At 35.9% G+C, this 71414-nt stretch overlaps 1 protein-coding gene across 1 annotated transcript; it reads right to left on the minus strand.

Annotated features, from left to right (window-relative positions):
• Positions 1-38264: 38264 nt before the first annotated feature.
• On the minus strand, positions 38265-39434 carry Pou3f4 (POU class 3 homeobox 4). The gene has a single exon (XM_013024990.1). The coding sequence runs from the start codon at positions 39363-39365 to the stop codon at positions 38280-38282; it is 1086 nt and encodes a 361-aa protein (XP_012880444.1). The 5' UTR covers positions 39366-39434; the 3' UTR covers positions 38265-38279.
• Between the last annotated feature and the right edge of the window lie 31980 nt (positions 39435-71414).

Raw genomic sequence — 71414 nt, forward strand, 5'->3', positions numbered from 1 at the left:
CTCCCTTCCTTCCTTCCTTCTTTCCTTCCTTCCTTTCTTTCTTTCTTTCTCTCTCTCTCTCTCCCTTCCTTCCTTCCTTCCTTTCTCTTTCTTTCTTTCTTTCTTTCTTTCTTTCTTTCTTTCTTTCTTTCTTTCTCTCTCTCTCCCTTCCTTCCTTCCTTCCTTTCTTTCTTCCTTTCTTTCTTTCTCTCTCTCTCTCTCTCTCTCTGTCTCACCCCCTTTTGAAATGTGTGATCATAATGTAACAATCACAAAATAGGCAAAAAATGAAGCATGACTATACAGTGTTCTTCCCAAGCATGATGCCCTGTTTTACTTATGAAATCACCATTAACTTTTTCTACTTAAAAATTGATTTCTTAATGTAAAATTGCCATATATAATATAAAGTCAAACTTCCAGTACAGTATAGAAATCATTTAGTGTTACTAAGAACAAGCAAGGGATGAAATATGAAACTTAAAGGCCATGTTCAGATTTCCAATGTGGAGTAAAGGTAACTTGAAAGTGCCCCCCCTTTTTTTTTACATGAAGGATTTAGAGAGTTTTGTGGCTTTTCTGTATCATTTCAAAAAGAATTTCCAGGTTTTCTTCTTGGTACCTGTTTTTCCATTTCCTTTTGATCCCAGAGCCCTTGTCTTGATTTTGTTTCTGATGTGCTGGGAAAAAAAAAGAAGAGAGGGAAATAAGGCTGTCCCCTCTGTTATTTATTTCTCCTTTGGCTATCAGATGGGTTAGCTTTCAAAGGCATGTGCAATGCGTCCTTTTCCTTGATGAAGCTCTGAATACCATAGTTGCAGCTGCCAATCTCTTACCAGATCCTTTGCTTTGAGGAGAAAATGTTTTACTTAAATATTAAAAGGTGTCTTAAAGTCTTTCCATATGTATTATTGTCATCTATTCTTATATAGAAATATGACCTCTTGGTTTCAGGGAAGTGTCATTTTGTAAATGAATAGCAAGGACCTGTCATGGTAGATCTGGGAGTATCTACATTTGTCGAACTGAAAGAAAAAAGAATGGAAAAAGCTACATGCAGTTTGATCAACTTTATTCCAAAGAGATGTATATGTAACCATTCTATCCTTCTCCAAGTATCCTTTCCTAACTGTATAGCTCCACTGATCGCTGCTTTCCCTAGGTTCCTATGTTTCCAGATATTTATGCAAAACAATTTTACATAATTTGCCCCAGGTCATGTAATAGTTAAGTGTTACAGCTGGGATATCAAACCATGTAATCTGGCTTCAGTGCTTGCCTTAACTCTGAGTCATCATCCTATATTACTTCCTTATAACAGGCTCACCAATATGAGAGAAAACTTTGATTATGTAAATTTAAGAGAGGAGGGAACAAAGCATGTTAATTTGCTTTCATCACATGGTTTCATTTTAGTTAATGTATGTAATGCATCCAATTGCTTGAAAAAATGTTCATTTAAAGGAATACAAAAATACTAAGAATATGAAACACGTTTCAAATGGAATTTCAAAATTTTTTGGAATTTGCTAGAGATGGTGGGAATAGGCTGAGGGATATGGTAAGAACTGAAGAGATATTCCATGTCCACATTATGGTTTGGGGAACCAGCTCTGCCTACAGGAAAATGATAGCTGAAAAAAACTGAACTTTTATTTTTATTTTATTATGATTATTTATTGTAAAGGTGATGAACAGGGGGTTACAGTTACATAAGTAAGGGGATGTGTACATTTCTTTTGTTAACACTGTTAACCCTGAACTTTTAATAAAGGAAAAAATTGCGTATAAAAGTAAATTCTTGTATAAACTTGGTAGCTAAAAAGAAAGCCATAGTTGTTTTATCAGATTCAAGCTGATGACTTTGTTTTAGCTTTTAAAGTTCTCATCCATTTTGGTTCAGCTTTTCAGTGTCTTTTAGCAAATGTCCTCTTCTGTGAACACAATTCCTTATCACTGAGACAGTTCGAATAACTCATCATAAACTCCTCCGCCACATTCCAATGGGAATACTAGTAAACTCTAGCAGAGATTACCCATGGATATTTCTAACCTTTCAGTTTTGCTTTCTAATGTCATTCTATGTCCCTCTATAGATGTCACCTAGGAAAATGAAGTCATCTATGGGGCTTTTAATCAATCCCCAAGTGTTTTTTTATACAAAAGAACCTCAGAATTAATAGAATCCAGTTACTTTTATTTTTTATTTTTATTGTAAAGATGATGTAGTTATTGTCAAGGTGGTGCAGTTACATAAGTCAGGTAATGAGTACATTTCTTTTTGAAGAGTATCAACTCTTCCCTTGTTTACTCCCAGTTTTTTCCCTCCTGACCCTCCTCCTCCACAAATTGTATAGTGCATTTTCAACAGTGTACTTAATAAGTATCACTGCCAAATTAGTTCACCCTTTGTCTCACCATTTCTGTGCTTCCCTTTACCCTCCCCAAATCAGACAAACCTACATACAAGACAAAAGGTACAGAATTTAAAAAAAATTGACAAAAGGTGTAACGCAGGGTGGGGGGGGCAGAACCTCTTGTTTCCATTTCTTGGAGTTCATTTTGATAAGCATCATTTTAAATGATCATATACTCCTAGCTATTGAGCCTGGTATCTGGCTTGATTCCATATCTTGGCTATGGTAAACAATGCTGCAATGAATCAGATTGATCTGTTGGCTTTAGTGTGGCCTGGTTTGTAGTCAATGGGATAAATGCCCAGGAGTAACATTGCTGAGTCATAGGGAAGTCTATGTTTTGTCTTTTCAGGGAACTCCATAATGCTTTCCAGAGTGGTTGAACAAATTTACATTCACAACAACAATGTAGTATTGTTCCCTTTTAGCCACATCCCCTCTAGCATCTGTTATTTTTAGTTTTCTTGATAATGTCCATTCTAGGGTGAGATACAATCTCAATGATGTTTTGATTTTCATTTATTTTATGGTCAGAGATATTAAGCATCTTTTCATGTGTCTAGTGCCAATCTTCTTACTCTAAGAAGTCTCTCTTTAAATCTTTAGCCCAGAGTGTTTGCTCTGACTCGGAGGTCTTTGATCCATTTGGAGTTGATTCTGGTGCAGGGTGATATATAAGGATGTAGCTTTAGTTTTCTACAAGTGATTAACCAACTTTGCCAGCACCATTTACTGAAAAGGCTGTCTTTCTTCCATTCTATTTTTTTAGCTCCCTTATCGAAGATTAGATGGCTATAGGTCTGTAGGTTCATTTCTGGGTTTTCAATTCTATCCCATTGGTTCTGAGGTCTGTTCTTGTGCCAGTACCAAGCTGTTTTGATTACTATGGCTTTGTAGTAGAGTTTGAAATTTGGTATTGATATTCCTCCAGCACTGTTCTTTCTGTTAAGGATCGTTTATGCTATTCGGAGTCTTTTATTGTTCTATATGAATTTTTGGATTGCTTCTTCTATTTCCTTGAAGAATGAGGTTGGAATATTGATAGGTATCGGATTGAATTTGTAGATAGCCTTGGGAGGTATTGCCATTTTCATGATGTTGATCCTTCCAATCCAGGAGCATGGGAGGTTTTTCCACTTTCTAAGTTCTGTTTTGATTTCCTTATTTGCAATAACTAGTATATGCCTGAGACAAGCAGAAATGGTCAGATAAGTTGAGGTTAAGCGAAATGAACCCCAAGATAAGGACTCAAATGTTTTTTTTCTTTCTTGCTATTGTGTCTAACATATTTATAAGACATTTCTTTGTTGCTTTGTATGTCCTTCCCTACGGTATAACCCCTGTTTTCACTGTATTTGATGTTGGTATAATTTGTGAAGGGGAAAGGGGGAAAACAAGTTGTTTAAATAGGGATACAGACAGACCCATTGCAACAATGAGATGTACAAGTCGTTATGTCGAAAATGAACTTTACAACTTTGGCACCAGGGGTAGGTGGGGGGGGGGCGAGAGGAGGGGAGATGGGAAGGATGGCAAGGGGAAACAAAGGAGGAAGCAACAATGCTTGAAATGCACTCATTACCTTGCCCATGTAATTGTAACCCCTCTGTAAGGTATTGTCACAGAATAAATAAATAAATAAATAATCTTTAGCCCATTTATTAAATGAGTTGTTTCTTTGAGGGTTTTTTCTCTCCCCACCCCCGTCCCCTCTTCCTCCCCTCTTTTAGGTTTTTTGTTGGTGGGGGTTAATTTATTGAACTCTGAGTATATTTTAGATATGAGGCCCTTTCTAATACATAGCTAGTAACGATCTTCTCTCATTGTATGGGCTTTCTGTTTATCTTGCTAGCTGGACCTTTGCCATGCAGAAACTCTTCAGTTTGATGCAATCCTATTTTTCCAAACCTCCTTTAATTTGTTGTGATTCTGGATGTATTTTTCCTCCCCAGGGGCATTGAGAATGTCTTTATTAAGTATGAACAGAATAGTGTACCACAATTCTGTTCCATATTTACTGCCAATAAGCATGATAACACTGAATTTTCGAGTACAAATGTTGTTGGTCAGTATCTTCTTATTTGTTTTTAACATTGGTAGTTACTTTCTGTCTCAGAACATCTTTTCTGATTGTGGATCTTTACTTAGGAAGTTTCAACCCATGCTAAGGAGCCTTCATATTTTCCCTATCCATTCCTGTAATATTTTCAGGGTGTATGGTCTTACACTGAGGTCTTTGAGCCATTTGGAATTGATTGCACTATGATATATAAGGATCTAGCTTCAGTTTTCTGGAATGTGTATATCCAATTCTGATAGCACCATTTGTTGAAGAGGCTGTCTTTCTTCCATCCTGTGTTTTTAAGCTCCTTTATCAAATAATATGTAGCTATAGGTCTGTGGGTTCATTTTTGGGTCTTCAACTCTATTCTTGTGCCAGGACCAAACTGTTTTTATTTTATCTTTATGTATTTATTTTTTGATTATATACTATCAAGAAATCAAACCTAGGGTCTCATGCATGCTAGGCATGCACTCTACCACTAAGCCACATTCCTAGCCCACCAAGTTGTTTTTATTACTACAGCTTTGTAATAGAGTTTGAAGTTTGGTATTGATATTCCCCCAGAACTGTTCTTACTGCTACTGATTGTTTTTTGCCATTTGGGGTCTTCTATTATTCCATATGAATTTTTGGATTGCTTCATGTATATCATTAAAGAATGTAGTTGGGATTTTGCTGGGTATTGCATTGAATTTGTAGATAGCTTTGGGCAATATTGCCATTTTCATGATGTTAATCTTTCCAATCCAGGAATATGGAAGGATTTCCCAATTCCTTAAATCTGCTTTGTTTTTTTTAGATTTTTTATTTTCATCATGGAAGTCCTTCAACTCTTGGATTAAGTTAATTCCTAGGTATTTTATTTTATTTTTTTGAGGCTATTACAAATGGAGTTGCTTTCCTGATCTCCGTCTCACTCTTCTCTTTGTTGGCATACAGAAAAACACTAATTTTAGAAGATTAATTTTTTACCCTGCTACTTTTTTTTATTTTTTGTGAACACACTGTACAGAGGGGTTACAATTACATGGGCGGGTTAATGCGTACATTTCTTATCAAGCATTGCAGCCTCCTCCTTTGTTTACCCTTCACATCCCTTCCCAGCCACCCTCCCACCCCCCCAATCCTCCCCGCCTCCCCCCCCAACATTGTAAAGCTCGTTTTCGACATGACAACTTGTACTTCTCATTGTTGCAACAGGTCCACCTGTATCCTTAAATGACTTGTTTTTCCCCATCTCCTCTACAAGTTTTACTGACATCAAATATAGAGAAAGCAGGGGTTATACTGTGGGGGAGGGACATACAAAGCTACAAAGAGATAATCTTATAAATGCGTTAGAAACAAATGCTTGAAAGGAAAAAAAACATTAAAATAATATCTAAGGGTTCATTTTCCTAACATCACATTATCTGACCTTTTCTGCTTGACTCATACATATACTAGATCTTGCAAATAAGGGAAACCATGGGACCTATGTTTCTTTGGGCCTGGCTTACTTCACTTAATATAATTTTTTCCAAGTTTTTCCATTTCCTAACAAATGGGGCAATGTCATTCTTTCTGATGGAGGCATAGAATTCCATTGTGTATATATACCACATTTTCTTAATCCATTCATCTACTGAGGAGCATCTGGGCTGGTTTCATATCTTAGCTATGGTAAATAATGCTGCAATAAACATAGTTGTGCTGGTAGCTTTAGTGTGGTCTTGTTTGTAAACATTTGGGTAAATGCCCAAAAGTGGGATTGCTGGGTCATAAGGGAGCTCTATGTGAAGTCTTTTGAGGAACCTCCATACTGCTTTCCAAAGCAGTTGAACAAGTTTACATTTACTCTGCTACTTTTCCCTTCATTTTAAAGCTAAGGAAATCCAGACTCACAGAGTGGTTGAAAGATCTGAGTAAAGTCATATAAACAATAAATGGAAGAGTTGCAATTTGAGTATAGTGAAACTGGATTCACAGACCATGCACTCAACATCCATACTACATTGAAAATGATTGTTAGTAATAGTTTAGCCATAGGTTAGCCAAGCATCAGTTGCTCAGACATATAATCCTAGCTGATCAGGAAGCTGATATCTGAGGATTGTGATTCAAAGGCAGCTGGGGCAGGGAAGGCTATGAGACTCTTATTTCCAATTAATCACACACACATATATACACCCACCACCACCAAAACAGGAAGTGGAGCTGTAGCTTAAGTGGTAGAGAGGTAGATTTGAGACAAAGAAGCTCAGAAACAGCACTCAGGCCCTGAGTTCAAGCCCCTGCACTGGCAAGTGTGGGCAAACACACACACGCTCGCGTGCGTGCGCGCACACACACACATCAATAAAAATTTAAAAAATAATATTTTAAAAATAAGTGCTAGTTCAAAAGCATGCAAAATGAAACTTCAAAGAAAATATTTGTGATCCAAGGTTCATGTTCAATGCTAATGTATTACTTTTGTTTTCCTTAACTCCCATAAAGTTCAAACCAAGCAAACAATTTTTGAATTTTTTATTTTTATTACATTTTGAAAGTTTTTATTTGTCTTAAAATTTCTAATTTACCTTAATACAGTCTCTCAAGGGACTGAACAGTGGAAGCACAGACTCATCTATTTATTGGTAGATAGCTGCATCCTTTGTGGAGAAGAGGTTTAGCCTGATCCACTTATTTGTAACTGATCTCTTGTGTGAAAATAGGTCATAATGTATCACATGTTTAAAAATCACATGTTTAACCATTTTTTTAAAAAGCTATTGGATTTGCCTTTCCATAACAGCAAAATTTATATTTTCAACTATATTAAACCCTTTCAATCAATGAACATTCAAAACCCTTTTGCTCTCTAATACTTAAGCAAGGCTCAATCCTTGATAGCCGATTTTAATGACAGGTGAAATTGTTTAATTCACAGTGATTTCATACACACAATTCATACATGCTTTACCATTTTCTATTCATCCTTAAAGGGCATTCTGGTCTCTTTACTGCACCTCTTCCAAGTTGCCTTTAGGTTCACATTTGCTGGTAATTGTTTTACAAGGGAAGAGATCAGACTAAGGTCAAGTAGTGATAATTATGATCTCTGTGGCTGACTGAGTCTACACACACACAGCGAAGTGGATAATTGACACAACTATCAAGATAATTCAAGGCAAAAAAAGGATTCTTGCTTCAATTATCTGGCTATTTTAGATGAGTATGTTTTGAACTGAATTATCCACCTAATTGCTTCAATTTTCCACTTCACTTTGTCTGGGGTGCCCCCAGTTTGCTGAGGAGTTGAGCTGATGAACATACATCTCCAAATTTACTGTTTTCCCTCTCCCATGTACCAATTTTCACACTTGTGATTTTGTGAAAGTCCAGGCTTCAGAAAGAAATCTAAGTTGTTTTAGATGTGGAATGTTGAACATCAGTGTAACTGATGTCAAAATAGAACTTCTTGGGGTCCCCTGAAACAACTACTAATCTCACGGACATATTCTGTGAACGATTTTGTTTCATCAGATTAGACTTAGTGTCAGGATCTATGTATCCATGCAGTTATCATCCATGCTAGTGATGCTGGACATCGATTGGGTGTGGCTTTACTATGATCTCCAGAGTTGCAGTTTTAAGAACCAACTTCTCTTTGTTATAGAGCCTTTCTGGCTGCTGCTTGGCTCTCAAAATCTGACTAGAAAAGGTTCATCATTTTCAAGAGAAAAGTACAGCCTATGCGACTGAATATATACATATTTGAGTGTCTGCTATTGCTGCTCATGCAAAACATTTTCTCTCCTGAGCAGTAACTGTTAACAGGCAGCAGAGACTGGCTACAAGGAACATCGAGAGGAAAGTGAAAGGTGAAAGAGTCCAGTGGAGTTGCCTGGAGGTGCTGAATACTTATTAAATGAAACTGTCAAGCTGATTTTCAAAGGGCTCTGTTTCACAGACCAGTTAATGAGTTGAATTCATTTTCCATGCCAATTACTTGGAGCCCAAGTTTCTACAGTAGCCTGCTGTTAGGCTCTCATGTAAACACTCTCAACTGCTTATGGCACTCTTCTTATGGAGTCAAGCAGACTCAATAGCTGAACTCAGTTTCACATGTAAATAGAAGCCTGTATTGGTAGATTGTTCACCTTCACCCTGGAAAGGTCATCATCAAAACTGTTCTGTCTCCCTAGGCTTATCCAGATAATATGCTAACTTGTTAATGAACTGTAGTCATATTGATAGAAATTCCAAAACTGAGTTCACAACCATATATGTAAATGTCTCAATCCTGGACAAAACTATCCTGGAGACATTTGGACATGAGGGTGAAATTAATGGGACATCCTCCAATGACATTCAAAATTCGATATGTTGTCAGTAAAGTTGAAGATGTGATCACATTTTTCAAACTTCTCATTTTGTTTGTATTTTCTCTAGGGTAAATTGAACTTCAGATATAAACTGCTAGATTAGAAGACAAAAATGCAGCTTCTCTTATTTCCTGTCCTATGGACACAAGACCCAAAATTTAAAACATTTTTTGTATTACAGATTGATAAGGCCTACCTAATATATTTCTTTTCTAGTGGATACAATGATGATATGCAGAATTGAGATTAGTAGTGATACTGATGTACTTCATTATTCAGAGCTCAAACTATCACAAATATCATTAATGATATTTTAAAATTACTTTTCAAAGTCTTCTCCACCAACTTTAACTAATCAACAGAAGCTGGGCACCAGTGGCTCATACCTGTAATCCTAGCTACTCAGGAGGCTGAGATCTGAGGATCACGGTTTAAAGTCAGCCCGGGCAGGAAAGACCGTGAGATTCTTACCTCCAATAAACCAATAGAAAACTGGAAGTGGCACTGTGGCTCAAGTGGCAGAGCATTCACCTTGAGCTGAAGAGCTGAGTGACAGTGCCGAGGCCCAGAGCTGAAGCTCCACAACTAAAAAAAAAAAAAACAATAGAACTGCAGAATCATGATCAGAAAGTAACAATAATCACTTCCGTTTACATAAATGAAATATAAACTTGACTAATTTCCTTTTGAGAGTTTCCTCCTGATGCTCCTGCCTATAAGTACATTTTGAATTCAGTCCTGGTCTGCAAGGGCATGCTACTCTTGAACTTACAATGGCTCCACATGTACAGGTTCTGCGCTTGAGGTTTAACACTCTGTAATAACTATCTTGAAATTCTTAGGCAAAATGTTTTGAATTCTATTTTGTACCTAAAGTACAATGAAACTTGCACTTTCCCTTACCTATAGTCTCTTCACCTACTTTCTCTGTCTCTTTAGGATCAGTTCTGGATACAGCTACTCAACAATCACTGCTCTCTCCACCCCAACAAGAAGGTAAGAGGACCCTGTGAGTCTCTGTCAGGGCATAGATGCCCAGTTCTGGAATGACATGATGAGTTTGGCAGGTACCTCAGTGAGAATGAGCCTCTCTTCTATACCTCATCTCTAATCCAGGTGTTATGTCCTGGCATACATTTGCAGAATTCTGGGGAATCTGCCTTCTACTTGGGGTTAGGGCAATGAGTTTCAGTAAAGAGAAGTGCTTTGAGCTTGGCATCAGTGGTTCATATCTGTAATCCTAAATTTTCAGGAGACTGAAATCTGATGAGTACAGTTCAAACACAATTTGGCAGGAAATTCCTTTTGACACTTATCTCCAATAGAGTATTTTTTAAAGCCAAAATGGAACTGTAGCTCAAGTGGTAGTGTGCTACCCTTGAGCTATAAATTACAGGGACAGTGCCCTGGCTGTAGTACAAAGCCCAGGGCCAGCAAAGAAGCAGGGAGGGAGGGAGAGAGAGAGAGAGACAGACAGACAGACAGACAGACAGACAGACAGACAGAGACCAAAGACAGACAGAGACAGAGACAGAGACACAGAGACACAGAGAGAGACACAGACACAGAGAGACACAGAGAGAGACAAAGACAGAGAGAGACCGAGAGGCAGAGAGAGGGGGTGTTTTGCTTATCTTTCTTCTCTCTATCTAGAAAAACATGGCACACTGATCTTATGGCTAGCAGGAGTCAGAATGCAACAACCAATATGCATACCTCAAGTTATAGGACAAGGTCCTAGGCATATACTCATGACATAAGTGTACTTGTTGCTGAGGGAGTGAATGCAACACTAGATAAAAATTTAAAACATAATGACAGGGAGAGAGAGAGAGAGAGAGAGAGAGAGAATAAACCATAAAGGGAAGAAGAAGGCTATATGACACTTTTATTCATTTGAACAAGAAATCATGCTTTGTAATTTTGTACTGGATTTCACAAAGTATGCATCACAGTCTTGCTAGAGAAGCATTCAACCAACCAATTTAAGGTGGTAATATGAGTGGCTTCCTGGTAAACTAAGTCCATGGTGATAGAATTTTCTAAGATGAGCATGCCATGATGGTTCACAATTTTAAAAGGGGTCTGAAAATCCAGATTTGAGAAAACTTCCATCATCAGCTTGAGACTCTAAAGTGATCTCCTTACACTCTGAACTTTAATTTTCTCATTAGTAAACTAAAAGTTACTGTCCAGACCCAGTAGCTCATGCCTGTAATCCTAGTTACTCAGAAGGCTGAGATCTGAAGGTTGAGAGCTAGATTGAGCAAGAAAGTCTGTGAGATTGTTATCTCCAATTAAACACCAAAAAACTGGAGGTAGAGACATGGGTCAAGTGGTAGAGAGCTGGCCTAGAGCCTCTGTCCACTACTCTCCCCCCAAAAAAAAGGTTTCAGGGAAGGGCCCAGGCCCTCAATTTAAGCCTCAGGACTGGCAAAAATGAAACAATAAACAGGAGTGATTTTCTGTAAAGGGCTTTCTTCAAATGCTTTAACAACCATAGTACCTGGGAGTAATTGTTTCCCTTTATTTCACTGATTCTCAATAGGGAAAATGATCCCCAAAGGATAGTAACAATATCTAGAAACATTTTTAGTTACTAAAAGTGATTGAAGAAGGGTAGGACCAGTCCTGAGTAAAAAAGCCAAGCAAGAGTTTGAGGTCTTGGGTTCAAGACCAGTTCTGGCTCAAAAAAAATTTTTTTTAATGTAAAGCCAAGCACTGTTGGCTCACACCTGTGATCCCAGCTACTCAAGAGTCTGAGATCTTGGGATGGCAGTTCAAAGCTAGCCTAGGCCCAAAAGTCCATGAAACTCTTCTTATCTCTAACTACCAGAAAACCAGAAGTTCTGTGGCTCAAAGTAGTACATTGGTAGCCTTGAGCAAAGATGGCTTAGGGACAGCACCCAAGCTAGGAATTTGAGACCCAAGACTGAAAAAAATAGGTAGACATCACAATACTACTAAACATTGTACAATATATACAAAAGGCTTCCACAAAATAAAAGAATTACCCATTCCAAGATGTCATATGCCAATGATGAGAACTTCTGGTTTAAGAAATATTACAATCTTTCTAAATGTATATTGATTTCTCATATTTCCCAGTAAAATGGCATGAGGTTTGATGACTTTTAGAATTGACAGTTGGTAAGCAAATTCGAACATGAAAGTCCTTGACTAAAGTTTCCAGTGGGTTCTAACCTTGGGAAATGGGAACATTTGTGTCTTATAATCTTTTTCTTGCCAAGATAGAAAGAGAATGATGAAATGTTATTAAACTTTTTTATCTGTAATATATGTAGAAATATGAGGCCTTAGGGTTGTTTTCCTATGCTAGTAGTTGAACATTTTTCCACTTGTGAAAAATGTTGCATTGTTAGAGGTTAAAAGTGATGACTTTTTATGCAGCCATCAAATTTTTACAAAACAGAGTATTGTATCAAAGCTATTCATCACCATAACTAAAATTTTTAAACTACATAGCAAGATGTTATTGGTCAACTCCAAGAATTATTTATCCATTAATTTATTAACATATTTAATTAACCAATACTTTTATTAAAACCCTTCCATTTGCATTGCTTTCAAAGAATAGGGTGATTTATAATACTAAAATCAACATAGATTTTGTTTGAGTTGTAGTAGTTGTAAGAAACATAAAATATGACTAAATCGAATTCCTAAGTAATAATATGACTTTGATTAAGAAAGTATTAACTATGAATTGGAACTTGTAAAACAAAAGAGAGGATCACTTAGAAATTTATTGAACAGTGCTATTCATTGGGATGATCAGAAAGCCTTTGTACAATTAGTGATTATTGTTCTGATTTTTATTCCTGTAGTAGAATTTGCATCATGTCTTATCTGTTATGTTTTCAATGAACTTGAAATGCCCAGATGAGAAATGCAAAAATTAGCCTGCATTTTTTTTAAAAAAGATTGGTTCTGGAATTTAAATTCAGGGATATATTCTTCCTGCTTGTTCACTGCTTCAGCATTACCACTTGAGCCACACATTCAGTCTGGCTTTTTTTGCTGATGGAGTTTAACAGATTTAGCTACCTGGAATGGTTTCTAATTACAGTTTTCTGGATCTCATGAATAGCTAGAGTTACAGACATAAGCCATTTTAGCAAATGCATTCTTGAAATCAAATGTTGTAATGCAATTTGAACTGAGATGTCTATTTTGATTGCAGATATTAGAAGCCCAACTCTAATTTAATCTGAAACAGAATGTGATCTTAAAGGATCCTGAGGAATCTCATGGATACCAAGGACAAAAGAAGTGTGGAGGTTCCTCAAAAAACTACTAGTACTATCCATATGACCCAGAAATCTCACTTCATTATAATGAAGCATATTAATGCAAACTCCAACTCTTGGGAAAAAAGAGACTCTCATTAGACCTTCTATACAGTTCGTTCTTCTTCTCTATTGTTTTTTCCTCATGGTTTCCCTCATTTGAAATAATTAATATACATCTAGGATAATTTTATCAGATGAGCAGAAAAACTATGCCCATATAAGATGATGCTAAGCAAAATGAACCACAAATTATGGACACAAGTTTTCTTCTTTGTTGTTGTTGTTTTTAATGTATTATGAGATGGTTTTGCATCTTTTTTGTTCTGCCCCCTATGGTATATCTCTTGTTGTCACTGTACTTGATAGTGGTACCCTGCATCTTGTATATACATTTGTCCAATTCAGGGAGGGGAAGGGGAATAACAAAATGCTAAAAATAAGGACACAGGATCACCCATTGCAACAATGATACCCACAAGACAGTATACTGGAAATGAACTTTACAACTTTGGGGGAGTAGGGATGAGTAAAGGAGGTGGGGGAGGGAAGGGATAGTGGGAGAACAAAGAAGGGAGTAACAATTTTTGACAAGAAATGTACTCATTAACTTACTCGTGTACTGTATCCCCTCTGTACGGCAACTTTACAATAAAATTAAAAAATGAGATGTGAGAAAAAAAGCAAACTAAAAGAGATTTGATTGAATTTGAGAGATTGATTCCAATGAATTTTTTGTTACCTTTACACATTTATTATGGGTATTGAACTGGGACTTCTGTGTTTTAGTGAAGTTAAGCCCAAAGCTCTGTAAAATCCACTTTACTGACCCATGTGCGGCAAATCTTGTTTTCTAGTATTTGCTAATTTCTATAATGCAAATGTCCCACCAAGGATAATTTAAAGTTTATCAACCAGTTCCCAAATTTTGTAGTTATTTAGAAATTGTCTTAAAATTCTCTTTTTTTTAGATGAAATCTCACTGTGTTGCCCAGGGTGGTCTTGAACTTTTAGGCTCTAAGTGATCCTCCATGTCAGTCTTCCTAGTAGGTGTGAATACAATCCCCTGTAGTTTCAACACTAGGCTTTAACTTTTATCTCTGAATTTGTGTTTTGTACTATGGGACACAGGAGCGGAATCCAAGGGCTTTATCTTGATTCATGTGTGTCCCAGTCTCCTGCCACTTCCCCTTGTGAATATTCTTATGTCTGGCAGGTAGGCTGATATTGAATTGCAAAGAAAACTACCATGATAGGTTGTGAAACTATTAAAAAGTTTATATTTTAATATCTTAACAGTATTCCCTTAATTTTTGCCTTGGTTTTTGAACAAAAGTTAGTGCATTTGCTATTTGCATTGGTTTCTAAAAATTATGAAAACTCATCCCTGAACACTAGTTAGGGATGTTTAACTATGAACAAATGGTTCTTGTGATCCCAAATTGATCACTTATAAACCAACACACATACACATAATTATGACCATTGGCAGGGAAAGAATATTACAGAGTTAATAATACAGAAATACATTGCATCTGTGAATGAAGAGAGCAAAATGAATCTCGCTGAAGACTATTGATAAAAGGGGTAGTACAGATGAGGAAATGAGGTAAACAAGGGGGCAAAATACCATGTGAAATCTCTAAACAATTTGCATACACTAAAAATATTGACAGCTATGTAAAACTTACCCTGTCCATGATGTGGGTACTCGTGGGAAAGAGGAGGGTAAATGGTGAGGGCAAAGGAAGCTGAATATGGTCAAAATACTTGTATGTATACATGTGCAAATGGAGAAATGAAGCTTGTTGAGGTTAATTTGGGAAGGGGGAAGGAGATGAGGGAGAGTGATAATGGAAGTGATTTTTTTTTATCAAGGCACATCCCATGTATATGTGGATATACCAAAATTAAACTCCCACATACAACTAACTTATGCTAATAAAAATGTAAAATAGAACCAGAAGCATGGCTCAAGTGGTAGAGTATAAACCATAAGAAAACATGCAGAACCATGATCTCAAGCCATGGTTCTGGCACATGTAAACATACAAACACACACACAGAGTAAAAATCTTAAAACAGGTGATTTGTGTGCCATTTTTAATGATATGGTAGCATGTTAGCACTCAACACAGTAATTGAATATATATTCTAGAAGCTATATTTTTTTTGGTCGGTTGTGGGCCCTGAACTCTGGGCCTGGGCGCTGTCCCTCAGCTCTTCAGCTCAAGGCTAGCGCTCTACCACTTGAGCCACAGAGCCACTTCTGGCTTTTTTTCGTTTTGCTTATGTGGTGCTGAGGAATCGAACCCAGGGCCTCAGGCATGCAAGGCAAGCGCTCTACCACTGAGCCATCTTCTCAGCCCTAGAAGCTATTTTTTTATGTGTGTCCTTGAACAAACTAGTTACAATCTTTGTGTCTAAATTCTTTCTCTCTAAAAGAAGGGTGATGATGATAATTGTAACACCTGTTTAATGGAATGGTTATGAAGATGAAATACTTCAATATATCTGAGTGCTTTGAATATTGGCTGGTATTTAAGCACTCAATACATGTCTTAATCTAAATCTTTATGGACTCAACAAATAAGAACTTGTTGTAGCATAATTAATGAATGTGATCATAGAGCTTGTGTTGAAAAAATTCCTATTGACTTCACCCTTGAATTTAAAATATATTAAACCTATAAGCTTACTAAGAACATTAGGTTGCACAGAATATTTCCAATGCTTACTAAATCAAGTGATTCAAATTTAAGGTAGTATACCTTTGTTTCATAAAAACATGATAGTGGCATCTGTGTGGACCATGTTCAATTTTGGAAAGTATTTGGATTTCAAGAAAAATATCTGAATTGAGGTAAGCATTTATAGAAAGTTCACCACTTAGGTCTTTGGTAATTGTATGTATTTTAGTCTTATACTACAACAAATTATGGTCAAAAATGCATACAAAAGAGATAAATGCTTAAATTAAATTACATATGTAAACCAGACAACATATTTGCTGGCATAAATAGATGCTCAATAAAGAATAGCTATTATTCTAATATTGGAGTCTGTTGAAACTTCAACAGAATCCAATTCAGTTCTCTGACCACTGGGTTCACCTTTTTTGAGTGATTAAACTGAATCTCTTTTAAAGAATTTCAGACCATACATTATAATGCTGCATTTTATGGCTGAGTAAATCAGTACCTATTAACTTTTAAAGAAGAAAGTGAAAAAAGGAATGTTATGAGAAAGGTCACAGATGTGAATTTTGTGGACAGTTTTATGAAAAAGCCATTAGATGGCAACAGTAGTTCACAAAGTTGTTCTGTTATTGAGTACTTTACCTACATAAGTGCTGACTGACAGTGTAAAAGCACACAAGCATAGAATGACCTGCCTTCAAAAGCACACAACAAAGGGTCATGTATGTAGAAGACACTTGATAAATGCTAGTGCACTATCCAAATTTTTGTAATTGAGGAAATGAGAGAGAGAGAGTGGAGGGGGGAGAGAGGGAGAGAGAGAGAGAGAGACTTGCCAAGGTTATTCAGAAGTTATTTTTTTTGGTTGAATAGGAATGAGAATACCCGAAAATGTCTCAGAACACTCTCCATTTTGAAAAAGAACTTTTGAGACCTTAGAATATAAGACAATCTGAGTAATGACATCTTTCTTTTAATACCAGAGTAACAAAAGCAGCATATACAACGATGTAGAGAAATCCTGATCTCTAAAATAAATTCTCCTTGCTCTGCTCCTACAACTCAGCCCTTCTCAGTCTTCCTACAAATGTTTCTATAAGGAAATATCTCAAATGATTGTGATTCCCTAAAGATAAGAATTTTATCCAATGACTTCGCCCTAAACACATAGATCTCTACTGTCTCTATCAAGTTTTATCTTCTGTGGGCTAAAAAAAAGCTTTAGTAATTTCAACAATTATTTGTATAATATTATTTTCTGAATACAATTTAATTTGATACATCCATTTGTGATAGATTGCATTTTTAGTCCTGATATTTCTTTCGTGTGTTTGTGTGTGTGTGTGTTCTGGGGCTTGAACTCAGGGCCTGGGCATTGCCTCTGATCTTTTGTGCACAAGTCTAGCCCTCTATCATTTAAACTTCCTACTTTTAGGTGCTTAATTGGAGATAAGAGTCTCATGGACCTTCCTGTGTTGTGAGGTAACTTATCAGAAAAGCCACATTTTGAAGGATGGAATTTTGGAGTCTTTATTACACAGTTAGCAGGCCACAGACAGCCAGTTGTTTCAAAGTCCTACAGCCTGCAGACACACTTAACACAGCTAGGAAACACGCTAGAGAGGAAAGAAAGAGCAAAAACAATACCAACAAACCAATTCAGCTCCGACGGGGAGCTGAATTGGGACGCCATGATGACCAGAGACGGGCTAGGAGACAGGACACAGGACAGGATCATGGAGACATGTGGCATGGCGTCCGGGCCACTATGTTTTTCATTGTTTTTTTTTATTTTTTTTTATTTTGAGAAAACATGATATATTTTATTTTATTTTTTTATTGTGAGAATACCGTACAGAGGAGTTACAATTACATGGGCAAGATAACGAGTACATTTCTTATCAAGCACTAGCCACTATGTTGTTCAAAGCCTAAATAGGGTCTGGGCTGGGGAGCAGGGTCACAGGACACTCCCAGTCCCAGGCACTTGACTGACAGATTCAGCAACTTATCAGCCAAGTGCCCGCCCCTGTCTCCAGGGATCCAGATATGCCTATCACCTGAGGGTGGGGGGTTGAAGGAGATCACCCTTGAGCTAGGCATCTCCATTTCAAAGGATGGCTTGTCTCACCTCTAGGCCTTGGAGCTGGGCAGTCAGCTCCCCCATCTCTTGCTTAGGCACTAGAATAGCTGCAAGAAATTTATTTAGGCTCAGCCTCCTTACTTCACCTGCCTAGGCTGGCTTCAAACCACAGTCCTCAGATCTCACCCTCCTGCGTAGCTAAAGATTGCAGGTGTGAGCCTTCACCAAGATTTTCCCTTGCAAAAAAAATATATATACATATATTATATATATTATATTACATATTATATATAGTCTTATATAATATATATATAAATATATTATATATCATATAGTGTATATATTTATATATTATTTATATGTAATATATTATATATATATTTTTTTGCTTGTTCTGGGGTTTGAACTCAGGATCTGGGTGCAATCTCTGAGCTTTTTTTTTCCCCTTTGATCAAGGCTAACCCTCAACCACTTGAGCCACAGCTCCATCCACTTCTGGATTTTTGGTCGTTAACTGAAGATGAGTCATCAACTTTCCTTCCTAGATTGGATTCAAACTGCAATCCACAGATCTCAGTCTTCTGAGTAGGTAGTATTACAGGCGTGAGCCATTGGTACCCAGCTTTCCTCCTTTAAAAAAAAAAACATTTTGCCAAGTACATATGTAGTATCATCGCAGGGTGAGTGGAGCATACTGAGCTTTTTCAATTGCTTTGACCAATAAAAAGTAAAGAGGAATTCATACCAGTGCATATTTAAAATGCACATGCAGGGTTTGACTTGTCCTTGTGGACTCCTCTGATTCACCATGGGAAACATACCCCAGGAGTATTTACTGAAACCATTTTGCCAGGAGAAAAATAGATAATGATAATCATTCATAAATTAAATCCATGGTGTATCCAAGGCTAATCATCCTAAAGTCACAGACAAGAACTTACCATATGTTTTCAAGACCTACAGGGAAACAGATTCTTACGTTGTAATTCACCGGATTTGGGAGGGATAGCATATTACATAGCATCATTGTAACAACAGAAAACTAATATTAATAAAGACATCCAGTATTTGTCTACTGAGCATAGCCACAGAGTTGTCAGAATCCACTTCTGTAGGCTAATAGGTTTCTGCATTCTATTTATTGAAAGGTTATATTGCCTCTCTCTGTTTCTCTTTCTCTCTCTTCCCCTCTTTGGTTTTGTGTGGCAAGATCTCATAAATCTAGGCTATCCTCTGAGTCCTCAGCTTCCCTAGGGTTGAGATTGCAGGCATGTTATACCAACACACGGAACAAACTTTTAAGTCAGCTGCAAAGATGCTCCACTAGGCTCTTGAATTCATTTTGTACAACTTGTCTTAATGCTGTGCAGTATAATTCTCTCAAGTAAGAATTTTCTGTAGAAATGAATGGTAGTTATAAATTAGAGTCTATCCTTTGAATTATAAAAGAGAGTTTCTTTAGTAATTGTCCTCAAAATATTTTTAAGCTTTACATTTAGACCAAATTACCTTCTCCAAGTATCAATAACATTTCTGACAATGAATCTGGGCAAAAAATTTAAAGAAGTTTTGATAGATGTGGGTGCTAGACCAATAAGAGCCAAATTGTCAATTGATCACAATTAGTCTTCTTTTTTGCAGTTATTTTTCAGCTGCAACTAGTTATGGGTACCCAAAGTGCACCTGCACTTTGCTACTAAATATTCTTTAAAAAAAAAAAAAGCAAGTGGCCAATTACATTGGCAAGTGGCTAATTATGCACACCAGGAGCCAATTGCAGAACCAAAAATGAACACCCTAAAACAGGAAGACCTCTTTACCATATTGAACCTTACAGAAACTTATACATACTGTTTATTTATCATTTATTACAAAAAGTGGCAATCATGATGAGATATCAACAAACATTTCCTTTTATATATATACTTATTTATGTAGATATTTATTGATAAAAATTTTAAACTAATCCTTTTGTTATATGCTCTGCCAATATCAAGCTGACATAGAATCTGTTTCTACCCTCAAAAATCTTAAACTTTGCTGATAAGGCTTGCACATATGGAGAAATAATTACAGGTAGTGTGTTAGAGATTGTTTACAAGACACATTTAAAATGAAAGTATTTTTGTGTTGCTAGGGATTGAGCCAGGGCCTCATGTATGCTAGGCAAATGCTCTTTCCTTGAGTTTTATTTCTAGCCCAAGCTAGTCTTCTAAATGAGCAGTTTTCAATGTCCCTTACTAGTTTCAGAGTCCGGTATTGCCCAAACTCCTGCACTTGTCTCTTGAGTAAGCTAAAAGCAATATTTATCATGAGATTGAGAATTTCAAAAGGATTTTAAAGTACAGGAAAGAGAGGAAAATAACAGTGTTTCTCTGTTTAACATTTAATTTTATTGAAGCTTTTTCCTGTTTTTGTTTATTGCTTTATGGTTTGTGGCTTGATAAAACTATAGGGAGATTATAAAGGAGAAACTCCAATTCTTATTTTGCTTAGTTTTATATCCCTTTTGATACTGAATAAACCCTATTTGTCATATCATTTAAAAGGTTTGAAAATAATCAAAATGTCACATCTAGCACAGTGTAGAAAAAGCAGCCACTTGAGAAGCCATTGTCTTCTTTAAAAATTAACTTTTGGAAGTGGGAAGGCCCTAGAGTGCTTGCCTCACACGCATGAGGTCCTGGATTTGATTCCTCAGCAATGGGATGTGAAGGGTAAACAAAGGAGGAGGCTGCAATGCTTGATAAGAAATGTACTCATTATCTTGCCCATGTAATTGTAACCCCTGTTACAGTATGTTCACAAAAAATTAAAATTAAAATTAAAAAAAAGAAAAAAGCTGGAAGTGGCGCTGTGGCTCAAGTGGTAGAGCACTAGCCTTGAGCTGAAGAGCCTACATAAAGCACCCAGGCCGAGTTCAAGCCCCACAACTGTCAAAAAATATTAAAACTAAATAAAAATTAACTTTTAAAGGTCAAAAACAAATGTTGCTTTGTTACTAGTCCCTTCATTGAATTAATATAGCTTGATGGATATTACAACTAACCTGTAATTGCAAGCAGCTCTTCTCAAACTTCAGGGTTTTCAGAGATTGGGTTATCACACAATTCTGAATCATCTTTTGATTCTGCCCATAGCCCCCAGCATCCAAGGAGACTGTATTACAATGCTAATAGTACTCACAATGGAATTCTTTCATCTAGTCTCCCAACAAGTTTGCCCTTCTTTTAAAATGTAAATAGGGCAGGGGAGAGAACTGTTTTTCAAAAGCTTAAAGCCTAGGTATTTATTGAGCTGCTACTATTTACAAGTCATTGTGAAAAAAGAGGGAATTGTAAAGTTCATGCCAAAAGTAAGCTTATTCACATGTGTGTTCCTATGAATAATATGGTCAAACATTTTCATTGTCAAGTCAGTGATTTACAAAAGTTGAAGAATGAAGGGCAGAATGAAAGATGACTTGAAGCAGTTTTGAGGAAAGTAGGCCTAGAAAAGGGTTTGGAAGGAACTGGGAGAGAATGAGACTGGAAGAGACTGGAGAGAATGAGAGTCTGGACTGGGAAGCTGGAGAAAGAGAAAGTAAATACCAAAAGTAGTCTTAAGAATACTATTAACAAGTTTTCTGTGTTCTGTAGACAAGTATGTGAAAATAGCTGTTTTTTTTATTTTCCATTACATTGTAATATAATAACACAGATCATCTTTTTATCACCAGGGCCAGCTATGAATCTGGCATATTATATGCGCAAAAAGCCCTTTTTGAATAAATAATATTTCAAGAATTTGGTCAAATTATGGATTACTGCTGGTTGTTACTTCTGTTGGAGACCATAGTCCTAAACTGCCCTCAGTAGGCAAATCAAACCTATAAACATAATTTGTTCAGCTAGGCGGTATCAAGTTTTTTTCTTTTTTACATGAATGCCTTGAGAAAGAACATTCCCTGACCAGCTTCTCTCCGTCATTTCTAATGACTTCATGTCTAAAGTCTTGTCTTTGTCTTGCCCTTAAATTGCTTGCTCTTGATCAAGATGCATTGTGTTCGCAAACTGCTTTGTTAAATGGTAAGATAAAAAAATTAAAAAAGACTTGCTCTGGATTAAAAGCATTGGTGTTTGGTGAGCTTGTTGTTTTGCTCTCATTTTAGCTCTTAGCTCCATAATTGTTCTTGTTTCCTCCTTAACATCCTCCTGTCATTTTTTCCAAAAGTTTCCATTGACTAGTCAGAATATACCTGGACTTGTGGTCCTGGAGTAGTTCATAGAATAGTTAGAGAGACAAACAAGTAAATAACCTATCATGATTTGGCATAATTAGAATTATGAAAAACATGCTATAGGAATATATAATTATTCGTTCTCTTTATTTGTTTCCTTTTTCACTTCAGCCATGTCATTTATTCCCTTTCCATTTTTTATATCATTGGAATTAAAACATATTTTGAATTAAGAACTGAGATAAGAAACTGGGTCAAAATTCCTTCTCATCCAGAATAGTGGAAAATTGTCTAGGTAATTATCCATCTTTAAAAATGTGTCATGAAAAAGTCCATAGCATTAGAAATGCAACATAAGTCTGACTTAAGATTCTGTGAGTGAATAATTTCCACAAAGTATATAAACTCTCTGAACCTTGATATTTAAAGTGAGGATAATGGTATCTGTCTTATATCTAGATGGTTAAAGGAATATATATATATATATATATGCATATATATATATATGCATATATATAATATATAACTAAAGCATGTTGTACAGTGATTACATTAAATAGGTAATCATTATTAGTAGCTCCTGTTTCTCATCCCTTCAATGTTCTGAGTATTTATATGTTAAGCATAACCCTAGATCATGGGGAAATAAGACAAAGCCTCTGACTTCCCTGAATAGAATTCTAATAGTACCTATTTGATCTAAGAAGGATAACTGAAACTATTTTAAGCATTTGATAAGATGAAAATGATTCCATGAAATACAATACAAATAGATTAGATTCATTTATTATATAGGTATCAAATTTATTTATTAAAGTTTTAATGTTTGCAGGTTTAAATCAATACATTTACATAGAATCTTTAAGTTTATAAAATTAATAATATAAAACACATAGACCATGATAAACCCCAGACATTTAGGCTTAGATTACCATCATTTCATTTTTAGATTGTGGAATCTTAAGATACTCTGTTATGGGACACACACACACACACACACACACACACACACACACATCTACCACATGCACACATACTCACACAATATTCTTAGATGAGAAAAACATTAACACTTAAAGAAAAAATATCCAGGGACTTTTAAATACAAATCAGCCTAACTGGAATGCATATGTGTATTTGCTTTGTACAGTCAAATGTAGTATAGTAGCTAAGAAGATAAGGGTTTGAAGAGCAGTCCAGAATTTATTAGCTATAAGTCCTTAGAAAAGTTGCACAACCTTTCTAATCCAACTTCCATCAGATGAGAAATAAAAAGAGAAATAATATTTACATCTTTATTAACATGAAATGAGTTAATACACGTAAAATATTTAGAATAATTTTGTAAAATAAGTGCTATATAAATGCTAGCTATTATTAATGATAATATCAGAAATAGAAGATGTGACTTCCTTAAAGTCACAACCCTCTGATTAACATTAGATATTACAATGGAGACACCAGAAATTTTCTTGTAATTACTCTTAGAAGACAGGTTAAGGGCAGAGAGATACAGGCATTCCTCTTTTAAAGGGGGGGGGGACAAGTTAGGCGCTTGCGGCTTACACCTGTAACCCTAGCTACTAGAAGCCTTATACCTGCCTAAGGATTGCAATTCAAAGCCAGCCCAGACAGAAAAGCCAGTGAAACTTTATCTCTGATTAACTAGCTAAATAAAATAAAAAATAAAATGTAAAAAGGACAACAATAAGCAGATACAATGATAGAATAAGTCTTTGAATGGAAAGGTCAAGAGAGAAAATGACATAATGTCTTGTACATCTCATTGTTGCAATAGGTCCACCTGTATCCCTATTTAAACAATTTGTTTTTTCTTTTCCCCTCCACAGACAATCATCAAAGCCTGGGTACTATACTAGCTAACATAATATCCACCTTGGGCAGCCAAGTGTAACTGTGTAACCAGCCCAGAGGGAAATTCCTCAAATTAATTTTACCCTTAGAAGAATCTAGAGGATTTTAGTATAAAATTTTTGTTACTAAGTAATTCAGTATCCTTAGTCTTATTGCATTAGGTTGAAATTCTAGACTTGAAAAATTCTAGCAAAGTGCTGTGCATCAAAATAAGTCATTGTGATCATCATCAATTCATTTAAAAATTTTTCTTTTTAACTTTAGTCTCTCCTTTCCCAGACTGCTGGAAACATTAAAAGATGATTTATAAAATGCAATAACAAGTTAAAGTATTATCTTTTAAATGAAAGTATGTAATCATTTGATTTTAAATTGTGTTTGATGCTCTGTGTTTCAGTGTTTGTACAATTAAAATATAGCAAAATAATTCCGAAAATGATAACATTTTAAATGTTAATGTTGTTAAACTGATACCATGTTTTTATTGGTGATACATTCTAAAAATCATTATTCCACAAAACCTAAAATGTCCCTCATTTCATTTTAGTAAAAAAAGACATGGTTTTTGTTTTGCATATTCTAGCTGTATAAAGAGGTTTCATCACTATATTTCCATAGGTGTGTGTGTGTTTGTGTGTGTGTACACTGTACCAAAAATTTTACTCCCTCATTTTCCCCCACTTCTTAAAATCAGTCCAACAGGAAGAAATTCTATGTATAGCATAAGTATTTGATTGCTGTGTTTCCTAGAATTTATAGTAAGACTAGGAATCTTACTGAACTTACTTTTTTTGTTGTTGCTGGATCTGGACTCGAACTCAGTGCCTGGGTGCTGTTCCTGAGCTTTTTGTGCTCAAGGCTCTACCACTGGAGTCACAACTTCCCTTCCAGCTTTACGCTTCTTAATTGTAGATTAGAGTCTCATGGACTTTCCTGCCTGACCTGGCTTCGAACCAGTATTCTCAGATCTCAGACTCCTGAGTAGCTAGGATTACAGGCATAAACCACTGGTGCCTTGCTCTAAATTCAATTTTAAAACAGTAAAGATCTGTTAATATATTTTATTCAAGGCCAAGGTAACTAAAGCTGGCATCTACCCCTTTGTGTGATTTATACAAAAATGTTTCAGCTTTCCTCGAAGGAGAAAAATTTAATGTAAGTAATTTGAATAGGAAATAATATGCAAAAAAAATTATATGCAGAAGGTAATTTTCTTTAATTATAGTGAGGCCTAACCCTTGACCCAAGAATCAAAAAATAGAAAAATATTTTTTGTAACATATAACTACACTATGATCCTCTAGATGCTTTAAGACATTATCCAGGCAAATAAGAATGCATATAAGCTGTAAAACAGATGCATAAATAGTAGCACACATGAGCTACATTGAATGCCTAAAGAATGAAAATCTAATCAGCTATCACACTTTGGGTAGACAGGTAAGAGATAAAGCAACTGATTCATGTTTATGCATGCAATGTGAGGACATACAGGATTCCCTCCCCTTTCTCTAATGCATGAAATGTTGTCACTGTAAGGACTAGTCACTTTAAACTGACTCTCTTACAATCTCTTAATAGTTCCTATCTCTACCATAATGAGTGGTTTAGGTTTGTACTATTTTCCATTTTTCTTGCAGTTATTGTCATAGGAACAAATTAATACACATTATGCCATTATGTATTCTCATTACAAATTTCGCCTTGAGAATGGAATTGTTTTTGACTACTTTTTTCTTGTTTTAATGTTTATTACCAGAATGAGATACAATAGTTTTAATGCCCAGTACAGTCTGTGAAAGACTATAAACATTTAATAGACTCATAAACATAGACTTTAACCTTTTCAATATTCTGTATTTTGATTGGCTGCTGGTACTGCTTTATCTCTACAGGTTACTGAGACTGTAAACAAGAAGAACAGGGATGGATAGTGAATCACACTGCACAGCTCCGTAAAGGTCAAAGTTGTACAGTTGCTTATTCTCTCACCTAGATGATATAAGGTTTCATATTGTCAGGGAAACCATCTATAATTTTACTTATAAATGGGCATAGAAAAAAAGCAAATATGCCTTTTTTTTCCCATCAGTCATGTTGAACATCGAGGGCGGTATTTAACCTTCTTAGGAATTCCTGTAAGATTGGCGTTACTTTTGAATTAACTTCCTAAATGGGAATAGGACAAAATTGGTTAAGCAAAGAAAACAGTAGTGTTCCTTGCCAATGCTTTAGTTTTGAGAAATTCATGGAAATCCCTATGTATTAGCAATTTTCAGTCTTGGTAGACAAGGCACTATTGTGCTTCAACGTGTCTTGAGTGTGTCAAAACAAATGTGTTCCTATGGTCATTGAATTACTTAAGCATGTGACATATTTGCCTTGTTAAAATCAATAAATCAAGCCGGGCTTCAGTAGTCTATGCCTGTAATCCTAGCTACTGCGAAGTCTGAGATGTAAGGATCACAGTTTGATGCTGGCCCAAGCTGGAAAATTCATGAGACTTAATTCCAATAAACTTCTCAGAAAAAGCTGGAATTGGTGCTGTGGCTTAAGTGGTTGAGCTCTAGCCTTGAGTAAAAAGAGGCTTAGGGACAGCACCCAAGTCCTGAGTTCAAGCCCCAGGATGGGCAAAATAAGTAAGTAAATAAATAAATTTAAAAAATTAAGAAATCAGAACATATTCTAGGGTGTCTAGATAATATCACTTCCAAACTTCTGCATGAAAGTTAGTGTCCAAGAAACTGTAAAGAATGTTTGGGGAAAAAATTAACAAGTGTGTTACTCAAATGAATGTTAATTGTCATTTGGGGGGGGAGTTATGAAATATGGCACAACGGTTAAAAAAAGAAATTTTCTCTTTACTTTATGTAAATAAATTTCAACAATATTGCAATGTAACCTATAATATAAGATTTAGGAAAGTAGAATAAACAAGCAGAGCAAAATGAGCTTATGAGTGCATATTTACTATGTGTCAATTACCAAACTATGTGTTTTGCATGGATTATATTTTTAATTTTTATAGCAGCCCTATTACACAAGTATAATTACTATTCCTACTTTACAAGTAAGGAAAGAAACAGAAATTAAAGGACTTCCTCAATTTGTCATAGCTGTAGACCTGGAATTTCAATTCAGGTTAAAAATCTCAGAAAGAATGATACTGCCCATTTGTAAGGAAATGGAAGGACTTGGGAAAAAACAAAAAACAAAACATATTAAGTGAAGTAAGTCATACCCCAAAAAACATGGGTCCTATAGGCTCCCTTATTTGTAATAACTAGTATATGTCTAGGATAATCTTAGCAGATGAGCAGAATAGCTCAATAGCTATGTACACATGACGATATAAGATGATGCTAAGTGAAATGAACTCCAAGACATGGACACATGTTGTTGTTCTCAGTGTACTATGTGATTTCTTGTTTCTCTTGTATTTTTTTCTCCCTGCTATGGTTTATGCCCTGTTGTCACTGCATTTGATTTTGGTACCCTGGGTGTTCTATAGACGTTTATCTGAACTAGGAAAGGGAAGGGGACCAACCAAATACTGAGACAAAGGACAAAGGGGGAACCTAGGCAGCAGTGATATTCACAAGAGAATGTGTTGGAAATGTTCTGTACAACTTGGGGAGGGTTGGGGAGTAAAGAATGAGGAGAAAAATGAGGGAAGGGATAAGAAGTTAGACAAGAAATGTAATCACTACCTTACTTATGTAACTGTAACCCTTCTGTATATCACCTTGACAATAAAAGAAAAAAAGACTACAAAACAGTAAATGCTATCCCAATTTTAAAATTCTAGCATTTGATAGATGCCCAATAAATCATTTTTGAAGATTTAATCAATCAATAAACAGATAAAAACTCAAATAACAAACTATATTTCCCTTAGGAAACCCATACTTAGTGTTTTCAGGTTCCATTCCTCAGCTATCCATTAAATTGTGTTGTTGTTCCTTGAGTTGGACTTGAGACTGGTATTGGAAACCATCATCTTAGCAAGAAGTAGACTGTAAACCAGGCAGAGATCATTGTAGATGGATTACAGGGTTTCCAGTGTATGAGTTTGGGTCTGGGAAATCTATTGGTACCAGAAACATGACCTTATTAAAGATTCTGGAAAAACTCAGAAGAGGCTGGCTGCTTTCACACACTGCTTCTTTCTACAAAAAAAAAATGAAAGGTCAGTATTTAGATTCATGAAAAATTACAGAATGACAGGAAAATAATTCACACACCCTTTTTTTAATTGTTGAAGTTGTTCCTTAGCTGGACATGGTGGTCCATGCCTATTTATCCAGTGCTTGGATGATTAGGAGATTGAACCCAGACTGGGATATAAAACTACACGTTGTCACAAACAGAAAAAAAGTGATTTTTTTCATAATTAAAAAATATCTGGAGATAATCAAAGATATTCACAATATGGTAAAAAATTAGTACAAAAGTACTTGTGTACCTTTTAATCCGTTCCCCCAATAGAAGCATCTTATAAAATGGCACTATAATATTAAACTCAAGTACTGACATGAATATAACTAGGTTGAATTTGAAAACCCTAACCAATGTTCCTTGTCCAACTAGACCATTGGAACAATGTTCACTCTTCCACTGATGAGCACTATCTCAGTTCATTTTATTCCCTGAAGATAATGACTGATAACAATTGAAATTTGTGCTGGAAGGCTTAGCCAGGAAGACAGAGTAGTCATGAGATGGTCTACTATGCTTCTAGTGCTTTCCCCATAATATAAGCATGTTCTTGCATTTCATTACTCTGTGTTAACTTAAGAAAGTTCAAATTCCGGCCAATTGAGAATGATTTTCTTATTTCTGTGACTATTTCTTTTATCAGTGTTAAGGAACATATTACACACTGAGCATATTTTCCCCTAAAATAATTGGAAATTTTCAAATAGTGCTGCAAGCCTTGCTTTGTTGAATGCATTTCAAAAAGAGAAAAATAAGACAGAATGCATTCCACGCTTAATGAGTTTTTGTTAGAGATTCAGACTTCTTCAAGCTCTGAAAATCATTCTAACAAGTCAACTAAAGAGTCATACTTTAAACATCAATGACATTTCCCCACAGGTTGCTGAATTCACAGAAATGAATTCATACATTGCTAGTCAACAGAAAAGCACTACTGAAAATTTCAATGAGGCCAGCTTTTAAGCTGTGGAGAATTTGGTTACAAAAAGCTCTTAGCAGGTTCATGAGGATTTTCTTTCTTTCATTTCAAAAATTACAAAGCCTTTAAAATTTCCAAGAGGAATTTCTGGTCTGGAAATGTGTTTTTCATGCTTGTCTTTACCTAGTGTTTTACTATGTCATAAATCTTCTGTAATGAAATACACAGAGTGAGTAAAACCATCACACAGCATCTCCTTCTTTTGGAGTCTGATTCCCAACACCTGCTGGTGAGGCTTTCTCTTCTTCCTAACTGGAGCACAAGTTAGTAGTTGCAGAACTGTGAGAGTCTAATCCTCTAATCAGGAAGAATCTGAAAACAAGGGAAGGGTAAGATCTCACATTGTTCTTCATATTACTAGTCATGTATTCCTAGGTTTTCCAAGTAGGGAGGGGAAGAAAGAATAGAAAATGACTTTCAGAAGCTTCCAATAGGTTTAATCTCTTCACATTATACATCTTCTTAAAAATTTCCCCAAGGAAAGAATTCAAGCTTGTCAAAGCGAAAATTCAGTGATATGAATTTGCAAATAGAGTCTCCGTGTCTAGACAAACAAGAAAATTAACAAGTGCATGAACTTCAACCAGGATACACAATATTATTAAAATAGTACAAAGAAATGATGTGCTTAAAGATAGGTGTTTGTTACCAAAAAATATGGAGTAGTGGTGCTCGCATTAATAACACTACATATATCTAGTATGTTTAATTAATAGTTGTATACATTTCTATTTGATTTCTACTTTACCTTAGGGATTTTTAGCTCTTTGAAACAATGTCCTTTTCTTACTCCCCACCCTTCACACTCCACTTAAACAATGTTTTGCACATAGCATTCAATAAATTGAATTCTGCTGCTATTTTTAGTCTACAAGCTTATATATAAAGTCAGAACATATTTATTTAGCAAAAATTGCTGGATCTTGAAATTTATATGTTTGTATGGGGAAAGGTGGAGAATAGCTTTAAGCTATTATTTATGCTACACCATTCTTGTCATTTCTTAATTTGACGTTGAGGTTTGAGTAGGTGCTGCACAATTCTGACAGCCAGAAGCATGGAACAGGGTCAGGGCAGGCACTGAGAATGTAAAGCACCAAGTATTTTACTATAAACACTCAATTTTATTGCAGGTAAGTTGATTTTTGTTGTGCATTTCACAAGTTAAAAAATACTTGCATACTCTAAGGAGGTAATTATAATACAATCTGTACTCCTTTTATTAAGCAGAATTTCCATTTGTATCATAGAACTCATTATTGAAAGGGTTAAGAGTGAGAAAATAATGTCTCTATTAAACTATTAAGGATCTCTGTTCTAAGAGTCAGCTTTATCTTAACTTATTTAAAACATAGCATACAAATGTAAGTGATGGTTTGGGGGAGTAAGCAATTGGTGGTTATTAATTTAAGATAATTTGAGCCATTACTTTTAAGGTAATTGATATAGAGTGATTGTCTATATGTACATATAGAGTATATGTCTATATGTATAGCTCCATAGATCTATCTGTAGAGATACACACCCACACATGTGTGTATACAGCTGAAAGACTGATTTAAAAATTGACTATTTTTAAGAAAATACTTTCTGCATATGTTCATAATGACTTTAATTTAAAATATAACATATCTCAATTTCATAATTCATTTGAATATTGATGCTCTTTCAGTTACCAAAATACTTGTTTCTCTGAAAAACATTTAAACATAAATGTAACCAACAATTAGCAAATGTGTGTGGATCTGTTTTATTTGTCCATATTACATGAGTGGAAGTGTGGGATTTGATTGCTGTGAGCCGTGAACCCATGTACTTTCACATTCTCACACAGCAATGAATGAGACCCATAGTATATACTGCCCTTCAATTGCATGCAGGATTTCTATTGATATTAATGAGCTTTTTCTTTTTTTGCCCAGATTGAGTGTGGTCATTTTGTGTGGCCTGAAGTGGTCATTTTGTTGTGATTTGTCTATTGGCTATTGCAGAGTATATTTTGTGTATTTCAAAGTCCCTAGGAATCCCCTAAAAAAAGTAGAACACAAAATGAAAAAGATTATCTTTATGTTTAAATTCTTTTTTGTGAGCTTTTGCATAAACAGGAATACAAAGTAAAAATCAGATGCACAACTCCAGAAAAAATAGTTTTAAATCAACAATTTTAAAATAACCATTTGTTCAGATGTGTTTTCAATCCATCAGAAATAAAGGTAGTTACTTTCCTAATTCAACAGAAGACTATCTGTCTAGGACATGCAGAGGCAGAGAACTAAGGGGTAGAAGAGTTTATAGGATTTGAAACTCTAATGGATACTGTAGCTCTCAGAGTGAGGAACAGGCTCTTGGTCCTGCAATTCCTTCCATAACAACCTCCTTAGATCTTCCCTAAGAAGCCTAGTGAGAAGCATCTATGGAGCCAATACTGCTACTCATCCATGGGGAAACAATGGAGAGAAGACTTAGGGGAGTTGAAAGAGCTCTTATAAAAATTAGTTTCACTTTGGACGTAAAATCTGGAGGACTTCAGGTTTTCTCTTAGGAAATATTGAAGTTAAAGATAACTAAAGAAAAGTAAATTTATCCATAGTTCCACTATCCTCAACCCAATTACAGTTCCAGAATTTGGAATTTCAGGTTAAATACATTTAGTTCCAGTTCTTATGAAAAAAGAAACTCCTTTATAGAAAATTGCTCTACGTGGAAAACAGGTCAAGTCTTGGTCTTTAACAGAGCCTCTTATAAACTTCAAAACAGACAGTCCCAGTTCATCTCATAAATCTCATTTTTTTCTATTTACTTCTTTTAGGCTACTACAAGTTCAAAGACAAACGACTTCTTTTCTGATATTTTCTACATGTATAAATTCATATGCTCATATAGTAATACATTTTCTAGTTGAAAATAATCTAATTTAATTGAATTTGAATACAACCAACAATTTGATGGATAGAGTGAATAATACATTAAGAAAAAATTGTATTCCTCTATCAACAAGTCTACTCAAATGATTAATTTCTGCAACTTGGAATTGTACTTCCTTAAGCCCACAAAGCTACTGTACCTGGGTATAGCCCTTCTATTTTCTGTGCTTTAAATAGCAGTGAGTAGGTGTGTGTGGCTATCTGTGCTCAGATTGAATAAATATTAGAGGAAATATCTTTTAACAAAGATAATTTGGACAAACTTCATTATAATGTTTACCCATGAGAGTATACTAGCACTCATTTTACAAGCTTACTTTTATAAGAGTTTGTTCTGCCTGAAAAAGAGAGACAAGGTAAAGGCCTGTCTTTAGTCTGTAAAAATATAGGAAATAATTGAGTTTATTATGAAGTTTCCAAATTATGTAAAAATAACTGGGGAAGATCCTTCCAGGAGAGTTTGATATGCCTAACATGCTTACCAGATATCAATGCAATTAATCAGTTTAGCATGTGTGTTGGAGTTGGGAGGAGGATCATTCAATCTAGATTTTTGACATTTTATAGATAAAATGAGTGTTTGATAGAGTGATTTTTTTTGTCGTGGCTAAACCACAATAGAGTGGACACAGCTTGAGTATCTGGAGAGATGAAAAGACATACCTAATGAATTGATCAATGACTTATTTGATTTCATTCTTTTCCTCTTTGAATATAGTCTATTTTTATCCACTCCATGTGTGAAAGGGAGGGTTGGAAGTGGCAGGAGAGAGATCATGTTTATGGTTCTGGTTGTATGTTTATACACATATGCCAAATACTGTTGTTCTCCCCACCAAGTAAACTGTCTATATTACATATCTTAGAGGGTGAAGGTATTTCATAATAAAAATGTCTTATTAGTGAGTTAGATAATGTAAAAATGGGTTATGTTATAAACACATGTATTAAAAATAGTATACTAGTGTACTTTTACTGTAATGCACAGAGGTTTAATTTTGTGGATTTAATTTATATGGGATAGTATTCTAGGACCTTGTATGTGATTTTTTTTTCATTGCTTTAAGTTTGCAAAAGTTTACAGGATTTTATTGTTTGGTGTTGTATTCTTTTGTATGCTCTCTTAATTTTGTAAATGTTCCACCAGCAGTGTTTTTAAGAAAAGGTACTTTTCTTTCATCTCATAAAAACCCTTAATTGATTTTGAATATATTTCATATTCATATTTCTTGATGCTTTTGAAATGAAAATCTGTAAGTGAATAAGTTGGAGGATTGCTAGTTTAAAACTACTGTTGAAGGGCATGTATAAAGAATCTTCTACTCTTGTATCTTATTGTGTAGAAAGGATGAATGTGAGTGATATAAATTTAAATGGTATTGTTTTGCACTGATACTTTTTCCTGTCTCAGAACGTTTTTTGGTAAGTCTCACATGTTTGAATTTAAGTACCAAGTCATAGAAATAACTTTTGTAATTCTGAGGTTACAGATGTATCTTTATAAAGATGTGATAGGTGTAAAACTACATTTTTTCTCTTTGGAAAACTTTATTACCTCTAATAATTTCTCTTCCCTCCTCCACTTCCTTCTCCCTTCATAAGGAAATTTAAATAAAAAACAAAATTTATGCTTATAGGCAAATAAAGCAACAACAGTAGCCTAACTTGGGAGCAAAGGAACTATCAGAATGCTAAATACTTCCAAGGGAATATTGTTTGATTTTATTAAAGATGGAACACGGCTTATGGACTAATTTAGGCAATAGTTTCCCCCTACTATTTTCTTGTTAGATAAGAGGCTAATTGCCAGGCTTAATATTTCACTTCTTTTTGTTGTTGTTAGAAAGATAAATTCTTGGATTTAGTAATTGATTTCCTTTTTGTTACCCATTTCAGAGCCACAAGTATGTGGACAAACAAACTGTATATACACATACATAATTGATTTACATATGTGACTTTACACATCTGCAACATTTGTACGTTCTCTCTTCTCACAATTTATCCTGCTCTATAGGCTCTCCATTTATCTGATGTGGTGATGGGAATGAAACTTTTGTGAGGGTCTGAGAGAAATCAAAGACAAAACAGTTCCCCCTACAAATGGCTTGGATAGGAACAGGAGTAGGGGCGACCTCAATAAAAAGAAAGTCCCAGGAAGAAGTGCCAACCATCTGACTTTAATAAAAATATATGCTCATGATAGAGTGATAAGAGCACCATAAAAGCCTACTATACTTTGGATAGTTTTTAGGAGAAAGTAATGGAAGTCTGATTGATAAATATGTATAACATATGTTTCAGTAATATATATATATGTAAAATACTGGTAAATAGTAATATCTATACTTATATGTTCACACAAATATTTAAAGAAATCTAGCATATTCTGAAAGCTGTGGATATTTCTTTAGTAAGAAAAACTTTTTAATTAATTCAAACTTTTTATAGGATATTGATTAAATAGGAGATAGTTTGTGTTAACCAAAGGAGAACCAATAGGCTTATTACTATGAATTTTGTGCTTGTAAATACATATCTATAAAGTCAATATTATGTAGAGATATACTCAGGAAGATACACAGAACATGTGGCATGTTTTATACACAACATTCACATGTGTATGGCATACAGTACAGCTGTAAATGGTTATGCGATCTGAAAAATTTAAGGTATTACATGTGATAATCATTACCTATTAAAGCAATTAAGTAATTTTACCTTGTCTACTGAAAAGTACCTACATCAGAGTATGAATTGAGAGTTTTACAGCTGGAAAATTTATATTCTTGTTTATTGCTTTATATGCATCAACCAAAAAAGTTAGATAAGGTATGCAAAAGCTATAAAACCTTGAAGGTGCTTCATATTTCATGAATTACTCCTTCAACATCACTACAGTCTTTTATTTTTATGGACAGTGCTATGAAATCAAATAACATGGGCACATTTGTATGTAGGCCTGGAAAAAGTAGCACAATAACTAAAAAATTTCCCCCAAATGTATCCATTTTATCCACTTTCCTTCTCACAAACTTAGGGATAGAAAGCACTCAGCATTACTGAGCATACAGTTCACTAGGCTTTTTATGCCCAGGGAACAATTTAAGGAGATCCCTTACCCCTTACATCAAATCCTTTTCCAATCCCTCATCCTGGAAATGGCACCTACCAAAAGGGTGACTCTTAGGAGTGGGGAGGAAGTAAAGGAAGGAGTGCACCTAGGGAACACGAAAGCTTCAATAAGTCCAGTTTCAGGAGGAGCAGATTATAAGACCCTGTCTGAGACAGTCTTATGGAGAATTTGTTTTTTTAAGTATCCACAGAAATAAACCCAACCCAGGCTTTCTCCAGGCAGTTCCCGCCCTTGGGGTATTTTTCCTAAGACCATCAGTAAGGACATGCAAACAGGCCTCGTTGTGCTTTACAAGACTAAACCCAAAGGACAAAAGTCAAAGAAAGAGAATAATCAAAACAATAATGATTTCTAACCTGAAGCAAAGTGAATACCCACACTTCTCATCAAGAACTTTGCTTGGTTTAAATTCTCCACTTCTCAAAGCATACAATAAAACCAGGAGAAGCAAACATATATATTTTTTTGGAAAAATGTTTTATTTAAACCTTTTTAATCTTTTACAACAATAAAATATTGCGTCAATATAAACCCCTTGACTAAAACTGTTCACATCAAACATTACAGCGAATTGTTTTCTTTTTGACACCCAACTTATCTTTGAAAGATTTTCCTTTTAAACACAATGCAGAATTTTTGAAAATAAATAATTGCTGGCAACTGCAATAGGCAATTTGAATAAAATAGTTGAAAAAGCAACTCTTAATGAAAATAGTGTTTATTATACATCAGTTACTAAATGAATAAACTAAATGATCTTTTTTAAATTAATAACTTCAAAAACGTTTAATATACAAAACTGTACAATTATAAAGTCGGCAGAAATATTTGGGTTAACTCAGGTTTGAACCATAGCATGTAACTGAAAAAAAAAATCGAAACAAAAAAACCTCCCAACATTTGTGAAGCATGAACTCAATGTGAAAAATAAGATCCCACAAGTAAATCCTAACTACCAACAGAATTCAAAGGTTGGACAAAAAGAATAAAAGGGAACTGAATGAATACATGCTCGCTCGCTCATTGACCTGCAGCTGGGGAGACACGGTGTGGTAAACCAGAGGCCTGGCAGCACATTCTAGCACATCCTCCACAAGCCACACAAGGCTTTCTGGTCCTTAGGTAGTTTGATGCTTTGTCTACTGCAGCTGCAACTGGAGGCCGGAACCCGGTGAACAGTCCGGGAGTACGAATCCCCCAGTCACGTTTGGCGGGCCATGGCTGGGTGGTTGGGTGCTTGGCTTGGCCAGCACATGCGTGCTCATTGGGAATGAAGTGCACCTGTGAACCTGGCCTGTGGATAAGAGAACTAGCAATAAAGCCACAGTAACTGCATATTTTTGGGATCTCTACACAGCCTAAAGCGATTTTTTTGTAGTTTTTGTTTTTTTTGTATACAGTAATACGATACACACAGCTATCTACACACACGCACGCGCGCGCACACGCACACACACAAACACACACACACACACACGGTTGCACGCACACACCCGCACACACGCACAGAGACACAGATTTATTAAAAAAAAAAAAAAAAGCAGGAACCCAGCCGCCTAGGTGCTCGCTAGCTCGATCTTAGGCGATTTGGGCTTCTACCAGCTGTGCTTGTCAGAGGCTCCAAGACGGGGTACCCACGACCCAACTACTCACAGACAGCGGTATATACACGAGAGAGGAGATGGTAGCAGCGGCTAGACCAGAATCCCCTTGATCTTTACCAACAATTTCGTTGTCGTTTTGCACCAAGCAGAGAAAGTCGGTCCATCCAATCCCTTTACCGCCTCTCCCAGGAGGTTGCTCTCACGGAAACCACTGGGCAGTGAGCGAGAGGTGAACTGAATGAATCAGGAGGCGCTGGCCCAGTCAGTCGCCAGCGTCTCCGGGTCGTTGCCTCTAAGGAAAGCAACCGTTTATGAAGGCAAAGTCTTTTTCTTCTACAAGAGCCGAGGTCTGATCTTGCAGGCTGTCAACCTGCAAGGTGCTCTACACGCAGGACTCCAAGACCCCGGTGTGTGCAGAACCATTCCCGTGGCTCAGGTCACCTCTTCCTCCGGGCGCCACCACTTAATTCTTCTGGGGCATCGAATCTATCCCGTGGAAACCTATAGTAGCTCCTCAGTTCTAGGAAAGTGGGTAGAAAGCTGGAAAAATCGCCTCTCCTACTTGGCGCTAATTTACAAACCCAATTGGTTTGAATATACTGCCCATCCCACGCACTGCACCGCCAGGGGTGTGTGTGTTTGGGGGGGGGGAGGGAGAACAGAACCAACATCATCAACGACTCTCTCTATTGTATCCTTTCCTCTTCCTAAAGATTTCGGGTGTGTAGTGGTGTGTGGGGAGGTAACCATTTTTCTCGCTCCACTTCTCAGCCTCCCCTCCCCTTATAAGCAATTTAAAAACCATCAGCTCAATGAAGGAATAATAATAATAATAATAGTAATAATAATGTCGAGTGGTCGATTAGATACAAATTATCTCACAAATATTGTGTACAGCTTGTAGTAAAACACTGCAGACATTTAGAAACGCTATAGAAGTTTTAAAAAAATGCAAAACTAGTCTATTGTAAAACAGATTTCACCTGAAATACAGCTGCTATAACCAAGGCGCTGAAAGGTTATTCAGAGGCACACATCTGTCTTCCCCCTCCCATCCCCCCCGCCCGCAGGTTACCCCACTTCTTGCTCTTCCTAGAGAGGAGCAACCAAACAAATCTTACTCAGAGTAAACAATATGTATTGATCAGCAGAAATTGGAAGGAAATTGCTCAGGCAGCAGGGAATATGAGGTTCCCCCAACCTGGACTGCAAGTGTTTAGGAGTTGAGATGCCTGAACGTGAGTATGTTTCCTTTCTTAACATAAGTTAGTAACCCCTGTGAAAGAAAGATAGAAAAGGAGAACCAAAGGGAAAAAGAAGGCGAGCTAGAGAGAGAGCAATAATGAAATAATGAAAGGAAGAGAGTAGAAAAGGAACCCGCACTGCTCCCAGCGCGGCCGGCCGCCTGCTCGGTTCCTCCAGTCAGAGATCGTGGCACGACGTGTCTGTCTTCACCGTGTGCGAATAAACCTCATGCGGCTGCTGATCCCCTGGAGGAGTCATTCTTTTCTCTTTTTGTCTGCGATTACAGAACCAGACACGCACCACTTCTTTCTCCAACTGGAGGCTGTCTGCCAGCGAGGAGATCTCCTGCGCTGCAGGCTTGGGACACTTGAGGAAATGCGTTTCCAGTACGCCCTTGACACTCACCTCGATGGAGGTTCGCTTCTTGCGCTTGCGGCCCTGGGCAGCGATCTTGTCAATACTTGTTGGGCTTCCAGTGGACGAATCTGCCTCCTCTAGCCACTTGTTCAGCAGGGGTTTCAGCTTGCACATGTTCTTGAAGCTCAGTTGCAAGGCCTCGAACCTGCAGATGGTGGTCTGCGAGAATACGTTGCCATACAGTGTGCCCAGCGCCAGCCCCACGTCAGCCTGTGTGAAACCCAACTTGATTCTTCTTTGTTTGAATTGTTTGGCGAACTGTTCCAACTCATCAGAGGTGGGTGTCTCCTCGTCCGAGTGGTCCTGGCAGTGATGTGAACCCAGCTCACCGTGGTCTGGAGGCTCCCGGAGCACCGGGTGCAGGCTCTGTGTGGAGGCAGCGGCCGGCGGTGGGGTGAGTCCCCCGTGCTCCAGCATGCCACTTACGGTGAAGCCCGGCTGAGAGTACACGTTGAGGGGTTGGCCGCTTGACGTGATGGACGCGTTTGGAGCTGGGCTCGCTCCCCAGGCGTTCGGATGGTTAGTGTGCGGCGAGTGGTGAGCTACGTGTGGCGAGCGATGATGGATGATCGCACCCAGTTGCAGATCTTCACGCCCAGGCTTCACGTCCTGCTGATCCAGGGGGCTGGTGGCCAGCGTAGAGGACCACGGGCCCCCATCGCTCAGACTGGTCACCCAGTGGTGCCCGAGGGGATGCCCATTGCTGGGAACTCCCTGCAAGTAATCACTTTGGAGAAGTTTCTGAGGATTGCGGAAAGGACTCCCCTGCTGCATACCCGCAGAGTCCGCATGGACCAGGGAGCTGGAACTGAGAATGCTGTAGGGATTCGAGGCAGCTGTGGCCATGGTCGGTCAGGATCCCCTACTAGTTATAATGTGGCAAAGGGAGCAGCTTCAGCCTTTGACATCTATGGTGCGGGGGAGCCAAAGCCTAGAGTGCGAGTTACCGGCACCCGCCAAGGCCAATCGCAGTGCGACTCGGCCAGGCCAGGCGTGAGCACAGCCAATGACGGCGCAGGAGGCCGAGCTCTCTTTCCAAATTAGGCTGGGGAGGCTCGGGAGTTTCAGCGAGCCCCAAGCAGGAAGTGAATCAATCTTTCGGCTCCATTGGCTCCCTAGCGCAGACTAGCAGCGGCTGTTTTGGTTAACCCTTTCCCTTCCTTTCCCAGTGTATGCGGGTGTTTGCTGAGGGGAAGGGTAGACGAGAGGGTGGTATTCGTGAGGGTGAGAGAAGGGGTGGGGGAGAAGAGGCAGCAAACTGGGGTTTAAGAATTCCCTTAGGTTTATTCGGACCAACGTAAGGGGAGAAGGGAAAACGTAAAACAAGTTGAAATGTCATTTTGATCTTAGTGCGTAAAGACTTTTCAGACAGCATTCCCCGTTAGTGTGTGGTGGGGACTGCAAAACAACACGCAGCTACAAACTTTTCGTAAAGTAACGACTTCGAAAAAAACCTAAATCAATGAACTCACGACCGCAATAGACGGTCTTTCCATTTATTTCACTTTCATTTAATCATTTATTTTAAAAATCCGAAAGGCAATCTAAGAAAAAGATTCATAGTATTTTCTAAAAAAATAATTTAGAGTGTGAGGAACTGTATGATTTTAGGTGACAAATTTTTAATGTGAGAGTGGCAAAATTCAATTACTTCTACGTTTGTTTCCCTGTTTGGGCTGTCGTTTGGGAAGCTTGCTTTATTACCGCTCCAAAGTCGTCTCGTGTCAGACATCCTACAACTGGTCTTAGAAGCGCTCAAGTCAGCAGTCCTTATTCACACTCCATACCTTCACCGGACCCGTTCCCAGTAAGTGCACCACAAGCAAACACTTGTGATATTGAATGCTGTCTCCATTAAGTTAAAAAAAAACCTACTCCTCTCCCCACCAAACTGAAGAAAATGTAATCATCCACTATACCTAAGAAATTCAGAAAGAGAGGGCTGTTTGACATCAAGTGTATCCACCCCCTTCTCGATCCCCACCAAGCTTAAATTTGCTTTCAGCTAGGAAACACAGTACTGTTTTGACATTTTGTTTAGAAGAAAAGAGTAAAGACTTGTATCATTCAGGAAATATTTGCATCATTCTTAGCTTTTATAAGTTAGAGAAGGACAAGTCCCTGTGCTCCACAACCCAATGCAAAGGCGTTGCTTGGAAGCAGAGTTGGAGGGAAATGCAAAGATTTTAGATTTACTGTAGCTAGGAAAAGGCAATGTCTGATATCCAACAAGAAATCTGAAGTTTAGAAAATGACCTTTCGTTGAATGATTTTGGAGGTAACCTAGCTGCGTAATTATATTTGCAGTTACAGAAGACGGCATTAGAGTTCCCTTATTGGTTTGAAATTCCATTAAATATATTGCAAGAGCTCCTAGGTTAAGCTTGATTTAAATTTGCATACATTTTCATATATTTAGCAGAAATAAAAGAAGGCTTGCAGCTACCAGAAAGTCATTAAGGCATTAGTTTCTCTAAGAAGACAGATCTGAAGAAAATGCAAGAAAATGAGAAAAAAATAAAAAACAAGGTGAGCTTATTCTGCCATTCCTTTATATAGCTAAAGAGCATCTATTTCCTCTGAAATTAGAGATTTTGCATGAGAAGGAAGAGCAATAGGAGCTGATATTGATAAATGTAAACGTGTTTGTTAGGCAGGAAAACCAGGTATCTGGTTGAAATCTATTTCTTTGGCGCTGAAAAAAAAGATAAACACTAATTATTGGTAGAGAGGATCATTTGCTATCCTCCCCCTCCTCCTGCTCCCTCATTGAAATTGTAGCTTCATTTGCCGATGTCCTATTGTAATGGCTTATCTACTTTTAACATAGGAATTGATTTTTCTTCTCTGTCTCGGACTGTCTCTACCCCTACCCTTCCGTAGCCATGCACTCTTTCTTTGCCTCAGTGTCTGTCCCTTATCTTTTCTGCCGAGAGGTACAAAAGCCATTTCTTACTGCCAACTCTGTGCATGGTCCTTTGCAAGAACTGGAAGTTCATTTGTGCCTGAATTTGTGCTTCTTGAGGAAATAAGAACTTGTGGAAATCAAACAAAAATAAAAGTTTTTGGTGTTCTTTTAAGCTGTCTGTTCCAGGATCCGTTTGCTAGTCTGTGTTGGGTCAATTTAGAGGTCAGAGGGAAATGTGCTGATGAAACCATCCGCGTGAAAATGATCATGACCATTGCCCTGTTGGTGGTGGCGGGATCCCCACCCCCCACCTAGCAACTGCTTTTGAGAGTGAGTTGCTAATCTTAGTCCAGCCATTCAGGAAGTTGAGATAATTATCAACTGATAGGGCTTTTGCATAAAGAAGGGGTCCTTTTTCAATTCTGACTTGCCTAAATTCTTACAATCAACTTTCCTCTTGCTCTTGGCCTCTGCTTTGGGAACCAACCCTTGGGCTAGAAAAGCAAAAGTGGCTCAGACCATTTGCCATGAGCTAGGGGTGGGGAAATTAGCAAAGAGGGGGCTTTCACACCCTGGAACACGTTTTTTACACCCTTGTTTTTCAGTCTTTAAGAATAGTTAAGAATAGCTTTTATTTTTTTACTGGAGCAGAAATCTTTGCCATCCAATCTTTCTTTTTTCTTTTCACTGTATCTTAGTTTCTCCTTTCCTCTCTTCCTGTTCTCTCCTCTTCCCCTCATATTCTCCTTCTCTGACTTAAAAATTGGAAAAAAAATTAGTTCCCACGAATATAGATAGTGCCTCTTGCATTCAGGTGTCGCTGTGTGATAGGATCTTCTTTTGTATGCAAGGTGTTTTGCATTTAGAAGAAAATATCTGCATATAGTAAAATCTTCTTGCTGTTCTAACTAATCTGCTGGAGAGGTTTCCTTCGCCCTCTCCTGTCAGTCTAACTTCCCAAGTGTAACAGATGCCGCTCTCAAGCGCTCCTTTCTGTGGCTTCTCTTTATTCAGCCTTGCATATTTCTCCCCATGATCTGGGTTTCCATAGAGAGAGGAATAAAAGGGGAGACCATGGTCACAAATCCCCTGCCCCATGCAAAATAAAAGAGCCTCATTCAATAGACGACCCTGTCTGGACATGGGAGAAAAATAAGTCCATGTGAAGCTACTGTTGCAAAGAGCTGGTAACTTATTTTTTATAGACAGCATTTTGCCTTAAACTCAAAGTTACCACTAGCAAAACTGCTCTTTCTCCAGCATCTGTGCTAATATGTACTTTGGTGTGCTCCTCATCCAGATCTTCAAGTTTGTTCTGAGCCTTTGGATTGGATTCTCCCCACCCCCTCTAGAGCTATGGGTTGAATTATATCACAATAGCTATCCAACCTACCAGGCTGGGGCAGCTAAAAGTCGCTTTAGAGAAGGAGCCTGGCTTTGAAGTAGACAAAGTGTAATTGTAGCAAATCTACCACCTATCTCTAGCAAGGAAGCAAAGGTTTCAATTCCTAGGCCAGAGCACCACTGGACATCATCTTCATTCCTTGTTGAGTGGTCTTCATGGTTCAATTTACCACCCCACTTTCTCCCTGCTATTTGCTTATTTCTAAGAGGAGGGGAAATTGTTTATTTTTGAAAGGATGTCAGCTTGGCTTGATTAGCATATACTTTCATTTATTTGTAACTTGGACATTCACAATGCCTTTCTTTCCTCACAAGATTTAAAGGTACAAGCTTCTGAACATTTTTTTTTGCAGAGACCCACGCCTCTCTCTTTCCAAGCAAGGAAGGTCTCACAAAAGAAATTAAGCAGATTAATATGGTTCAGGTTGAGCTCCTGTGGAATCATGAGAGGCTGCAGCTGGGCAGACTATACTCATGCTCCTTCGGACAGTGCCCCAGCCATGGGGATTATGACTCTTGCAGTTTTAATATTTGAGTGTAGATTATGAAGCATTCTTATTATGTGTACAAATTGGGGAAAAGGGAGGAAGACAGTCTGGTCCTAGATCTGACAGGAGGTGGGAGTGGGGGTTGGGAAAGAAGTCCAAAAGGCCAGATTTGATTGTGTATAATACAGTATGAACTTCCCAACCATAGGACATGGTACACAGGCATGACCTTGAGATTGAAAACTTTACCTTCAATACAAGTTCACTTTGGAAACAGAACAAGTTAGATTGTACTTGGTAGGGACAACGACACATTTTCTTTTTGAAATCCTGGGACTCATAAGGAGGGAAAACAATCAAACAGCTTCTTGAAGCAGCAGAGAAAGACACCTTTTGCTTGTCATCTGTACATTCTGGTGCGAGACACAACTGCCTTTCAGCTGAAGCTCTTCTTAATATTTTCTGTTTTCTTTTCCTCTTCTCTCTCTTTTCTTTTTTTCTTTCTCCTCTCTCTTTTGTGCAGACCACATAGGATAATTGGCTTATAATTTTCTAGAGGAATTTAGAAAAAAATATTTTTAGACACCATTAGCAGACTGGTCAATTCAGTTAATGCAGACTTAAGCTCAATTAGTTCATTTTTAGAGTGTCTGTAGTTTTCCTTGAGTGTGAGGATAAAGGTCTTCAGAGAAAAGAAAGAGGAGGAAGGGAAGATGCTAAAGCAGTCATTAAAAAATTACTCAGATAAAATTTATTACAGATATACTCATCTGCAAGAACAGTAGTCATTTGCTGGCAAAGTATAATATTGGTAGGGAAGTGCTGAGACATTGTGCAGCTGGGGCTGCAGAGAGGATGGTTAGAGGATAGGCAGGGACAATAGACAATCTCACTGCAGAGAGAAAGGATGCTTGCTCCCACAGCTGCATTAGTTAGATCTGCTTGATCCAGTCTTAGTTTCTCTTTTGGGGTCACCTTTTTCTTCACTGTTGCCATTGTCAGTGTGTGAACCTTGATCTTATAGGAAGGGTCCCAGGGAAAGAACTCTAAGAAGACAAAGCTATTGTGCACTGCTGAGCATAGCCATCGTTTTTCCTGGCATCAGGATTTGAAATGTCTAGGAATTATTATGGGCATTGCCTGTCACTCGTTCTGCACTTGAGGTCGAGTTTTGCTTTTAGGATTTCAACAGTTTTATAAAATACAAATGCCATGTGGAATTACCCTTCTCTGTACTTTAAATGGAGTCACAGAATGTTTCCATATTAAGATGGCATTGATGGTTTTTATTTTTATTTAAATTTTTATCTTAAATCAGAAAAGGTGCAAGTGTTTGAAGATGAGAAAAATAGTTCTATGTGATCCATCAGAGGGTAAATACAGATAATCTATTACTTTAAATCCTAAGGATTGGTTTTTGAGGCACCAATAAGTCATTTAGTTGAACATTAGGTGCCTTCTACAAGTCACTTTAGTTGTTAATAGAGTAACCTCAAATTGAAATTCATTTCTTTCTTCACAGATATATTATGGTTTTAATGTGCAAAATTGTAAAAATGCTTGGGCTTCATTCATAACTGAGATGTGATCCTTGTACTCTGTCCCAGCCCCTGTCCTGTAAATAGTATTTATCTGACACAACAAACATGTCATGAGCTCGTGCAGTTACGGGGCTGCAGGAAACCTGATTAAACATTGAAATATATTCTCCTACTATAAAAGTTTTAACAAGTAATTTTTGGGGTGTTTGGGGTTCACATTGCTACTTTGGACTCTGTGAACAAGGATCTGAGAGTATCAAAATTCTAATTATATTGAAAATGAGCAAGTGATAAAATTTACTAGCTGTCATAATTTAGAAAAATTTCAGAATTATTTTTATTTTATTTTTTTTTCAGGATTAGAAAGGTTGGAGAAATGGGCTGAGGTTTATTAGAAAACATTACACATAAGCCCATCTTTCTCAAAACAGGAACACACGCAAATATGTATATAAGTGCATATATATACATATGCACAAATGTATAGAGAGAGAGAAAGAGAGGAGAGACAGAAAATATCTGAGGAAAAGTTCACATTTTGATTCATTTTAAACAATGGTATAGTGTCTCTTCTGTTGTGCTAATTGTGTTAATTCTTCTTGGGGAAGGAATGCTGTTATCCCAAGTATCTTCATCTCCCAGAACTTTTCTTGGGGGTGAAATGACCTCATCATTTTGGATTTGGTTAAGCAGTTTGCTTCCCTATTGGAGATTACTTTATTCTGGTGTTTTAGTTTTCATTTGCTTATTGATGCATACAGGCCATGGTGTGTGACACGAGTGTGCCTATAGGTGTGTATTTTATATATTCAATAAGCTTTCAGAGTTTCTTTTCAAGGTGTAAGGGGTGAAGCAGTTCAGCAGAGAACCTAATCCCTCACCAGATCTGTGCCCTTAGTGAGCCACTTTACAGCCAGCCTTTTCTTTATGCTGGTGTTGCTTATATCAACCTATGGAGGGCTACAGCCAGAGAATCTCAAGATCTGATCTAAAGCTCCAGATGAGGTTGAGGAATGGAGAATGAACTGGAAAGCAAAAGAATTTAGCACTTTCTGGGGGAGCTTAGCTGAGGTGCCCAAATGAGGAAAAGGGGCAGATATGACCTGACCTCAGCCTCCTAGACAAAAACTAAATAAAACTTGTTTAGTCATGATCATACATGGTTTAGGAGTGGGCCCAAGGAATGGTGAGTGAAATGGTTGAATTGAGAAATCTTGTCTTGAGAATCCTGTGGAAGTCAAGTCCCTGAGCCAAATGAATTTTACTGCAACAACAGGGCAGCTGCCAAAGGGGGCTTATTTTGGCAGCCTTTGGAACCCTAATGCCTCCTTACTTCCACAGCCTCTACTCTTCAATTTGGAGTCAGATCTAAAAGGATAGAGGAAAGACTGGTTTCTCCCTGTAGGAGGTAGAGGGAGAGGGCAGTGTAGTGCCCTCAAAGTGGCTGGGCTAACCTAGGAGCTTTTTTTTTTAAAACAACTCCTGGGCTTTCTCAGACTGGCTTAGCATCCTTGACCCTGGACACCTATGACACCTTTCAGAGCCTACGACCTCTTTTTTCCCAGGAATGGTCTTAAGCCAAATGTTTTTAGGCCAATACCAAGGGAAAGTGCTCAATGTACTCTGTGTGTGTGTTTTTAATCTTCATTGGGTTTTTTGTTTGTTTTTGTTTTTGTTTTGTTTTGTTTTGGTGCTGATCCTGGGGCTTGAACTCAGGGCCTCAGTGCTGTCCCTAGCTTTTTTGCTCAAGGCTCATGCATTACACTTAAGCTGCAACTCTACTTCAGGCTTTTGGGGTGGTTATTAAAGAGTCTTACAGACATTCCATCCCACGCTAGCTTTGAACTGTAATTCTCAGATCCTAGATCTCAGCCTCCTAAATAGCTAAGATTACAGGTGTATGCCACCAGTGCCAGTAAGGTAATGCTTTTTTAGGAGGTAGGGCTCATCCCTGTCAGCCCTAATCTCTAACAGTTGCTTTGTCACCATAGCCCTTTCTCAGTGACCCCTGTCCTCCCCTACTCCAATAGGAGTGTGCTCAGGAAAGCAACACACATATGTCTTTTTATGTGTGTGTTGGGGTGATAAACATGCTAAAATATAGTAGACACTAAGATAGGAATGTAGATCACAGTGAAGACAAGGAGGATTTAAATCTCTCTGACCCTTAAGAAGAACAATTTTCCTGTTTTTAACAATTGCCAAAGATTAAAAAAACAGTTATTAAAAAAAGATGTTTAGGATTATCTAAATATCAACACTCAAATTTCTTCCCTTCTTTCTACATGTTCATTTTATCTTACTCAAATCTTAGTGAGAATGAATATTTTTTTCTTTTCCACACACCCTCATCTCACTACTACTTCTAGTTTGGGAAAGAGATTAGGAAGCTTAGGAAATACTTTTGCAGTTAAACTACTTAATCACATCTGGTCTCATCTTTAACTTTAAATACAGGATTTCCCCAAGTTTTTGATATAAACATTAATTATGTCTCCATAGTTATAGTTCCATGGGTACATGGAGGCACTTAGAGCTGTGTGGGCTTGGTTTTCTTTCAACAGCTAGTTGACAGCGTTGCAGAAGACAGGTTTGTCCTATACCAACACTTTGGGGATGGAAAGGAGCTTCTGAGCCTCTCCCCTCCCCCATCATTATACCCCTGGGGTAGAGGAACTGCATTTTCAAACATGCACTGTAGGTTTTCAGTATGATTAAAGATTCTGTAAAATTTTCTAATAAGGATGAATATAAGTCACAACATACAAATAGAAACACTGTGGGAAAGAATACTTCATTCGAAATTTTATTACTATACATGGAAGGAAAGAATGCTTTCTAGAAATATTTGTGTGACATAATATTTGCATTGTAAATATATTTTCTCTTTTTGTGTCTTTAGAACATGTCTCATCACAGACCACTGGATATAAAACTATTTAATAACCCATTCTACCATATTTTAAAAGGAGTTTCATTTTCACATGGTATGAAAGAAAATCAGAATATGGTATTGGACCGTGTGGAGAATATTTAATATAATGAGGTTTGGAGTCCTAAGTTTTATAAATTTTTACCAGCTTTTAAGAATTCATAATAAACTACCAAATTCTTGCTTGGAAATAAAAATTCTCTCTTTCATGTACCGCATATCAGATAACATCATGTGTATGGATGGATGCTTATTCTGGAAGTGATTGTTGAGAGTAAATAACTTTCACGAAATAAGCTAATTCTAATGAATGAGGAGATTTGTTGAGAAAGATATGTTAAAGTGTTCCCAATTTACATTGTTATAGTTGGACACAGCTTTCAGATATGGTAGATTTTTTCTTATTTGGTGGATTGGCAAAGTGCTTTGAAATGACTAGTAGTGTTTAAGTAGATTGCAAGTAAACCTAGTGAATTAAGATGATTCTCTATCAGTTTAATTTATGTTTTATAGTTAGTTTAGCATTCTGATTTGATTGCCTTAGTAATGTGAATTGCCTACAGCTGCTGATGATACAGCTTTAATTCTGTTTTAAAGGTCATGTAAACATGTGCCTGTAGCATAAGGAATGCAAATTCAATTCCCTTTTAATGTTTCCTCACATTCACTTCAGAGCTTTCACCTAGAAAATTAGTGGGATTTAACATAAAACTATTTTAATGTTATGATTTCATTAAAATCCCTTTTCAATGCTTTACTTTTCCTTTTACAGGGTAAAGAAGTCTTCCTTTGCTTTGCAGTGCATAGCTCTTGAAACATACGTCATTCATACTGGAGGCCAAAAACAAAAGCATTCCTGTTAAAGTCTATTTACCTTTCTGCTGCTTTTACTAATAAAAGCTGAAAACTTCATTTCGGTTTCTCTGTAGCTGGAAGTAAAGAAGACACAAGAATACTAAATAATTTAGTCTCTCTATCTCTGTCTCTCTGTCTCTTTCTCTCTCTCTCACACACACACATATACAAAATGCTCTGCAATGGAAGCAGAATATTGGGCAGGTATGTAGGAACTTATGGTCACATGAATTTTTACAGAATGAAAGCATGATGAAAACTGTGGAAAACATATAGCGGCAGGAAAAAATATTTCACATAGAGCAGAATGGTTGAATGGTTGCAAACTATTATACAATGTAAGTTAATTTTAGCCTCAAAATTTCATGGCTTAAATATTGGTTGCTATACAGAATTTATGTTTATGTTACTTTTAAAATTACTAGTCCTTTGAGATTAATACAAAATTGTACTACTGGATATATATTTGAAAAATTGAAGAACTCCTTTCAAAATATGCAGTTCTACTAGAAAAGATAGTCATGTGGGAATGCAGGAAATGGAAGGTAAAACATAAAAGTTGAAATAATGTGGAAAGTTTAACATAATGCTTGTAGTGATACCTCTGTGCTATTTTACAATTTATAACTCAGCTTGTCATGTTTTTCTAAGTTGAAACTTGTTTGCACTGAAATTCAGCCACAGATAATGTTTTTTTTTTCTCATATATTTTCTCCCTTAAAATGGAATGGCCAAAATGATGTGTGTGTGAGAGTACATATACATGTATATGCATATATATATCCATATATATATAATTTTTTACTACACAAATACTACAACAAAACCAAACATTAGAAACACCTATAAGTGAAACCTGAAAATGTTTCCTTTCTATTGTAGTTTCATTTTGTGTTAACAAAAACTAATTCAACTTTGGACTTGAGTTTTGAAAGATAACTACTGTTCCATTTCAGGAAATGTGTTTTTTCTTTGAGTTGCAAAGTTTACTGTTACCCACAACACCTTAATGATCATTACTTTTGTATTGCTGCAAACCCTTTGAAGCACTTCTTGGTGCTTTTTTTCACTTCATTTTATTAATAACAGGGAAATCTAGATCCAAAGTTTAAGTGTAAAAAGCCAAAAGAATATATGTAACTTTTTCATTAACACTCTGTACTCTAGCAATATAGTCCTGCATTGATATCTGTTTGAGGACAAAATCGGAATGAAAGTTGCTTGCTTTCTGTGAATTGTTTCACTTTCTTCATGAGCATAATTTAGAGTTGAACACTCAGGGAGGTGGATTCTGTTTCTGATTTTCTATAATCAGTTAATGTACATACACTCTTAGAATGAAAATCACAACTGGTAAAGCTGTGCTTCACACAAATTTGAATAAGTCCATTATGTATTACTTGGGTAGATTTTTAGTTATATGTTATTTTCTAGCTTAAGGAAATTTAAATTATGTGATGAGCTGTGTGTTCTTTCAATTTTGCCTTTTGAACAATAGATTTAAAGAAGGAAATTCATACTTTTCATCCTGACTTAAAACTTGGAAGAACTCTACTAAGAACAGCATCATTTTAAATAAATGGATAGTAAAATTAGAACTTAAAAACTAGATGATTACATGGAAAGTCACTTGTAGTATCTGAGCTTTATGATCATTTCTCACTGATTTGTTTGTGTCTATTTGCTATTTTATCAAAGGATGCTGTATCCACAGGTGGCAGTTTCCATGTAGGTACTCATATTTCCTTGATGATGATATCTGTATCATTATACTGCAAAAAACTCAAAGATACAGTTGAAAATTGGCCATTTCATGACTGCATGTTATTTCCAGCAAATAAAAGAGAAGATGGCTCATATGTGCGCAGCATGTGTATAAGGGAAATGCTTTACTTGACAAAAGAAAACATTTAAATTATTTTAACAACCACCCCCCCTAAAGAAAAATCTTGGCATTTACATTGCAAAACAGTTAAAGGGCATGCTTCTTTAAATTTCATGCTTATACACACATATCCTGAAATAAATCAGGGTGCTTTTTAATGCAGTTAAACCTACCCTCATTTATTTTCAGATTTCTTTCAACTGCATCCAATTTCTACAATATCCTAATGTCTTATAACTTTCCCCACTGAGCAATGGCATGTATTATTTGTGTTCTAAGGATAAATTATTTGAACACAAGCAAGATATATAGAAGCAATTTGTGGCTGATTCTACTAATTTTATCCTTATCACTACTTGGCTTCAAATATAAAGAGGTTTGAATGACTTTATTAAATTAAAAATGGCATTAGAAAGCACCTGTAGTAGTCTCTTGTCAAATGGCTATATAGTTAATACAGATGGAAAATCATTGCTATGTCTATTCAGAAAGATTTTGCACATTTACTTAAAATCAACTTCACTAGAATAACTGAGGGAAACAATATACTTGAAACAATGAGCTCCAATTCAACATTTCCTAATAATGTATGTTCTTGTATGTTCTACTATGTGTTTTTCTTCGTTATCTTCTTATATCTGAAGTTCTATTCCCACCCCCCTTCCCTCTACCCATGTATTTGATCATTTCTCCAAGTCCCTTGGCTGAACCAATCTCTTTTCATGCAGAGGATAAAAAGAGAAGAACTTCAAAGTAGGTTCAGGTAATTAACAGCTGAGGGGAATATAATCTAAACCATAGGCCCTGCTTTGCACCCAGGCTGGCTCTCTGAGCCAGCCGGCAAGGGAGTGCCTATTCCCTATAGCATCTAAATCTGCTTCCTCTGAACAGCTCTGCCAGGCCTCCAGTTATCACATCTGCATTTCAAACACCATGGCTCTGGCATTAATTATTAATTAGCCTACAGTCACCCTAGAGGATTCAAGTTCCAGTCTGCACATACTTATTCATTGACCTCTATCTTAGTTTTTGTTGGGGGGGGGACTCAGTAGAATGCCTAATAATTTCCTTACTATTGGACCTTCTGTTCTAATTTCATGGAGAGGAAACAGTATATTTTCCAAGTGGGAATAATCACAGAATGGCCTCCAAATTTGTTTACAGTAAAATGTTCTGTAAAAAGCTGGGGACCATAGAAGGAGTGAAATGATTTATAGACAGTATTGAGTGTTGAAAGGTGCTTTTTAATGTTCAACAAATTGACTGACTGTAGTTTCCACAAATTGGTGATACAGTCATGGGACAAAGCCAAATATCCTTGCATTCACAGTGCAAACAACCAAGGAGCTTTTAAAGTGAACTAGATACCATCTTTGGGACGTACATGGGTATGATCAGTGACACTGGTGCTAGGTCCTGCTGAAAGCAGGAATGGCCAATAAAAGTCTAAACATAGAAATGATTTTTGTCACCAGATAGATTTTCTTATCTTTGATTTACTTAAAAAGAAAAATTTAAAAAGCTCCTTTTTAGCCATAAATAGTTTGATATGTATATTAAATTATGATGCTATTTGTGACAATCCTTTTAGACGTAAATGTGGAAGCTTTTCAGAATAACATAGAGGTTAATTGACTTAGCTGAGATGGGTTTGTGTCTCAGCCTTGCCACTTACTAATTGACCTTAAATCTTATATCGTCCTTGAAACCCAGATTTCCTTTTAGGTAAATGAGGGTGGCATTAGACCCTATGTGGGATTGTTATAAGAATTAGAAGATATTATACATAAACATATTCATCATAATGCCTGACAAATAGTAATGCCCAGTAAGAATTGTTACCATAACCATTCACTCTATTACTTATCCTAGTTTTATTTAAATTGCAACCCTCACTTCACGTCTTTCCCAATATAGGATTTTTTGAATAATTGTATTATGAGCCTAACCCCTGCTATAATACACTATTAACACTGTCCCTACTACCTCTTACCTCTCATTTGCCACCATGATCATTCAACTCTCCCCCTAAATGATGTTTTATTTTTGTGTTCTGGCACTTTTGTGATGCAGTCTTTAATGTTGAAAATCTCTTCCATTTAATACAAGAAGCCCTATAGGGCTTTCCCAAACATTTTGACTTCTACCCTTGTTCTGTGGAGTATTATGTGGAACCACAATCCTTGAAAGCCATTTTATAGCTCAAGAATGGATTCATGAAACCCTTTCATGAGACAAGAGTGGGCTTTAGGGGATAAATCTTAATATCTGTGCCAAGATTGGGGGTCTGATTGCAATACTTAATTAAAATGTAGCAATGCCACCAGTCAAATATATTAGTTTGGGGGTTTCCCTAAATTATCTCTACTCTCAAATATTTCTGACTGTAATTGCTAAATTTTATAGGTAAATTTGACCTTTTCAACACAGTTTTATATTATTTGTCCATTACAAACTCTGGAAATTATTTTTCAAAGTTATAATTTTTTCTCTTACAGATATAGCATAATTTATGCAAATATTTCTTATTAAAATATATTAGTAGATTTATTTAAACTTAGAGGATAGAAAACTTACCTAGATCTCTACCAAGTCATGAGGTTAAAACATTAATAATTATTTTTAAGCTTTAAAAATTATGAATATAGTATAATTTATATTAGAATCCAAATTCATCAGTACAATTTATTTACTGTCCAGGGATACAAAAACATATATAAAATCTGATTTTCTTTTATCATGGGCTAGTGATCCTAAGAATTGTATTGTGCGCAAACCAATGATCCTTCTATATGTTGGTTCACATAGACAAAAAATTTGAAGTGAATAATTTAAAATGCAGAGTTGAAATTTTACCTCATGAATTATTTACTCAAGTTTATAAATATCAAATTAAGAAAAAATCAAATTAAGAAATCTTTTTCCATCAAATAAAATTTTATTTTTGTCTTCCAAGTAAAACCCGTAAGAATTTGAAGCCAAAAGGGACTTTAGGTGATCAGAGTCTATGCTTATGACATGAAGTTTTGAATGATTTATTAAAAGAGCACCATCTCTATATCAGTTTCATGTAGTAATCCTAGTAGTAAATGAAATAGAGTTGATTTATCACAATTGTTTTCATTGAGCCCATGATTGCTCGAGATAAACACCTTAGGATTTATTTAGGTTTTTATGTACATTTTTAACAATCTGAGAAATTTCTTGGCAATAATGTTAAGCTCATCAATCAGTAGTTTCTAGGATCCATTTTTTCCTTCTAGTTGAGATTCAGTTATTTGTTTTCTAGCAATTGAATAGCTCTTACTTTAAATAAAAAGAAGTGGAAATCACAGAATTAGGCCTATGATTACAAAATTAATCTATAGACTGTTCCAGGGGCTATGTTTATAATCCTTGCCACTCAAGAGACTGAGAACTGGAAGACTTTAGCTTGTAGCCAGCTCAGGCAAAAAAGTTCAAGAGATTCCATATCCAAATTTACCAAGAAAAAGCTGGAATGGAGGAGCTCAAGTGAGAGAGTGATAGCCAATCAAGCAAGCAAACAAGCAAGCTGAGCAAGCATGAGGCCTGAGTTCAAACCTTGGCACTGCCCCAATCAGATGAATCAACAGGAATCCATGCTTCTACTACTAAAAATACTGTAGAAAGTTATAAGTAACATAAATAAAATAGGATATTTAGGACAGAATTAGACTAAATGACTTTTGAAATATTCAGTGCTGAGATGGTATAAAACTTTTGAAATTATTCCCAGATTAAAACATATTAACTAGGCAATTACAGATGATTGAAAATGAATTTTAAAGTTTTTTCTTTGGAGATAGTTTAAGTGATGAATGGAAATTTAATTAAGAAATACATAATTTTTATGTCCACTGGTGTTGAAAATCTAAAACTGAACGTGACAGAATTATATTGTTTAAAATCTAGAGTGAATTTTTGAAACATTAAAAGCTTTAGTTATTTTAAGAATATGGGTTTTGCCTATGTTTATATTTGACAGAGATGATTTTTACTTAAGAAAGGATTAGAGAAACTTTAAAATTTTACCCATTTGGACTCAAACATTTATATTGCCTTTTCTAGTTCTTTTTGTGGATTATAGTGAACATTGTTGACATGCTTCTTAATGGTCCTGATTGATCACAGGGACTTCTCTGCTCTGCTCTGCTTTGCTCTCGTGTGCTGATGCCCTTGGGCTACTGATATATTAAAAGCTGTGCTTGTCCAATCCATAAAATATATCCAAGTGCTGCTTTTCTAGATAGGTAACTGAATTTTCCTTTGTCTTAAAAAAATTTCATGGCTAGATATACCTGTCTATAGTAGCCTCTACCGCATATTTCCCTTTTTCATTTAACCTGCTATTGGCTCAGAAAAAAGAAAACACAAACAGAAAATAACAACTGCTTTGTACTGCCATTTATAGTTAACACTGTACACTCATAATCAAGATCTCTTTTCAAAATTTGGAGCAAATAGATGTTACTGTTCTCATTTTTCAGATGGTGAAGTGGAGGACCAGAAAATTCTGAGATGTGCTTGAGGTGTGACAGCCCATATTTGAGCCTAATCTTCTGACTAAAGACTTTATTACATGTATCTTGGTTGATCAGCAAATTTATCTTTACAGTTTTGTAGAGAATTGCAACATATATATATATATATATAACTTGAAAATAATTACAAAGCAAGTCACATGCAATTCCTCAGGCCATAAAATGAAACACTGTCAAAAGAAGACATATACATTGTAATAAGTATATGAAATAATGTTCAGCATCACTAGTCATCAGGAAAATGCAAATCAAAGCCTCATTGAAAAAACATCTCACTACCCTTAGGATGACTTGTAATTTAAAAGAAAAAGAAAATAATCAATGCTGATGAGGATGTGGAGAAAAGGGAACAGGGTTAGTAGGAATTTATATTAGTCAAAACAGTTATAAAAAAAACCAGCATGGAGGTTCCTTAAGAAACTAAAGCAGAAAAAAAAAGAAACTAAAACAGAGTCATCCACATGATCCCACAACCCCACTATCTACTATAGCTAATGAAAATTCAATCAACATTTCAAAGAATTTCCTATACTTCCATGTTTATTGTAGCGCTATGCACAATAGCCTAAGATACAATTAATCTGAGTGTTCATCAGTGGATGACTGGAAAAACAAAACTTGTTTAATGTACAGAATAGAATAATATCCATTTATGAAAAGGATGAATTCCTGTTATTTGCAAAAACACAGATAAAACTAGAGAACCTATGTCAATTGAACTAAGTCTGATATATACATGTAAGTGTCTTATGACTCCAACTTATATATAATATTTAACATCATGGTGTATTAGAAATTGAAAGAATAGTAGTTAAGAGAATTTGGGGAAAGTAGTGAGAAGAATGTTGGAAGTTTAGTTGACAAGTTATAGTTAACCAGGAGAATCAATCTGGTGGTTTATGTCACAGTGGAGTGATTATACATAATGGCAGAGTACATTATTAAAAAACCTAGGGTGGTATTTTGAATGTGTTCAACACAAATACATGATGTATATTTTAGGAGATAGATATGCTTACCCAGATTTGGCTATTAAACAATTTATACATAAGCCAAAACATTACATAGTTACCCATAAGTATATATCATTTGATGTATCAAGTTACAGAACACAATTGAAATGTTATCAGAACACTAAAGTTCTCAAGTACCCTTTCTTGGATGTCTATAACCCTCTCTCCAGAGAGTAACCACTCTTTTGACATCGGAATATTTTTTTAAATTACCTAAGTATACTTCATATATAACAAAGTTTATTTTTGTATATTAAAAAATTGTAAATGGAATCCTGTAGTATGTGGTATTTTTGCACCAGGGTGCTTTTAATCAATATAATATAGATTTCATCCACATTGTTATATTGGTTGTAGGATATTCAATAAGATTGCTATCCAGTATTCAATTTATGTGGATATTCTATATTTTACCTCTATTATTTCTGGATATTTCAATTGTTTCTAGGAATGAGTTAAGAGTATTTGTGAATATAAAATGTGTATATGTATACTCATATTTCTGTAATATATTTAGGTGTATATGTATATGATTAAAATTCCTGTAGGCTATATCTACATTTACTAGATTATCCAAAATTTGTTTCCAAAATTACCAATTCTATCATCCCATACCCATTCAGACTTTGACTTTTCAATATTCTATATTATTTTCTACATTTAATATTTTAGACTTTAAAAATCTTAATTTGATAGTTGTGTATAGGTGTCTAATGGTTTTAATTTACAAATACAAAATTGCTAATAAGGTTAAGAGGCATACAGCATATTTGTTGGTCAAGTGACAGATGTGTGTGTGTGTGTGTGTGTGTGTGTGTGTGTGTGTGTATGTATGTGCATGTGTGTGTATGCTGGTCCTGGGGTTTGAACTCAGGGCCTGGGCTCTGTCCCTGAGCTTCTTTTGCTTAATACTATTGATCTACACTTGGGTCATAACGCCACTTCTGGCTTTTTTGGTAGTTTTTTGGAGGTAAGAGTTTCATGTACTGTACTGAACAGGTTGGCTTTGAAGCTCAATCCTTAGCTCTTAGCCTCCTAAGTAGGTAGGATTACAGGTGTGAATCACTGGCTCCCAGCTCTAAGTGGCTTTCATACTTCGTGACATTCACAGGTATTTCATTTTTGGATTGATTTGCTTATAGCTTTGTGGTAATTGGTGTGTGGGTGAGGGTGGGGGGGTGGGTGTGGGTGTGCGTTTGATGTTGTGTGCCAATCCTGGGGCTTGACTCAGGGCCTGGCTACTGTTCCTGAGAATTTTGCTCAAGGCCTGTGTTCTACCGCTTGAGTCATGGCTCGACTTCTGGAGTTAATTGTAGGTAATGGTCTCATTGATTTTCCTGCTAACGCTGGTTTCAAACCATGATCCTCAGATCCCAGCCTCTTGAGTAGCTGGGATTGCAGGTGAGATCCACCAACTCCCGCTTTGTAGTAATGGTTTTTATGTTCTGTAAAGGATACCATGATTGGTTATATTTTTAAAATTATCTGCTTCTAGTCTGTTCCTTACATTTTTATTCTTATAGTATATTTTAATAAATTATTCAACCATATTCACCTTTCCTCTTATGATGAATACTTCTTACATATGAAAAAAATATTTTCTTGAAACTATAAACTTATTTTTGTCATCTGAGAGCTTTATTGCTTTGTTTCACACTTAGGCCTGTAATCTACCTGAGAAAATTTTTATACTCATAAGAGGTAAGGCTTCAAATTCATTTTTCCAATATGGCTATCTGATTCAGCACTAATTATAATGCTAGTACTGGCATGGTTGTATAAATCAAATGACCTCATATGAATTTACCTGGTTTAAGGGCTTCATATCTATCTCATTGGTTTACTTATATGCTTCTTTAAATTGTTATTTGTATAAATATTGCATTTGAACTTTTATGGTTTTTCTAAGAATTATACCTATTCTGTTTTCCATATAAATTTTAGAACAATGCTGTAATTTTCCACAAAAATTTTGTGGAGATATTCTTTGGAGTCTTCTTGAATTTATAAATGTTTTTACCATACAATACCATACAAGGTGTTCCAATACATAAACGTGGTATCTTTCTGGATACTTAGATCTTTAAGTTTTTTATTAACAAAATTATGTTTGTCTACAGAGATCTTGATCTTTATTTTTTGTACGTATCTGTACTTTTTGACAAATAGCATTATATAGACATTTGTTCAGGTTATATAAAAGTACGACTGAGTTTTACAGTATATTGTATTACTTGCATTAACATTCTTAATTTTTATTACTTATTGTGACCTCTGTGTAGATTAAAAAAATCTCTACAAACAGAAAAACATAAAGTTTAGAAAACTTAGAAATATTTGTTTTATTTATTTCCTTCAAATTTCTTTAATATGATTATTTTTCCCAACTATTATTATTTCTGTTCAATAGAACTTTATAGCCCCAAACAATTGTCATGCGATTTGATTGTAACTTGCCCTTCCACCCACTAATCCCCATGAGAGGGCTATACTTCTCACATCAATGTCTCAGCAATTGGACACAGACATGATTTGGCCAATAGCATATGAATTAATGTGATGCATGCCCCTTTTGAGCAAAAGTTTTCAATTCCATTTTCTAGATTACGTTTTCTTAAACTCTTACGTCCTCTCTCCAAAAAGACTATAGGCAAGATGGAGTTGATATTAAGTTGGAATGAAAATAAGAAGATATATGAAGCCAAGCAGAGCTGGACAAAGCTGCTACCGACCCTACAACCCCACAGCCCGGATGTAATGTGGGAAAGAAATACATGTTGCTGAAATATTTCAACTATAATTATAAAATACAAGAGAATATAATATTTCTATATTTTATGCTAGCCATTAAATTATCATCCTGATGCTTCAAATTTATCCTTCATTAGTCTGTATTGTAGCGCTCAGCTGAAGCCCTTCTTCATACATTTCTCCTTCTCAAGCTAGTTCTTTGTTAGCTTTCTCCAATAATGTGCCCTAGAAAGGAATTTTAAGTTTGAAGGAACAGACTCTGCTTTTTGTCCATGTTAGTATTGCTTGAGCCATGGTTCTTCACCAGAGGAGTGGCATATAGTTTCTGTATGAATTTGTTTAACTGTCCAGCGTTTTGCCCTATTCCAAAAATGAGTCTGTTAGTGCTTCATTGGAGGTATTAGCACAAAATCATGAATCATTAGTTGTGGCTTATCTTCAGTAATATGAGTCCTAGCCTCCATGGAGTCATTCTCTAATCTGATCATTATCACTTATCAAGGAGCGATTCCTCACAGAGTTGGTCCTTATTTCTGAAGTTGTTTTTCTTTCTTTTCCTTTTTTTTACAAGCTTCTAAATTTCCATAGACCTAACCTCTTCTGTTTGTTTACCTAGATTTAGGAATGTTGTCTTTTCCTAGAGCTACTTTCCTATTCATTTCCTTTGTACTCAAAATTTACCCTTTTAGTTTTCTAATACCAGTTTTTCCAATTCACATTGTTAAACTATCCCTGCTTAAATTAAGCATATTATTGACATATTGCATTGACCACTACATTTAGAATCCTGCTTTGTTGTTGTGTTTGCTATCTCAAATTGAATGCAGCTAGAATCATTTATTGTTAAGTTTGATTTTGTGGTAGATACTGGTACAATCTTTAAAAAAAAACACTGAGAAATTTACTTTTTATTCCTGATTTACTAAAAGGACTCATCATGAAAGAAAGTTGATATTTACCAAAATATTTCTGCATGTATTATAATAATCATATGATTTCCCTTTATAGTCTTAAATTGTATATATTTGAGTATCAAAATTCATATTTGTCACATTGTTTGGCTTAAATGATCTTGGCTATAAAATCTTATGCTCTTTATATATTGTAGATTTAGTTTGCAAGTATTTGTTAGGTTATTTTCATGTACATTTACAGGTGATATTGGTTGATGAATTTCTTTTTATCTTTGTTTTTTATTCTTTCATTGTAGTGTAAAACAAAAACAGCCATGAGACCTACCATTTTAATAATTGTTAAATATAAGCCCAATGTGATACATTAGATCTCCAATACATTTTAATCTTGCGTAATTGAACTATACCTTTTCTTTCCTTTTCTTCTGCCCACTAATCCTGTTTATTATCATTACACTCTCAATTGTAATGAGTATGACTACTTTAGATGTGTTGTATAAGTTGAATCATACCATGTTTGCTTTTCCATAACTGACTTATTAATTTTGTATAAAGTTCTCGAGGTTCATCCATGTTCTCAAATATAATATTTCCTGTTTTTTTCATTGGTCGTGGAGCTTGAACTCTGGGACTGAGCACTATCCCTGAACTCTTCAGTTTAAGGTGAGCACTCTACCACTTGAGCCACAGTGCCACTTCGGGTTTTCTGGTGATTAATTGGAGATAAGAGTTTCTGGCTTTGAACCATGATCCTCAGATCTCAGCCTCCTGAGTAGCTAGGATTACAGGCATGAACCACCGGCACCTGGCTAACATTTCCATTTTAAGGCTAAGTAATAGTGTATTGTGTATATAAATAACATTTTCTTTATATAATCCCTCTCTCAATGAACATTGGCATTGTTTCTTCCTCTTGACTATTAGAAATACTGCTGCAGTGAACATGGGAGAGCAGATATTCCTTCAGTTGATTAGCATAAAGACAAAAATTGGGATTACTTGAAAAAATGGAAATGATGCATTTCTTTTTTCATTCATTATGATTTTTTTATAATAATAAAATGATATTTTGGGGATTGTCCAAAGTGTCTCATATAGATTATGTAGGCTCTCTACCACTGAAATACATCCCCAGATATTTATTAACTTATTTTTACTTTTTGAAGAATTCCATAGTTGCACCATTTTACATTTCCATTAATGGATTAACAGGTTTCATTTTATCAACATCCTCAGCATCATTTTTGCTTTCATTTGCATTATAATGACAGCACTGTTTTTGAATGCTTGTTAGTTATTATATGCCACGTTTCTTTTTATTTTTTTTAATATGCCACTTTTCTGAGAAATGTCTATTTGAGTCCTTTGCCAATTTGCAGGTATTTCTCCCATTTCACAGGCTGCTTTTTTTTCTCTGATGTATTCCTTAACTGAACAGAATCATTTTAGTTTGAGGTAGCTCTATTTATCAATTTTTATTTTACTGCCTGTAGATTTTGTATCATATCCAAGAAATTATTGCAAATATCAATATAAAAATTTTAGCTGGGCACTGGTGGCTCATACCTGTAATCCTAGCTACTTAAGAGGCTGAGATCTGAGGACCTGGGTTCAAAGCCAACCCAGGCAGGAAAGTCCATGAGACTCTTCAATTAACCAGCAGAAAAGGGGAAGTGGCACTGTGGCTCAAAATAGTAGAACCTTGAGCTGAAGAGCTCAGGGACAGCACCCAGGACCATAGTTCAAGCCTTACTACCACTGACAAAATAAAAATACCCTAAGAATTATATTGTTTCAGCTTTAAGTCTTTAATTTCAGCTTTAAGTCTGTCATATATTTAGTTGATTTGATGGCCCAAATTTATTATTCTGCATTAAGGCATTCAATTTTCCTTATACCATTTTGTGAAGAGAATTCTTTACAATTGTGAACTTTTGAAAACTTTGTTGAAGATCATTTTCTCACATTTTAATAGATAAAATTTATGATCTCTTTTATGTTCTAATTTACTATACAGTTATATCAATATGACACATTTTCCCTTAATATGCCTTTGTAATTTTTTTCTTTTTTTAATATATGTTGTTATTGTAAAGGTGACATATAGAGGGTTTACAGTGACATAAGTCAGGAAATGAGTCCATTTCTTTTTGAACGGTGTAGTAACTTTTGAAATCAGACTCAATAGTGTTTCAGACATTCCATATTACATATGAATTTTAGAATTTTTTTCTATTTCTGAATTTTAAATAAAATACTAGAATTTTAAAGGGATACTTTGGATATACAGATGCATTTATAAAGCATGGAAAATATAAAAATGATAAATTTGTTATATTTCTACATTCAGATTATCTTCTTTAATTTATTTCATCAATAGTTTGTAGTTTGATGCTGTAGTCAGTGAATTTCTTCTGGATATTTAATTGTAATAATAAAATCTTGCTTGTGTGTTGATTTTTTTTGGTCGTGGACTTGAACTCAGGAACAGCACCCAGTCCTTGAGTTTTCTCAAGGCTAGTGCCCTACCACTTTGAGCCACAGTGCTACTTCCAGTTTTGTAGGAGTTAATTGGTAGTTAAGAGTCTCATGGGCTTACCTGCCCAGGCTGACTTTGAACCACAAACTTCAGATCTCAGCCTCCTGAGTAGCTAGGAGTGCCTCGCTTTCTCAATTTCTCAAAGTTGCTTCACATACATATTTTGGGTATAATTTTATGTCTGTTCACCTTTATTAGCTGTTTCTAAAGCCATCCCTTTTGTTTTTATAGAAAGAACAAATTTCTTATATGTTTACATATTTAACTAAATTGCACAATTCTGAGAAAGTCAGTGAGTACAGTGAACTTCCAGGCAAAGGTAATTAGTAAGCCAACAGTCCTGGTGAGAGCAAGGGAGTGTACATTTCAAAGCAGCCACATGCAGTAATCATGCTGGGGGAACCTGAATATTGAGTAGTAGAAAGGAGGTTTTTTAAGACCTGTCTGCAAGGGCTGGGAATGTGTCTGAGTGGTAGAGTGCTTCCCTAGCATGAATGAAGCCCTGGGTTTGATTCCTCAGTATCACATAAACAGAAAACGCTGGACGTGGCTTTGTGGCTCAAGTGGTAGAGTGCCATCCTTGAGCACAGAGAGATTCAGGGACAGTTCTCAGACCCTGATTTCAAGCCCTAAGACTGGCAAAAACAAAAAAAGACTTTGCAGGAAGAAATTTTCTTTTTCTCACTTAACATAGCTTGAACATCTTTCCTGTCTGAAAGGTCAGATTTACATGAGGTGTTTTGTTTTGTTTTGTTTTCTGTAGGTTGTGGGGCTTAAACTCTGAGCCTGGACACTGTCCCTGAGCTCTTCAGCTCAAGGCTAGCACTCTACCACTTGAGCCACAGAACCACTTCTGGTTTTCTGGTGGTTTATGGGAGATAAGTGTCTCATGGACTTTCCTGCCTGGGCTGCCTTTGAACCTTGATCCTCAGATCTCAACCTCCTGAGTAGCTAGGATTGTAGGCATGAGCCATCATATCCTTGCTAAGTATGTTGAGTTTTTAAGCATGCAAATTTGCTGTATTATTTACTAGTTCTGAGCATGTTTACTGTACAAGATCATGATTTTATTTTTTCTTTTTGATATAGTTTCTGCTGTATAGTCCAAGTTACCACAAATTCATGATAATCCTTGGTAGTATTTAAGGCATGTGCCAGCAAACCTGGCTCCTATTTCTTCCATTCTCATTTGGAGAGGTTTTTTATTTGTTTTTCTTTTTAACTTCTTAGATCAGTTTTCTCAAAATCTACAAAATAGAAATGCTGAATGGGCAGACGGTTTTGTTCTTTATCTTTGAAGAAAAATGTTTATCCCTTCATCATTGCGAGTGACATTAGATGTGAGCTCTGTATGTAGAGGTAATTTTTTGTATTCCTGTTTTTGAGTATTTCTTATCATGGATGATGTGGACTTTTGTAAAATACTTTTTCTGCATCTACTAAAATGATTATATTATTGTTATCTTCATTCTGTTAACATGAACCAATCTTGAATTATTCAATTTGGGTAAATTCATTTGATCATATTGAATGGTTTCACTTTGGTTTGCAAGTATTTTGTTACAATTTTAATCCCTAGTTTTATCAGTAATTTTGTCCTCTTATAATATTGTTTTGTGGCTGGCCTTATAAAATGGATATAGAAATCTTCCTCTTCAATATTTTTTAAAACAGTGCTATGATTTGAGTACATCCACCAAAACTTATGTGTTAGAAACTTCATTCTAGGCTGAGTGCCAGGGGCTCACACCTGTAATTCTAGGTACTTAGTAGTCTGAGAACTGAGGATCATGGTTTGAAGCCAGCCCTGGCAGTAAAGTCCATGAGACTCTTATCTCAAATTAATTACCAAAAAGCCAGAAGTGAAGCTGTGGCTCAAGTGGTAGATTCCTAGCCTTGTGCACAAAAGCTTAGGGATAGTCACCAGACTTGAGTTCAAGCACTAGCACCTGCATAAAAAAGAGAGAGAAAAGAAAAAGAAAGAAGAGAAAAGAAAAAGAAAGAGAGAGAAAGAGAGTCTTAATCCCATGAGAAATATTGGGAGGTAGAGTATATTAAGATTAAATTAGAGGTCTGTCTTCATGAGTGAATTACTTTTCTTGGGAATAGGTTAAGTCTGTGAGAATGAGTTTGTTATAAAAGAGTTTGGCTCTCTCTTGCTCTTTTTTTCTCACATACTCTTACTGTTCCGCCTTTCACAGTGGCATGCAACCTTGAGGTCCTGGAACATTGATTTTTTTTAAAAAAATCACCTAATGTTTAGTGTTCAGTTGTAAGAATACAGAAGGGGTAATGATAGATAGCATAAGATTTAATATTAGTTTTTCTTTAAATGGTAGAATTTACTGTACCAATGAAATTAGCTGGTTCTTGGGGTTTTTTTGGTTGGAGTTAAAAAATTCTTGTTCAAGCTGCTTATTATTTCTGTCTGTTCTAATCTTAATTCTGTTTCTAGATATTTCATTTTATAGGAAAACATCTTTTTTTCTAGGTTATATATTTTAGCATGTAATTGCTCATCATATTACATATTTTGATTGAAGCTACAGTTTCATTCTTTTATGATGTACTACTTATCTTTAATTTCTTTTGCCAGAGCCAGAGTTTGAACTCAGAGCCCGTCACTTCCTCTTAGCTTGTTTGTTCACAGTTGGTGTTTTGCCAATTGGATTACTCCCCCAATCTGGCATTTTGTTGATTATTTTGGAAATGAAGTCTGAAGAGCTTTTTCATTCTGAGTTGGCTCCTATTTCTCTTTTGACAAAAGTCTAATTTTGTTTTCTGTAAGTTTGGTTGTTCATGTTTTCTTTTGGCAATGATTTTCATAGCATTTTTAAAGATCCATCCATTTGTCTATGAGTATTCTTAAATCTAAAGTAAATTTTTTTTAGAATAGCTGGAATTTCAAAACATTCATTCAGCTGCTCTATATATTTTGAAATGTTTAATTCATTTATATTAGTAATTCTTGAAAGGAAAGGACCTTTTGTTGTTTTTTTCCCCCAACAATTTGCCTGTGGTGTAGGTTTTTCTATTCAAGTTTCTTTTTTCAGCCTTTCATTGTTTTACCTTGAAGTTTTGTAGTGACAGGCTTTGATTACTTTCTCATTTTCTTTTTTATATATTCTATAGTTATTTTCTTAGTGATTACCATGGTGCTTATGTAAAACATTATATAGTGATAATCTGATAACAACTGAACTTTAATGCAAATACTTTATATTTGGACTCCCTTCTCATTTCTTGATATCAGTGTCACAAATAGCAAGTTTGTGTGTGTGTGTGTGTGTGTGTGTGTAAGTATGTATGTATGTGTGCAGTACTAGTGTTTGAATTCAGATTTGCTTGCTAGGCTGGTGCTCTACCACTTGAGCCATTCCTCCAGCCCAGCATTTGGCTAGTTAATGGAGCAAAATTAATGGTGCTGAATATGGAGACTAAAAAACCTTTCTGCATATGGTAACTTTGAACCATATTACTGCAGTTTTCGATTTGCTGAGCAGGTAAGATTACGTATGTGAGCCAACTTACCTGATTACAAATAGCATTTCTATATTGTGATTTCATTAGCATACTTTTGTAATACTTATTTTTATACTTTTGTCTTTTGACTTGTGTAGCCATATTAAAAGTGATTTATGTATCACTACAGTTTAACAATATCCTTTATTTATTTTTTTTTAAATCTATCTACTTAGTGAGTTCTATATTTTGTGTCACTACATTGGTAGTCTTTTTGTATCAACTTGAATGACTCTGACAGTTTTTTTTTCCTTTTTCGTTTTGCCTGTCCTGGGGCTTGGATTCAGGGACTGGTCTCTGTCCCTGACCTCAAGGTTAGTGCTCTATCTCTTGAACCAGAGTGGCAACTTCCAGCCTTTTCTTTTTCTTTTTTTATTGTGAGAATACCATACGGAGGAGTTACAATTACATGGGCAAGATAACGAGTACATTTTTTATCAAGCATTGTTGCCTCCTCTTTGTTTACCCTTCCCATCCCTTCCCATACTTCCCTCACCTCCCCCCACCTGATCCTCCCCCCCACCAAAGTTGTAAAGTTTGTTTTTCGACATAACAACTTGTGCATCTCATTGTTGCAATGGGTCCACCTGTATCCCTAGTTAAACGATTTGTTTTTGCCCTTGCCCTCCACAAATTATACCAACATCATTTGCAGTGAAAGCAGGGGTTATACCGTGGGGGAGGGACATACAAAGCAACATAGAAATCATCTTATGGAAAAAATTATATTAAGTGAAGTAAGCTAGGCCCAAAGAAACATAGGTCCCATGGTTTCCCTTATTTGCAATAACAAGTATATGTCTGAGTCAATCAGAAAAGGTCAGATAAGTTGATATTAGGGCAATGAACCCCAAGATAAGTATTTAAATGTTTTTTTTTCTTTCATGCAATTGTTTCTAACTTCCAGCTTTTTCTTTTTATGTGGTACTGGGGAATCAAACCCGAGGCTTCACACATGCTAGGCAAGGACTTTACTAAGCCACATTTCCAGCCCATGACTCTGACATTTCTTTTAAAATAGTCTTATGATGCATAATTTCATCAAGTGTATATATTATTGATTTAGGTTAAGATTCTACATATGGATGAAAATTTGTGGTGTTCAGCATATTAGACTTGGTTTATTTTCCTTAACATGTTGATCTCTAGTCTCATTCATTTTCCTGTTTTATTCCTCTTATCTCACATTTTCTTTATTCATTTTTGGTTATTGGGCTCCTAGGTAGTTTTTACACTTTGGCTATTGTAAATAGGGCAGTAATAATGATGAGTTTGCAGGAATCTCTCTTATGTGTTGATTTGCATTCCTTTAGATATACATTCAAGAGTAATATATAGGTTCATAATGTCAGACTGTGTGTGTGTGTGTGTGTGTTTGTACTTGCACACTGCTTTTCTTTATGGTTACCCTAGCTTATATTCCCACAGTATATGAGGTTTTCTTGTCCCCACTCTGTACCTATATCTTCACTAGCATTTTCTATTTATTTTCTTGATGATAGCCATTCTGTCTGAGTAAGATGGAATCTCACTGTCATTTTAGTTTGCATTTCCTTCCTTCCTTCCTTCCTCTCTGTCTCTCTCTGTCTCTCTGTCTCTGTCTCTCTCTCTCTTCCTTTTCTTCCTTTTTTTCTTTTCTTTCTTTCTTGTGATGGTACTGGGGCTTGAATTCAGGCACTGTCCCTGAGATTTTGTATACAAGGCTAGTCCACAACCACTTTGAGCCACAGCACCATTTAAGACTTTTTGGTAGTAAACTGGAGATAAAAGCCTCAGAAACTTTCTGGCATGGACTGGCTTTGAACTGTGATCCTCAGATCTCAGCTTCTTGAGCTAGGATTACAGGCATAAGTCACCAATACCTAGCATTGCATTTTCTTAAAGGTTAAAAAGGTTGAACATGGGGCTGGGAAGGTGACTCAGTGGTAGAGGGCTTGCCTAGCATGCATGAGGCTCTGGGTTCTATTCCTCAGTATCACATAAGCAGAAAAAGCTGGAAGTGGTAGAGTGGCTCAAGTGGCAGAGTGCTAGCTTTGAGCTGAAGAACTGAGGAACAGTGCCCTGCCCAGAGTTCAGCCCCCTCCCCAGACAAAAAAACAGGTTGAATATCATGTCTTTTGTTTTTTAGATACTTGTATTTCTTCTGAGAACGGTCCATTCATTTGCCCATTGATTATCTGAGTTATTCTTTTGGTATTAATTTTTAAACTGTGTATTTTGGATATTAATTCTTTATTTGATGAATACCTGTCAGATTTCTTTTATTTTTTCTCTGGGTTGTCTCTTCAGTCTCGTAATGGTTTCCTATGCTTTGCAGAAGCTTTTTAACCTGATGCAGTACATGTGCCAATTCTTACTCTTATTTCCTAGGCAATTGGAATCCTACTTAAAAATAATGGCTTATGCTTGTAATCTTCACATATTTTCTCTACATTTTCCTGTAATAGTTTCAAAGTTTCATTCTCCCATTGGTATCTTTGATCTATTATTTTTACAAATTGAATTTGTACAAAGGAACATATAGGTACCTAGTTTCAGTATTTTTCCTTTGGATATTCAATTTTATAGAGCAATTTGTTGAAGAGGTTCTCTTCTCTCTAATATATCTTTTTGACTCCTTTCTCAAAAATTAGATGGATGTATATTTGTCAGCTTATTTATGACTCTCTTACTCTGGTTGATCTCTTAAACTTGGTGTCTGTTTTGTCCAGTACTATGCTGTTTTCTTAATCCTGCTAGTCCATTAAAATAGGAGGCCTTTCTATTACCTGGTGTTTTCTTTGCTTTCTCTAAAGTTTCATACTTTTCATTGAAGAAGTCCTTCAAGTTTATTCCTAGATATTTTTTTAGGTCATTCTGAATGTGGTTTTCTTTACTCTCAGCCTGATCAATTTTGGTATAGGAGGAAAAAGCTATTGTTAATTTTGTTTCCTGTTACTTTGACAAGAAATGTTTATCAGATCCAGGATATTTTTGGTGAGATCTATAGACTACAGAATCTTTTGAATATGGGGTCATATTGACATGAAAATTTGATTTCTTCCTATCATATTTGAATCTTTCTCTTGCTTTTCTACTCTGACTAGGAATTCAAATAGTATATTGAATAAGAGTAGGGAGAGTGGATACACTCAGGTTTTAAAAGAAGAAATTATTTACAAGAAGAAATGAACACTTTGGAAGAAATTATTTCAGTTTTGCCACATTGGTGTGAAATTAGCAATAAATTTGTCATATATAATCTTAATTTTGTTGGGGTACATTCCTTCTATTCCAGGTTTATTCAGTTTATCCCATGAGTATCTTGAATTTTGACAAAGATGTTTTCTGAATCTGTTAAGATGTTCATACCAGTTATATCTTTAATTTTGTTTGTGAGCTATATTACATTTTTGAGTATTCAGTTTGCATTTCATTCTTGCATCCATGGAATAAATCTAACTAGATCATATTTTTTTAAAAAATTAATGTGTTGTTGAACGTGGTTTGCAAGTATTTTTTGAGAAAATTTGCATCTATAATCATCAAGAAATATCTCTAATTTTCTTGTCTTTTCCTTCCCTTTCTCCATCCCTCTCTCTATCCCTCTCTCTTCCTTCCTTCCTTCCTTCCTTCCTTCCTTCCTTCCTTGCTTTCTTTCTTTCTTTCTTTCTTCCTTTCTTTCTTTTGTTCTTTCCTTCCTTTTTTCCTTTCTTCCTTTCCTTGTTTTTATCTTTTTCTTTTTGTCAGTCCTCGGGCTTGAACTCAGGTCCTGGGTGCTGTCCCTGAGCTTCTTGTGCTCAAGTCTAGGACTCTATCACTTGACCTACCACACTACTCCCAGACTTTTCTGTGATTAATTGGAAATAGTCTCATGGACTTTTCTGCCCATGCTGGCTTCAAACTAAGTCTTCAGATCTCAGTCTCCTGAGCAGTAGTACAGGCATAAAACCACTGATACCCAGCCTTCTAATTTCCTTTTTTTGTGTCCTTATCTGGTTTTGATGTCAAGATAGCATTGACTTTACAGAATGAGGTTGGAATTGTTCTTTCTTCAATTTATGGTATAATTGGAGGATCATTGGTGGTAACCTTACTTTAAAGATCTAATAAGATTCAATATTGAATCTGTTAATTCCTGGAATTTTGGTGGAAGATTATTACTTCTTCAATTTCATTACTTGTTATATGTCTCTTCAAAAATTGATATCCTCTTGGTTCAATTATGCTTACCAAATGTATCTAGAAACTTACTTATTTGTTCTAGATTTTAAAATTTATCACAGTGTGAAAATTGAAGCACTCCTTAATGATCCTCTGCATTTCATTGCAATTCATAGTGCTACACACTTTCCCATCTCTATTTTTTTTTATCATTGGGGGGTCTTTCTACTGCTTTGTTTGACTAATTGGGTTAATGAACTAATTGTTTTAATGAGTTTATGTATTTGCTTAGCCTCAATTTCATTATCATTAGCCTTAATCTTTATTATTTCTTCTTGTACACTAATTTTGGATCGATATATTCTTCTTTTCTAGAAGTTTGAGGTGTATCAATAGATTACTTATTTGAAATATTCTGTAGGTTTTCATAGTTACAAACTTTCCTCTTAGCTCTGCTTTTTACTATATAATAAATGTTCTGATATTTGTTTTTATATTCATAAGATCATTTTTATATTCATGAGAATTCAAAAATTTCTCCTCTTTAATTTTTTGATGACCTACTGGTGTTCAATAAAGAATTGTTCACTATTTATATATTTGAATATTTTCTGTAGTTTCTTTAGTTGTAGAGTTTTAGTTTTATTCCATTATGGTATTATATAATAAAGGGGGTTCTTTTCTTGTATTTGTCAATATTTGCTTTGTCATAAAACATAATTATTTTGGTGAAAGTTCCATGGGCTCCTGAGATGAATGCATTTTTTACAGATGATGGATAAAATATTCAATAAATGCCTTTTAAGTCCATTTAATCTAGACTATTATTTAATTCTGAGGATTATGTGGTATAGACATTCTATCTATTGTTGAAAATGGGTATTGAAGTCATACACTATTATTGTTTTGTGATATATCTGTGCACCAGTCCAGTGGTATTTGCTTAATTCAATGAGGATGGATATATATTAACAGTTACAATCTTCGCTTGATGAATTGTTCCTTTCAGTAATATAAAGTTGCCTTTTTTGTCTTTTTCAGACTTATTTTGGTCTTCATACTGTCTTGTCAAATATGAAGTTAGCTATTCTTGGTTTATTTCAGGTTTCAATTGCTTGGAAACCTTTTCCCATAGCGTAACCTTAAGACAAAGAATTTGTCAATTAGATCCATTTCTTCTTCTTTATTTATGAAAAGATATTTATTCAGCACTTGAAGTTTACTTTTGCTTTGTGTATGTATTTCTATCAGAACAGAAATCTTAATAGAGTTATGAATGGAAAACAGTCAAACAAGCATTTGTTTTATAGAACAAATGGATGATCTTATTTTTTAATCCAACTTGCTATTCTATCTTTTTTTTTTTTTTTTGGGTCCGGTCGTGGGGCCTGAACTCTGGGCCTGGGCGCTGTCCCTCAGCTCTTCAGCTCAAGGCTAG

Source organism: Dipodomys ordii, unplaced genomic scaffold (genome assembly GCF_000151885.1).
Source record: "Dipodomys ordii isolate 6190 unplaced genomic scaffold, Dord_2.0 Scaffold80, whole genome shotgun sequence".
In the NCBI taxonomy this organism is placed as follows: Eukaryota; Metazoa; Chordata; class Mammalia; order Rodentia; family Heteromyidae; genus Dipodomys; species Dipodomys ordii.

Bases quoted from the DNA above. Each gene is read 5' to 3' on its own strand.
- Pou3f4 (XM_013024990.1), bottom strand. From the start codon at position 39,365: ATGGCCACAGCTGCCTCGAATCCCTACAGCATTCTCAGTTCCAGCTCC.